We start from the raw sequence: 72089 nt of genomic DNA on the forward strand, positions 1-72089 counted from the left end.
TTATTAGTCCTTCCCATCCTTAGAGATATTAATGATCTCCAGCTACAGAACTCAAAGAACCAGTTTCCTATCCTTGCATTCATTTCCACAATCAGGTTTAAATTTCTATGGGAAATATAAAAAAGATTAAGATTTATCTATATATAAGGCCTCCATTCAGTAGAGGCAGTTTTCTGTTTTGCTCTTAGATATTCATGCAACATCGGAATGCCTTGCAAATGTTAATGAATTTATGCTATAACCTCCTGGAGAATTAGAGGAGAAAAAATTATCTCCATTTTACAGCTGGAGGATGGAGACAGAAAGACTTTGTGATGTGCCTGAGGTCTCTCACTGAATTTTTCAAACTCTGTTCCTACATTTAAGCACAAGACTTTCTTAGCCTCCGATTGTCTTTGCTTCTGTGACTCTAGTTTATTTAAACTCTGTTCTCTTGAACACTTTTTTTGTAGGGCTGATCCATGTACAAAATGATTCTTAACCTTACGAAATATCTGGAAAACCACTTGTCTAGAGGAAAGCTAGAGTTTTTATTGCATGTTCACTGGCTGCTGTTGTAGCTCACAAGGCAATAAAAAGAGTGCAGAAAATAGATCCTGAGAGATCTCATATCTTTTCTGAAATTATAATAAATGTGCAGAAATGCAAATTTAATAGTTTTCCTCATCCTAATCTTGCCAGGGACAGATATACTAGAAACTCTCAGTTGGAGTTAAGCTACATTGGTGTTTGCACTATTGCAGTTTTTAGTAGTCTGCCACTTTTTTTTTTTTCTGAAGCCCTTTCTTGCAGAATTAACCCTGAGTTCTATATGGGCTGATTTTATCTGTATTCCTTATACTTTAAACAGTGTTTATGAGGGCTGGATTGCATTCTCATGATGCTTTTCCATCTGCACTGGCTCCAGAGGGACCTTGAGGCAATTATGTACTTCATCTGTGCACCTTAATTTAGGTACTTAAGAGGAATAAACTACCTGATTAGTCTATAGCATAGTTTGTGGGAAGGACAGGAATACCCAGACCTGCCCCAGTACTGGAAGGAGTCAACCTCTGGTTAAATTACGTTATGCAGTACTCCATGCTGCTTCCAGCTCCCAACTGCTTTGCTAAGGGACAGATGACTTCTGAAGATCCCCTCCAAAATTTTGGTGATTCTGTTTCTATCCATTGCTCACTGTAGAGCTTTCCACATTTCCATTTTCCCAGAGTGTTGAATTCCAGGACTATATGCAGCACCAGTCTCAAGGTGACTCTGTGCACTTGTCGTGCTCTACACCTGAGTTAATACACCTTGAGCAACATAGTGCAGACACTGCTTATTACCTTCCTCTCACTCCGCTGCTGCCATCCCTCACTTTACTGCCAAATCCACCAAGGCTTGTGAAAAGCATAGGTTTATGTCTCAGTCTGGAGGCAATTGGTTGTCTGTCCGTTGTTTTCTTATGAACTGCTTGTTCTGGAAAAGTACTTCAGAGCTGCCTGTCCTTCATGAAGCCAGGTAAGGTCCTGCATACTTTATTCATTCACCCTGGCTGTGATATGAAAGATGTAGTACTAATGCCAGACCCAAGACAGTCCAGGAAGCAGTACAGCTGGGTTTTCATGGTGCTGAGTCAGCCGACATCCACTGTACAGATAATCTACCCAGGGAGGTGACCATACCTCACAAAAATCTGCAAGTTTCACATACATACTGATTCACTAATATGTGCAGGATTTGTAACTCAAGTGAAGCAATTTGGTTTAATAATGTAGCTATCTACATTGTAGAACATTGAGGACAATTAAATTGGGAAACTGTCATCATCAATTTCATTTATTTTTCTTATTGCTGCATTGTTTGAATAGTATATTTCCCACTGTTGAGAAAGATGATAAACAGAGTAACTGAACTGAAGCTAAACCACCCATAAATCCATCTTTCAGCAAGGTGATATGGAGTCAGTTGCCATTAATTCAAGCACTGAAACAAGTAACATCATTAAACAATATGGCACACTTCATCCAGCTCCTCCAGAAAGTAATTTTCTTAATATTGTGTTTACAAAGGAAATTGATATCAATCAGTCAAACACAGAACATTCTGATCATGTGCTGTGCTAATATCATAAACCCAGTATGTTTGGTGCCTTATCAGGTACATAGGTGAAAGACAGTAAAAATATTCTGCCTTCCTTTTCATAAGCATAGTAGGGCCTGTTTCTTTCATATGCAACTCAGAGGGCACATTTCCCTCAAAGAGATAAAGAAGGTTGGGTAGAATAGGCTGAGAGGTGGAGGAGAAACAAGATAAGCCAGGGGAAGTAGACTAAGCCATCCCACAAGAGAGCTGGACATGGGTGCAATCACTTCTTGAGTTTCTCACAGAGCAGGTTCCACATCACTGCAGCACAGCTTGGGAACTGACACTTATTGGGAATGATTTTGATCTGATGCTAGTGAAGATGTTCAAAACTACAATTCAAGCTAGCATTTCTTTAAGTACATATCCTAGCAGGTTCTTGAACTTAGTGGAGAGTAGAAATAGGGAGTAAATAATTGACAAAATAGGAGGAGAGAGAGAAAATTCTTCGAAATTCTTTATTTACATGCAGAATCTATTTCTGAAATAATTTCAGTGTCAGATTTGTTTTTAGATGTTGATAAGTACTAATGATACTATTACTAAAGTTGAAGAGAAGACCTACTTTTCAGTGAATCACACACAGCCCAGATGTTTCTAATGAGTATTGTGCTTTGTTATACTATTAATTATTTGAAAAGCATGTGAATATAGTTATGTATTTATCTATTAATCAGTCTATTCATCGTTCTGTCTGATTTCTCCCTTGATGCTTAAGAAACTGTGGTAGCAGTCCTAAACTAAATAAAACCTTTCACTTAATAATCTTTTGTGTATTCTTGTGGGGATTTATGGGTGAAAATTAAAAGTTTTCTGTAACTGCTGAGGGAATTAGGCTATGGTTTACTAATAAACTAGCTAGGGCACAGATTTCATCCGGCCCACAAATACCCTTTCATTTTAATCGTTAGTGTTAGAAGTAAACCAGCTCCATGGCACTGTTTTGGCTGGCTTGTGCTATCTCAGGTAATGCCCATTGTAGGAACCATGGTAGGAACTGTCTGTGAATGAAGGCAGGTTGGGGAGTGCTCTCTGCAGACACTATGGCTGAGGTCACTCTGTTTTGGAGGGTAAGGCATCCTAGCTGTGTGACACGAGCTGGGCTGCTCTATTTGCTCCCAGGCTCAAAGGACGGGTCAAAGCCTGTTTGATTTACAGGCAGAGACAGTCTCATTTACTCAGCTTCTGCAGGCAACCTGTGTTGTCGGCTGTCTGTCAGTCAACTGACCAGTTCCCCAAAGTTCTTTAACTTATGAGCCAGTGTAAAGATGAGATTGGATCTACTGATTTTGGGGAAGATATACACTGTCTAGAAGGACTATAAACTGTGGATAGCAGCAGTGTTTATATCTAAAATGTTCATGTTTGGTTCTGTAATACACTCCCCAAATTAAATCACAGAAAGATGAGGGCTCTAGGAACACATCCTGAGTAACAGAAGAATTAGTGTTACCCTAGAAAGGTCATAATCCAACTCAACCATCAGCTTCAGTAACGCGGCACTGGGCATGGCAGTGCAATTTGCCCCTGCAGATTGAGCTGGGCCTTCACCTTCCGTGCTGCTTGTCCTTGCTGGCCGCAGGAGAACTTCTGTTTTCACCTTTTCTTCTCGTTCACTGGAGGAGCATGGTCACTGGGCAATGTCTGATCTCTGCAGTATCATGACTCCCTATCTCAGGGTAAGTTTTGGCCTCTGGACTGACAAATCATGAATGTTTTTTGTACACTTTTATTACAGTAAAGTTACATCAGCTCACCTACACTGGCTTCTTGCACTGTGCTGGGAAAGGTTCAGCAAGAGCTGTCTCATTGGCCTAGGTTTGAACCTTATTTTAAACACAAATATCTCTCCTTTTCAGCATAGTCAGGAAAGATAGGGTCATCTTTATACCTGATATCTCAAGCAAACCAGTGGGTAAATATCAAAGATGTTAAGGCAAGGCAAACACATCCCTTTTATGTTTGTGGGTAGCATAGGGTGAAATTTATCCTCTTATCAAAGGTCAACACAAAACCTAGGCACTACTTCAAAGCTGCATTGATCTTGTAACTGGTTCCTGGCACTGAGCTGGATTTCACCAAAGTGCATAACTCATGAGAACTAACAGATTTTATATATCTATGTAAAAAACAATAGAGCACATTGAAATACATGCACACATAGCAATACACACCAGCTGTCTTGACTTTTGTTGGGACAATCTACTGTTTTTTTCTATCTTGTGTTAACATATTTTGGACAATTCTTCCTAGGCAGCTTTTCCTCCCTCCTACTTAATCAGTCAAAACATCCATGCTGTCTGCAACTGCACAATATTTACTCAAGCTTTGTGTTTACCAGGAAGAAGCTGACAGTCCAGTGCAGATACTGGTTGGTTTGATGGGGAAAGTAAGAGTGAAGGTATTATCAAAGTGAATATTATTAATATCACTATTAGTGAATAGTAATGACAACTGTCCATTGCTTCCTGATACATTCGGCCAAAGCTCCAAGCTACTGAAAAGGTCTTACAGACAAAGGAATTGTGAAAGACAAGGGAGAAGGCAACAAGAACAATGCTAGAGCAACTTAAAAACTGTTGTCTCTGTGTTAATGGTCACAAACGTAAATGAATCACTGCATAAGTGATGTGGGAATTTTATTTTGGAAGTCTGGTCATGCTAGGTGTGAACATATACATTGTAAACACTGTAGAAGCAGATATAGCATCTGTAGTTGATGTTTTTCTTCTGTATTTTCTTTCTGTGGTTGTATTTGAGCAGGGTGTTCCAATATTTGCAGTCTGAGGAACAGCATCAGAACGTCTAGTATTCCCACCTACTAATAAAAATAATGAAAACACTTCAGCTGCTTTCACTGTAAATTTATGTGAATTACTCACTGGTCCCTGCACTCTCTAATTATAGACCAGTCTGGTTTGACATTACAGCTACAGGGCAAGAAGGAAAGACTTTACAGAAGTTGTTTTGGTATCTCTACTTTCTTGCTGGGCTGGTAGAGAAACCTGCTTTAAATACAGATCCCTGCTTGAAGCTATCTTGTTCTCAGAAAGTGACTGGGGAATAATGCGATTAGAGCAATACAGCTGGATAGATGGATAAGGAGTTACATTATTCAGGGTAGATAAACCTACCTGATATTGTGTTCCTCCTTTAGTCCTGAGAAAATTAGGGTTTTAATTTTATCCACAGGAGTAAGAAATAAAGAATCTTTACATAACTGAGCTAAATTTTTTAACCTAAGTTGCTCTAAATATGTACAGGTAAATCACATGTGCTATGGCTCACTGTATAAGTTATAATTCATTTAACTGTTACATTCACAAGATTAAGTCAGAGTTCCCTTGTTTAGTCATGTACATGATAGCTTTGGGGGCTCCCATAGGCCAAACTCTGACAGTATCAAGCATAATTATCTCCTGAATATATTCCCACCTCTCACAAAAGCCAATATTTGTTTGGTTTTGCCTTATTTAAGAGTGTGCTTATTAGTTTATAACCTTTTGTGAGGCTCTCTAAGATTTAACCAAATGATTAAAACCTGAAAGAATTACAATTTCCCTGAAAATGTTGTTATGACATAAAGCGCACTGAGGGAAGATTTTGTATTTCTATAAAGATTTAAAGACATACTGTTTATTTTTGTGCACTGAAGCAGCTTTTTCTATGTGCTGGGGCCTATGATGCTAAACACACAGTAAAGCACAGTAATATATTTTTCTGACTTAGTGGGCTTATACATATATAATAAATTTATAATCATCCACTTTATAATCCATTTGTGGCTTATAAAACTTGATGGCTACTGATGTTCTCCACTATGAACTAATATAAAGCCGCAGTGATTGGATCAGATATAGCTAGCACTATGCAAGGGTCTGCACAGTACAAAGCCAAAATACCAATCGCATAACTGAGGAATTAATAGAACAATGAGTGAGACAGCTGGAAACACTGTATTAATAAGCTGAAGGCCAGGACACACAACTGAACACAGTGGAACTGTGGCAGCCTAACAAGTTATCACCTATCTACTGAATCAGCATAACTGACCTTGGGTCTGCCACAGCTGTGGGGAAAAACATATTAATGTAAAGCTCTTTCACTGAGGTTTTGTCTGACAAAAGGAAAGATGCTGGCTCTCTTCCTGATTTTGTTAATTTATTCTCTGCTATCATTGTAAACATATATTAATAAATAAACAAATAACATCTTTGTGCTGAAAGAGTTAAAGGTTGCTACCTGTGTAGTTGCTTGAATATGACAGCTTGTGACTTTATTTCACTGATGGGAAATCACAGCTATTTTGATGGAAGGCATCTTCTGAGCTCATGCTTCAGTTTTCACAAAATTTTATTTGTGGAAAACAATAACAGCTCCCACCCTTTTTTATTTTCAGTACTACTTGTTGTATCTGTTCTGCTCAGTGTTTGCCTCATTGCTAACTCTTGTACAGAAAGATGATTTTTTTAAAAAATAAAAGACATTTGTCAAAATAAAGTCTCCAGCCAGAAATCAGAGTAGTCTACCAGAGAAGAAACTGAGTTCATATACATTTTAATAAAAAACGTTAAAAACTAAGAAACAAAATAGAAACAATTTGCATAGAAAATTGCCGTAGAATAAAAATCTAACATTGTATGAAAGATTAAAATGGCACCTGTAGATGAAAAGTAATTTACAAAAGTCATATATAGACCCATTTATTTCCAAATGTCACCTAACTTAGCTATTGACATCTATTAAGAATATAAAAAGGAAAAAATGAATAGGAATCCTTTCCTGATCAGTACAGGACAGTGATATCTGTGACTCACAAGCAGACTCCCTCAGAAATGTCAGCAGGACTAGGATTATAAAGTCAGGATTGGGGCAGTGTGCTGGCAAGGATCAGGCCAGTTGGGCTAGCACCGAGAGGTGGTGGGCTGAGTGGACGAGGATGAAGAGCCCTGCGAGTCTGTGGGACTTGGTTTTGGGGAGAGTTGGCGGGAGCAGGGAAGAGCAAAACTGGTTTCACTGAGCCAGGTAGATCTTCCTCGAGTGAAATAGAGGATAAATATACAAGGTCTGTCAGGCACATGGTCAGACATCTGAGCGATCATAAGTAAATCTGTTTGGAAAGTAGAAATCCATTTGGTTAAACAACATTAAAAAGAAGTGTGTAAATTATTCTCTTTCTGCATTGGGGTGAAAAGTAAAATAAAACAACTGCCCCCTAAACATTACATGTAGTCATTTATTCACTTCAACAGAAAGAGATTTCTGAAGAAAAGCTGTTTACAGAGTTTTAGCTTGCCAGTTGTCAGCTTGCCCAGAAAGTACTGCTCAACTTCCTCTTCCTTTATCAAAAATGAATTTATTAGTTTTCAACTGAGGTTACTAGCAGCTAAATGTGAAATCTTTTTGTCTGTTTGCTTCTCTTTGTTGATGCTTTTTTGCTGCCCATGTCAGAGAGTTTTGTCAGTTCTGCAGTTTTCCCCAAAGGCTGAAATACAGGGGGCAAGAGCAGTCAACATGGGCAATTATAGCTCTTTTCTCAATAATACAATAGAAAACTGAAAATAACCAATGGAAAATTTCAGTTTTATGAAACATACATTTTCTGTTTTGATAGAAACAGAAATGATAATTGCTGAAAAAAATGCAGGCTAGTTCATACTTCAACATATTCATACTCTGAATATGTTAGATATTTAATTTAAGTATTTACTTCTGGTATTACATATCAGAGGATGATGGAAGCTGACTTCCTTGCAAAGTTTAACTTTTACATTACATTATGTATTATCATGCTAGAATGCACCTTGACTCGCTGGCATAGTGACGATTCAGGAACAGCAAATAATCATAAAGATAATGTAGTGATAACTGCGACATTCATCAGTTTATCTTTGGCTACATCAGGAAGGTACAAGATGCCTGTATTTTTCTTCTTGGCAATTATTTTTGAATTACACTTGATGTTTTACTCATTAAGTTCTGAGCTTCCTCAGATGACAGATTAAGAAATTTATAAGTCTTGTTTAGAATTTAAATATGCTAGAAGTTAAAATGACATATACACACTCACTGATGCGCGCGTGCGTGTGTGTGTATACATATAAAAGAAGTGCAAATCTTTCTATAGAGATTCTAGTGAATGAAATTCTTATGAATCTCTTACCTTCTCTTATCTCTCAAAACATCCTTAATTATTTCCAATATATCCTTGCCTTTTCTACAAACACTGGAGCTAACGTTTCAGGATAATTTCCTCTTAAACTCTGCTTTCATATGTTCATATTTATATTTTTATTCATGATAATATGCATTATTATCATGATATTCAGAGAGGCACCAGATATTTTCCTGAAGACATGGAAGAAAAGACAACAGAAGATCATCTAAAAAAAAAGTACAGGTTAGATCTCATGTTTGAAATAGCTATTGAAGACAACTCTCACTGTATGTGAAATAGCTCTGCTTTCTCTAATAGAAAGCTGGAGGAGAAGACTATCTCTCCCCTCTCCATATCCTACATAAACCCTCTACAAAACTGCTACTTAAATTAGCATAAAGCTTTTTCCCCTAAAAATATCAAGCAATACGTACATATTCCTTTCCTTATCTCTCTCTATATTTTACTAAGTTTGCCAACTTTTTATTTTGGTAAAATCTCAATTTTAATAGGGAAAATTTTCAGTTAAAAACTGTAGCCTGCTCTATTTGCTTTTAACTAGAGATAATGTTCACAAGGACAGAAGTCAATAGCAGGCATTACAGAAGCAAGGAGAGAAACTGAACTAAAATGGAGATGGGAAAAGAATCAAGAAAATAATTATCAACCCAGAAAGGGCACAATAGGATAGGATACTATGGGTTCATTCTACTGAGAATGGAGAGTCATAAGAGAAAAAATTGAACACTAATAGGCCCACAGAAATCAATAATGCAATTTGTGGTTAAAGAGGCTACTGATCATAGTTAAAGTATCCAAAGGCTAAAATTATTAATGGTGCAAAGGCATGATTGTAAGCATATGTCCTTCACAGAAACAGCGAAGAACAACAGTGAGAAGAATAACTGAGCCTCAGAAGTGCTGCAGAAAAGTCTTTTGTTTGAATTTTTGTGTTTTGCCCTGAAATGACAGAGCTTTTCTTGCTTTGAGCAAAAGAATCATTGCAATGAATCATCAGCATATACCAAATCAACCATAAGAGAGAGAAGGTGAACTGAGAGGCAGATGACCTGCTGCTGAAATGATAAATAGTCTTATTATATCCCACTAAATTTTCACTGTAGTGTTCTCTTTATTCATCGTACTGGACTATCTGCTTTAGTTCTGTACTTTTGAGGAGTCAGTAATGATGTTTTAGTACTTAATTTGAAGTCACGCCATGTATATAGTACAAATTTGGGGGTACAACAGATCAACATTGTCAGTGTTTTGTCTTCCTATTAGAAAATATTTTTGTCAGGGAAGGTGAAGATGCAATCAGAGGAACATATTCATCAAATCATAGACACATTAGCATTAGATAAAGGGAAAAGGAGTTTGTTTTTGTTTTTTGGGTTTTTTTTTGCTTAGGAAAAATAACACATCTGGTGACACTCTGTGACTGGACAAGTGCATGTGTCAGCCTATGTTTTTGAAGATAGTAGTTGAGATTTATGAACTAATTCTGTGCATCTATGGCAGACCGTGCTATAAATTTAGGAATAATTTGTTTTGATAACTAACTGGAAAATTAGTGTCATTCCTAACAAGAAAGAGCATGTTTATAGCAGAAACCTGCTGTGATAAAATGCCCCAAGAACTGGATATCCTGGAAAGAATTTTAATTCTTATTACAAAGATAAGTAATTGAAGGAATGCTAATTCTCTATTTACTAGCAACAAATGTGTGCCACAAACAGCTACCTATAAAACGTCTTGAGGAGTCTGAGGGTATTTTTAATGGAAAGTTTATCAATCTGTTTTTATTGTTTAGGTATATCAATTTGCTTTGGCAAATAGAGAAACAGAAGGTCTTACTTTCTGAGACAGAAAACAGACACTACATTGTGAAATGTGGCCTCACAGTTTTATAGAGCACTGCCATGAATGAAATGTTGGAACATGCCTAGCAGTGCTGGAGTCATTGCAGTCAGGTGCTAGGCAGGTGGAGAACTCATCAAGAAGAAAAAGATGGTAATAATTCTATGATTAATAATGATTTCTGGAATTATATATATAAATATTTCAGTCTATAGTAATGATTTAAAAAAGCAATATAAACAAAGCATTTGTGAAGGTTATAAACAAGTTGAAAACTAATGAAGTAGGAAAAAGCATTCTCTGTATTTCGGAAATTTCATAACTTCATAAAGGGGAACAGGATGAATGAAGGAAAAGAAGAAAACAGCTGTTGAGTAACTTCATTTAACTTTCTTTTCTTGTATTAAAGATGACAGTGAACACACGGGAGTTGTTAGGTTGATAACTGTTTATACAAAGATGTCAAAGAATGTCAGCTGAAAACAGGAAAAGATTGGCATTAGGTGACACTCTAGGTGATACCCAGGTGACACCTGGGTCTGGGCACCCTAGACAATAATTTTGAGGGTTTTTTTTATACACAAGAATGGTCGCTTTCATGGCATTAAAAATAACATTTTGTCATTTTCAAATAATTTAAAAATGGGTAGTTTGAGCATGATTGTAATCTTTAATACTCTTTATGTTATTGTAGAAGATGGAAATATGATTTCAGTAAACTTAGAATTTCTTTTCAGAAGATTATCTTTTTTTTTTGAATGATATGTTTGCAAGTTTCAAAAGTCAATCAGTTTTATTTTCCCAATCATGATTTCAGTAATGTACACTGTTAAACATAATTTTATGTATTTCATTTTATCAGAAGTTTTTGATTTTTTGGCAAATTTCTATGAATGTGACAGTCATTTGTACAGAAAAACAGAAGAAAATCCAGAATTCTGTCATATACACTACTACTACATTCTATGACTCCAGTGTAAATCCCTGGGCATCTAAATATAGCACAATTCTTCCAAATAAATCCGTGAGTGCTTTCATAAATTATGGCTTGTGTCTAATTTAAATCATTCTCGGGGCCATGAAGAGACCATATAATATTCATGAAAGTTCTGTCTTCTGTGTCATGAAGGTTGTTTCCTGTGTTCATTTTCCAATGGTCCGTCCTGAGGAGCTCTCAGAGGCATTTTGGACTCACATAGTACATAGGCTATGACATCCTTAAAGGTTGCAACATATTCCACTTCCCAAACTGGCCACTGGGATGGAGCTGGGATAGGGAAGATCCCATGTGTGCCTTGCCATTCTTGCTCTTGGGGATATTTTTCACAAAATATGAAAAAGAAAGGTATGCTGAAAGTAGCCCCAATGTTTGCTTAAATGTTTGCTATACTGTTCTTATATGCTGTTTATACGAGTGGTTGTAAGGGTGAGGCTATCTAACATTGTGAGACTACAGAAAGGCAAGTGGATATGTGATCAATAATTTAAAATATTACTATCCAACCAATCCATGACTTTCCATCCTCAGGGACCAAACAAAAGCAAGTGGGAGGGACCTGGAGTCAACTCTTGATATATCACCAGATCGGAGAGAAGAGTAGCTAGCTCAAAGCTCACTTTGTCAAAATAATCAAAATAACTGGAGACCTGAATGTAGTAGGTAGAGTCAAAAGTCCACTCCTCTTGGCTCAGGGCAATCAGACACCTTATGTGCTGAGGTCTCCAGCATGTTCAAGAGCACATGGCGCCTTTCTGTATGGAACATTTAATGAGGTGCACTAATGATGCCAGAGTTTATGTTATGTTGGGACATGAGGGCTTTTTGCATGCTTCAGGTATATTCTGTGTTCTTTTATCTTGTGGATTTCAATGAATGAAAAGAAATAAAAGAGCTGTTATTTTGTTTTATGGGAAATTCACTGCAGCCAGGGTGCCAAATGTCTATATATATGTTAATCAACTCCAAATGTATTTGCGGGAGGAAAATTGACTAAATGAACTGTATGATTTGACATACCCATCCAATCCTCCTTCAGGTTCCCCTCTCCTTGCAGTCCTGTATTATAGTAATGCATTATTCTATCCCAAAGTGCTTAATATCCACAGCTCCTGCTGATCTCTCTTGGAGCTGGTTTCCCTGCCAAGCCCATGTCAGGTCAGCCTCCCAGGTCTTTCAGACTTTCAGCCAGTGAGTGGAACACAGGTAACACATTTGCCAATGCTCTACATTAAAACAGCTTGTACAGAACCGCATAAGAAGACTGTCACCGTGACAAGAAGAGACCAGAGCTCCTCTGTATAGCAATATGCGCTGGAGCCACAAAAGTGACCTTGTTCTTCCTGAGGAATCCTTTATACCTTCAGGCATAAACATGCTAGGGAACCCTACAGTCATCAGCTATCATCACACTGCTCTGCTCCTTACTTCTTTGCATTCTCTCACCTGTGTAAGGACAGAGATGTTGTAAAGTACCATATCATATCATGAAACAATATTTCAGTTATACATGTAGGAGGACTGAATTAAGATGAAGTGGATGATCTTAATTTTGCCCTTTTTAACTGACAAATTATTGACTTTGCAACCACAACAACAGTTTAATGTTGTTAAATACACTTCCTATGTTTCTTATGTACATTAAAACTCATTCTATTGCAAGCATATGTAACAACATTATTACCAGAAGTTACCAATGTTATCAAGCTCTGAACAGCCACTCTCTGCCTGAACTCAAATTAGTTACTACAACTGGCAGGAGAAAGAGTTTAGGGAGGAAATGCATACTAGAGCCTTGCCAGTGGGCTTTGTGAAATGGTTGGAGACGCCTGGCTTCATTCCCACTTAGCTGGAGAAGGTAGAAACACGAGTTGTTCATGTGGTTCCTTCAGAGCTGTGGATGAGCCACTAAAGCCATGCAACATGTCTGAGGGAGAAAGTCTGGAGGGGTGGGAAAGGTAGCTTAGCTCTCTGTTCCTGCTTTCTTGCAAGGGAGGTTATCTGCTCAGAGTTCCTGCTGTAGCAGGTGCTGCTGGTTATTTCATTGTGGTGTCTGAGTGTTCATGTTCAGTCACCATTTTGGCATGCTGCCATGCTTTTGCTGACAGATGGGAATGACAGTACACCTGTACCTGGGACGTAGATGAATGGAATTTAATGGGAGACACTAAAGATATTTATCTGCTCCAGAGCTTTCTTCATGCTGAATTTCAAAGGTCTGCTGCAAGTGATGGAAGCATAAGAATGTTAAACCAAAGGTCAAAATAAGTTTTTTCGGTCTGTTGAGAAGTACTTGGCAAAGTTTAGTTTCCCCACTGTAAATATATAGACACAAATATATGCAGTGTTAGTTACAAAAGCCTTTGCTGCTGTTCAGTAGATAAAGATTTTTTACTATGCTGCATTGCTTTCTTTTTTCCAGGGCATCATACTGGAAAATCAGACTTAGTCCATGACCTGGAGTATGAAAGCACTGGAAGGCTCTTCTCCTCATGAATAAGGACAGTTGCTACTCGGTAGATGGGAAATATGAAACAGATGGAAGAATTTCTGTTCTAGATTTAAAATAGTTACCTCTTTGTCAAAAATCTTTTTGGCTGCATGTGGATCTGAGCATTGTTCCACATCCTAGACACAACATGGGGAATTTTACATTTGTATGAACTCCCAGTGGGATTTTTCATATGCACAAATAATCAAATTATTCACATTTGTTGGACTAAGCTCCATAGAGTGAATGGAAGGAGTTTAGAAGATATCTCAAGCCTTTCTGTGCATACTATTTCAGAGTTGCAATGCTCTAAGGAAGCCATGAGATTTGCCTAAGCAAACATCTTCAGAACCTTGAAGTTGGGGAAAGTATTTAAAACAGAAAAATCTTAAGACTGATTGTTTATTTTTATTGACATTTCATTCTAAAGCAAGAATTGCACAGAACAGCCATTCGAAGTAAATACATTTGTAAAAGACATATTAAATTGGCATAAGTAGTTGATTTCTGTTTAATCACATGAAATACGGAAGTGACTGCAAGGCTAATAGAAAAAAGAAAGAACATGCTGAAAAATGATCAAAACAGTTCTAAAAAACCCTCCTATGCCTGTTAAATAAAGGATCAGGCTATAAAGTTCGTAATCTCCACCAGATAACTAATACCTGCTCAAAAAGCAACTGAATGTGTAAGTTGTTTCTCCTGGAGTCATCGGGTCTGTTGCCACTGACTCACTGCTGCATAGAAATGTACCTATTCCATTCCCTCAGTTGGCTTAAAAAATATTTTGAACAGCCTGTCAGATTAAAATGGTGCAAGTAGGCAACTGACAGTAAAGCAAACCCTTTCTGTTAGACAATTTATGAGGAAATTATGAGAAGTTTTTCCTGGTTCTGTTTCAGATATTAAAAAAGAAGAAAGAGGAAAGAAAAAAACCAGCTGAAAGTGGACTGATGCCAAATCTAGATTTCAAGAAAATGTTTTAAAAATTATGCCCCAAACTTTTCAATAAAGAACACAGAATCAGGATATTTCTTTTATTTCTGGATCAGTGCCTTTTTCAATAAAAATTTATGATTTGCTGTTAAAGTATTAATTTTCCCCTCAAGACTTTTTCTTAAGCAGAACTTTGCATGGTAATTTTTTAGTAGTTTTATATTGTATGAAGGCAGGTACAATGATTTTTTAAGCTTGATATGGTGAAAGATAGTAATAAGAGGGAAAAAACCAAAAAAATCCCTATTTACTAATTAAAATCAATTGAATCCCATGAGGAATAATAGTTAGTTATTGAAAACAAAATGTGATTTACTAGCCACGTAAGTGTAGTGGGTAGGGCTTACATCATTTTTCCTGTGTGTTTGTAACCGGATAATCTGTAGACTTTAAAGTTTTCAGGGAACCAGCAAAGGCCCTTTTTTGCAGGAGAGCAGAGGCCATCATGTCTCATTTGATGGAGGACAGCAGAACTATAGAAACTTGTGCTGGTTTTGAAACCTTCCAGGACTGCCAGTTAGAGCAAGCCCAAGTAGATGCTGCGATGAATGCAGCGTCTGGCCCGCTAGCTGAATGCCAGCCCCGCTAGAGGTGCACAGGCTCCACGGTTCATTTGGGGAATGGTGTGCTGCACTCCCCAGTGCCCCCAAAGGGCTTATCAGAGCATCTCCTTTCGTCTCACTGCTACTGACACTGGCTCTGGGTGCCAGGATCAGGCCCTTCTCTCCTCCCAACCATCATCTGTGGCGCTAGTCACAGCTTTTTCAGAAACTACTAGTAATTTATATATTCAGGGCCGGGGGCCATTCTGTGGACAGGTGAGGGGAACTCAAAGGGGGAAAATTTTCCTCTGTCACTTTTCATCAGCAGTCAACCTTTATCAGCAAAGATCAAATAAATTACTAAACAAACCATGAGGCGACAAGTCCAGCCCCAGGGTTTACCTAAGCGCTCGGGAGCCCCGACTCCCGCAGTTAACCTTCCTCTCTTGCTTCTCCACAGCCGTGATAAAGCTCTCTTGAGTGCTGATCCAGATGGATGGTAACACGTCTAGTGCGGACTCCTGCACACAAAAGGGGATAATGATCTAGTTAGCACTATTCCAACACTGTGTATGGCAGATCAAATATATTTACCAGATCACATTAGTAATGTGCATACTGTGAAATTATACTGCTTGTGCATAATGCTTGGCTCAGTTTCCATGTCTGCTATCATGTCTGTACAGCATTTAATACAGCAGGACACAAGACCAGCTGGGGTTGCTGTGTGATACCACAGTGTGCAGTTTAATCACAAGCCTATAGCAAATCTGATGTTGAAAAGACATCTTTTGTATCACTGATGATAGAAAAGCAATGTAGCAACCTGAAACCCACTGAAATATATAGACAGGAGAAAGCAGCAGATGTTTAGCACTCTGCAGATTTCTACAGGGCTTCCCCAATAATGGGCAGGAATTATTTAGGTTAGTAGAATGAAGGAGAGCAGAAGCATGAGTAGCTGCATGGAGTTAAGTAAGGGCAAATATTAAATGTCTGAAATACCTCTGTGACACCAAACTCTACAAGTCTGTGGAGTATTTTCCCAAAAGAAGTGGAGAAAAGCTCTCTGAATTATATGTGTAGACTTGATTGGACAAAATACTTAATAGAGAAAAAAACCCATGCATTTCCAGGCAGAGGAATAGAATACCCCAATGGGTATTTTCCAGTTGTGGAGCCTGTGATCTACAGTACAGAAACAATGTCTGAAAATTGAACGATACTACTTTTTTTCCCCATCTCCCATCATAGTGGTTTGCTATTTTCTGATTTTGTTTTCCATTGGACATATGAGTATAAAATCAGGGTATTAAAATAAAATGTATAAACCAAAAATTTCCTTGAAGCTATACTGACAAGAACATAAAATCAGTTTGTCACATCTTCCTATGAACATTCAAAAGAACCATATGCTATCTCCTGCCCCTCTTATGCTGCGTTTTGAATACTAATGTAGACAGTACCTTAACTATGCCTTGTTTTTTAACATGGTGATGTAGCAAATTTAAGATCTTGATCAGTTTAAAAATTAGATTCGTATTCTACTGAGTAATCTGATAGTCATATTTAGGGTCTTTAGATGAGAATATTTTGGTAACCTCAAAATTCAAACTATTCTACTTGAAAATAGTATATACAAGTAGGTACTCTTTGTCAGCAAAACGCTTCACATTTTTGTTCAGTGACTCAGTATCTTTTTGTAGAAGGTGACCTCAATCATTTTTAACCCCATTTGTATAGCAGTGAAACTGTAGGTTTGGTAGTTGCTTTTTCTTAGACTGATCAATGAGGCCTTAAATGAGATATTTTCAGGAGCCAGTGCAGGAGAGAGGTTAATTAAAATGCAGAATATTTTGTTAGTTGTAAATGTCTGTAATTATGAAGAACCTTCTATTTTTAAGCTGCTCTCAGACATGCTGAGTTTTGTTTATAGTCTTAAGAACAAGATGACCCGACACTTCTCATACTTGCAGAAGTTCTGGGGCTCACAAGCTGGTGTAGTTCTTTGGTAAAAGCTGGAGAGTCTGATTTAAACATACTTTCTACAGTGACATTCTAAAATGGGAAAACTACAGCTCCAGACTCCAGAAACTTCAGTTCTCTGATGGGGTTGTTCATGGCAGTCTAAGTCACATCAGCATCTGGTATTACCTCTAGTAAAGGTGAAAAATAGTATTGTCTCCTTGCTGACTTTACAGCACTATGTGAGAAGGCAGAAAAGAACTATTTTATCACTACACTGTGCACCATTTTTTAAAATGCGTCTATCCCTTCTTTGTGCCCTCTGATTCACTTTCAGTTATTCAGGCATACGCTTGGGGGAAGTAATGAGTCCATTTTCAATAATGGCAAGAGCTCTATAAAAATCACCAAGGCAACTGTATTAAGCTCAAGCTGCCACTTTCTCGTAGTAATGGTTTGGAAGTAAAAAAAAAATCAAGCAAACCTAGAAACAGCCATTTCTTATGGTACAGTCTATTGTAGTTGTCTACTTCTGTCCAGAAGGTCAGCCATTTATTTTAGGAAGCCAATTCTTGCATTCATGCTTTTATTTAAAAGTTGTTCTGTAGGAGAAGGTAAAAGCTAAACACCACATTGTTCATAATATAATTTATTAACAAGCCGAGTTCTACCTGCAACAGAAAGACCTGTAGGATATTAAGGATTATTAAAAGTCTGCCTTTGAAAGCTGTCTTCATGCTGGTATCTCCAGTGAAATCAGTAGCACTAAACAGTCGGGCAATATTCATCCCCCATGCAAAAAATCTTTCAGAATGTTTTAAACTCTTTTCAAAGATCACTAAGTCTCCTACTTCATGTTGTACCTAATAACTGACATGCCTCAGAGGCCTAGAAGCTGATCTTCTAACACACACACATCTTTTAGTCCAAAAGTTATGCTGGCGAATGAGTTTAAGTTCAGTTAAATCATGAATTCAGCTTTCCTTGTAGTATGTATCCAATAAAAACTGGTATGCAGATACTCCATGGAAAAGATATAATGTCCTTGTCTACTTTTGTATTTGATGAGTATACATGACCCTATTTATATATTTTTGCTTTTTTTAAGAAACAGTTGTTTTGATTATCTGCTATTGCTGGACATCATTACAGCATCAGTTGTTTTATTACAGTGGTAGGCATTCTATAAATAAAAGGATAAAATAAATATCTTTACAGGACATTTAAGCAGCTTGACATACTAGTGAGATTGAACTATAAATATAAGGTGATGTTGAGTTTGTATTTTTAAAATATTACTTGCTGAGAATCAAATATGATCTCTTATACTAGAAAGTTCAGCAGCCACTGAAGAAAGTGGCATAAGAAATCCAGACTCCCATGTGAGGGCAGGGATAAGACATACTGTCTAAGCCAAACCCAAACTGTGCATGCAGGGGAAAAAAACGTGTTTACTTTGTTAATGTTATAAAGACATTTCACCTCTTTGAGACTGAATTATGGGTCTGCAGGAGGAAAAGGCCTCCTCACTGTAGTCTTCAGGAGCTGACAGGAGTTTTAGTGAGATATTTTTGAGGTGTGGCCACTGGGTCAGTCTCACCACCTTTTTCCACACACCTGATATTTGGTGTGGGGGACACAGAATATGCACTGTTATGGCTGTGGGCAAGCAGTCTCAAACTCAGCAGTGTAGTATGGTTAACAACGGCTTTAGTGAAAGGCATGAAATGGTCCCTGCACCCAGCAAGCCGCTTTTGCTTACCCAGGACTTTCATTTTGTTCATAGTCCTGACCACCTCTGCTCCCACATCCCCTAAGGAATCTACTTTTGATATACCTCTTAATTCTGAAAGAGGAAAACCTTCATTCCTTCCCTTTGTGCAAGAACTGTGTTCCACACCGTTGTGTACGGTCCACAGAACTGGAATTGCAGAATCCCCCTTGGGCTCCTTCACTGGCATTTGGGCTCCTACTTAGAAAGCTCTATGGAAAGAGCGCTGCTTGCTCTTCTTCCTTAGACTACAAAATGCAAACCAAATTAAGGGGTAAAGGAGGAAAAGCTGTTGTTTGGGTTGTGAAGACTGCCATATTTTAGTTAAATTTTTAACGCTTTACTTTTTTGGGAGTATTCAGCATGGTTCACAAAAGGGAAATCATGCCTGACGAACCTGATAGCCTTCTATGATGAAATGATGCATTCAATGGATGAGGGCAGAACAGTGGATATTGTTTATCTTGACTTCAGCTAGGCTTTCCACATTGTCTCGCATAACATCTATACTGACAAACTCATGAATTACAGGCTAGATAAGTGGATAGAGATGTGGACTGAAAACTGGTTGAACTGCTGGGGACAAAGGCTTATGAACAGTTGCACCGAGTGCAGCTAGAGACCCATCATCGGTCGTGTCCCCCAGCAGTTGATACTGGGCCCAATACTATGTAACATCTTTATTAATGACCGATAACGGGGGAGTGCACCCTCAGCAAGCCTGCAGATGATACAAAATGGGGAGGAGAGGTTCATACACCAGATAGTTGTGCTGCCGTTCAGAGGGACCTCAACAGACTGGAGAAATGGGCTGACAGAAACCTCATGAAGTTCAACAAAAGGAAGTGCCACTGAGGGCAAGACCACTGAGATAATTAAGCGCTTGGAGCATCTGATGTGAAAACAGAGGCTGAGAGATCTGGGACTTTTAGTCTGGAGAAGAGAAGGCTCAGGGGGTTCTTATCAATGTGTATAAATCAGGGTGAGTAAAGAAGAGCCAGACTCCTCTCAGGGGTAGTCAGTGAAAGGACAAGGGGCAACGGACACAAATCGAAATACAGTATAGGAAATTACACTTCACATAAGACAAAGCTATTTTACTGTGAGGGTGGTCAGACACTGGAACAGGTTGCCCAGAGAGGTTGTGGAGTCTCCAACCTTGGAGATATTTAAAACCAAAGGTTGCTTCCAATCTCAACCATTCTGTGGTTCTAAATTCTTGCAATTTTTATTGAAAATATTGATAGTTTTTTAACTATGAAATCCTAAAAAAAAAATACGGAATATCTCCCATTTCATTTTTTATGTTATACAATGATCAGATTCACTTGAACTCTACTACTTAACTGGTTCACATTCATATATAATGGCTCCTTACACATTCCCTAGCAAGGAAGAGATTACTGTTAGTCTCATAGAGAAACTCATAGTTGCATAGGGTTTCACAGAGTTCAGTCAGGACTATCAGTGTAGTTCATACTAGAGGTACACAATAACTGCACCCTAGTGTTTGAAGGGAAAATTGGTTTTCTAGTGGGGAAGGCTAGAAGAGCCATCACATAAGTAGGTAGGGATATAATTGCATATATTGTCAGCACTTCTAAACCTTTTCTCTGTAGGTTTTATATTTTTCAAATTAACTTCCTGATCCTTCACTCCTTTCTATCATACTGATGCGGTATACTAGTTTAAAACTCTTCACCACTTAGAGTTGCAAGATTTTCAGAATGACCCATGTTCAGGAATGCTTTTAAACATCATGCTTAAATTTAAATGTGTGGGTAAATACTTCACTGAAACTGCACCTTTAGCATCTCTATCTGCTACTTGGCATGGATATTTTCTTTCACATGTCTTTAAGAAAGATACGACATTTCATAAGTATTTGAGATCAGAAATATTACAAAAGATATTACTGATTGACAGCAAATATTCTCTCTTATATCTACTTGTTTTCAGAATGGCTGAAAATCAAGCTAGCTGCCTGATTAATAAAGCCATTTCTGGGTCACATGAATGAAACTTAATATGTTGTAAAATAACTCAGAACAACACAGAGATACTGTAGAAATATTCTATTTCTGAGGAACTATATAAACACACACACACACACATACATACATAGTATATGTGTATATATATATATATATATATAAACATCATGTTCAAACACAAGGATTCCAAAGTTTGCCTAACACATAAAATGCAAGTACTATAACTCACAACTGTTCCAGCCACTCCCTGCTGCCCCAGTGCTGTACAAAGACATATAAATCTGTCACACTTAAAGGCCAGCCTACATTAAATGTCTGGCACAGTATTTTTACAAAGGTTTTCAGATTAGGAAAAAGGAATTCCACAGCAAGACAGGCCCTACAAAATCTGGAAAGGAACTACTCCTTTCCATGCATTACAGTATACATGAAGGCAAGGTATCCCTGAGCTAGGTGTTCTGCAAAAACGTAAGACACAGTGATGGTCCCTACTCCAAAAATTAATTTGGGCACCTGCTTAACATAAGCACAGAAATGTCTGGATTCATTTCAGTGAGAAAACTCACAGGTTTAAAGTTAGGTATATGTTTTAAAAGAAAAGAGACAGGACTGAGTTAGGGTCTAAAGGCTCAGGAAACTTGTGATTTATATAACAAGTCATAGAAAATTACCCTTACTGTTCTAAGCTAAGTGTCCCAGCTACAATGACAATAACCTAAAATTGCTGCATGTAGGGCAAGGAAAGAATAAAATATTCAAGGTGGACCAAAGGGAGAGGCATAAATAGTAATTCCCAAAGTAAGTCTTTCTCAGAGTGACTCAGAGCAGTTATAAGTTTGTACATTGTTTATGCCAATGTTTAGGGCAACAATTCTGATGGAAGTGAAGCTTGAAGATAGAAATGGAGTTGAAACTAGAAAAAGTATTTTGAATTAAGTCAAGCATTTTCACAAATAGTCTGGAAGAGACAATAAGGATCACAATAAGGAAACTATGACCTAATAAACAATGAGTGAGACAAGATTCAAATTTTTAGAAGAATAGAGGAGTGATACAGAAAAGCAAAGCAAAAAAGAGCTCATAGTGGAAAAATCAGACAAATATAGGTGGTGGCAAGCCGAGACAAAGTTTGGAGAACTAATGAAGTCACTGTGTTCAGAAAGAGGGAGGGACCACAGAAGAAGGAAGGAATTCTTCATTGCATTTATTGTATGTTTATATTTAAGTAAAAGATAACAAAATGAAACCTGATATGTCCTTAAACAATGTTCTGCTGCCATGGCTGCTAAACCAAGCATGTGCTTTCATTGCTGAGGTGATATCGGCTATGGTAGCAACCATGGTTTGCACTGCCAGGGAATTCATGTGGGAACATAGGAAGGTTTGGGAACAAAATGTTACAAATTTAAATAAAACAAAACCTATATTGTTAGGTCTGTAAATGTATGGATGTGAAACTTGTGAGAATATGCTTTTAAACTATATGTCAGGAGAAGTAGATTGCGATGCCCTATGAAAGGAATGGTTTAGTTGCCATTTAGGATGTTGATACGTCATTAGGTTAAGGTCAAGCCATTTGATTGACAGAAGTGATGTGCTGCCTGGAAGAACTGAAGTGTTTTAAAGCTAAGGTTGCTAACAATTACATGACAACAAATACGGAAGCAGGATATGATTGTATCAAAAAAAGGTTGCATTCAGATTGCTTAACTGGCTTAGTCAGCTGAAGTATGTATGTATATGCACTTTCTATCAATGGTAGCTTTTACTAGACTATTTCAGATGCTAAGTTATGATATAAAATGGGATTTTTCAGTAAAAATATATTATGGTTAATTTCATAAGATGTTGGAATGAACATATTAGTTTTATTCAATAAAAACTTTGGCTTCTGATTCTATCAATCAGATACAAAAACTGTATTTAGCCATAGTACATGAAAACTTGCATTGTGGAACACGGTGAACAAAAGATCTCAGAGAAAGCTGACCTCAATGCACCCCCTTAGATGTGGTCACAAAAGGTAGTTAAATGAGAATTTTTTAGCAAAAATCACAAGCAGCAGATTTGGGACAAAAATTGCCATGTGATAACACCTAATTCTCTACACACAAATTAGGCAATAACATGTTTGTTTTGTGGTCCTTTTCTTTCTAGAAATCAGAGGTACTTCTAGCTTTGTACTGTGTCTTGTTCTGAAATCAAATATGGATTCAACACAGCAATGTACACAAAATCCTCAGAAAAGAAGCTAACAAAAACCAGATGCTGAGCAAGATGCCACACATGGAGAAACCCACTTTAAACAACCACCTTACTGTAGTTACTTGAGTCAGCTCGAGTTTATAGCAAACAGAAAGGAGCTTTTCTTAGTTGCTATAAACTGGTGCACACACTTTAGCATGTGAAACCAACACCCCCTTAGAAGATGCAGTGATTGGTTGTAGGATTTAGAGTTTTAGAATTTTGTATCCCTGGCAACCAACTCTGGATGATACAAAAGCAAAACCCTGGACAATCTACCAGCTTCTCATGGCAAGAATTGTGTTTTTGTTTTTCTTTAATCTGAATCCGAAAGATTATACCTTTGCCATGTACATTCCAAATCAAAGTCCCTGATACTGCTAGGGAAAACAAATTAAATGGGAGAGATGCTGCCAGCTTCAAAGCCACACTTCAGCCTGCATTTTATCTAGTATTACTACATAAAACTAATTTAGCTGAAAGAGATTTCAGGAGGAAAATATTTTTTTCAGTTCCTTTTATTTAATTTTCTCTCTCTTTCATGAAGTAGACAGATTTCCAAAAAAGAGTTGAATTCAATCCTATTTCTGTCTAATTTTTGGATGGGTATGCTTCCTCCACACAATGGATCAGCTACTGTTTTGGAGGGGAAAGCAATAAAGACCTAAAGAAAGTCTGAAATCTGGGATGGATAGGGCAGAAAATAAAATAGTTTAATAGAATTTCAAGTCAGGGTCTAAAGATTTTCTGCAGAAATTCAAAGAAATACAGAAAAACACATAACAAAGTGACCACTTCAAGACATGGTGACAACCACTTACCATAACACACTGTTTAAAGGCTTAATTAAAACACATTTTGATTTGTAACTGTTTAGGCATATGATTCAGATGATTCTTTTACAGTGATTTGTCTCTCTAATTATTTACTACCTCATAAAATGTTATGTCCTCTAGTTAGGCCAGCAAAAGATTTTTTATAACTGTTTAGGTCACTGATAAAAATGTCAAATAGCACAGGATTATAAAAACAATTTCTGAGGGACTCTACTAGGAACAGTCGTACTCATCAACAGCTTCACAATAACTGCATTTTGGGATTTGTCAGTTAGCCAATTTTTTAGTCCCTCTAATACATGTCCTGATAGTGCCATTTACTGCAAATATTTTTTGAATCAAACATCCAGGTAATAATTCAGTTGGCTCAGAAAACATCCAAGGATACAATGTCAACATAGTTACATACTCTAGCTAGATTTAGGATGTTGCCAGAAAAGATAACAGGATTGTTGGACCAGACATACCTTCTATGGAAAAACATGCCAATACATGCTAAAACATACTAATGGTCCTCACTTATATTTATAACCTTAAATTTGTTGCTGAATATCAAGTTACCATTTCATAATTCCACATAGAATCAGTCTGCAGCTAATAAATTCCTCTTATTCCTTTTAAATATTGGAAGAATACTAGTGATTTCTAAGTCTGCTGAAGTTTTCCTGAATTTGTTTAAAGGTGATAAGTAGTTTATAGTTATAGTGCTTCTCGAACACTCTGTTTAAGATTTTGGTTGAAGTATGGACATATTCAAGCAGTTTCATTTAAGTATGACAATTACTTAACCTTAGCACATGCTTCTTCATAATCTTTTGTTTTTTTTCAGAAGACAAGCTTCCTATTCCACTGAGGTGGCCCTCTTCTCTGTGTTTTTCTTAGTTCATCATAGAAATGCCCTTCCTAGCTTTTCATTTAATTTTGTTTCACTATACATATTCAAATGTACTTAAACTATTGTCTAGGACCTTTGCTTTGTTATAATTAATTTAATAAAAGTCCTTCTTATTTCATTGACTGTATAAAACTTCCAAAAATAATAAATAGTCCTTCTTGTTTACTTTCTCCTTTTTTTCCATTCTTTATATATTAAATTTTGTTGATTTTTTTAATATTGTTTCCATGCATCCATATAATTTGGCTTTTGTCCTATGGTTGATTTGCTCCTGTGTGCAGAGTCAAAGATTTTGGACAGCCAATTGTTTGTCCTTCAGCAACAGCTCATAGTCTTTTTAAAACAATTCATTCTAAATTTGTAGTTCCCTTAGTTGTTCTAACAATACTTTGAGCTTTGAAAATTGATTCTATTAAAGTACCTATTTTACATATAACTGATCACTGCTATATTCAGTTTGGCACAGAACTGAGATCACCAGATCATAACCACCTGTGTTTGAATAGGTTATTTACTAACTCTCCTTTGTCCATTAGAATGAGAACCAGCATTGTGTTACCCTCTGATGAATTTATTTGAACTTTTGAGAATTTATTGTCTCTTCCTTTCAGGAGTACTAAGATTGTTTTGTCACTGGCCATGTGAACTTGTAAGAATCATCCATCATATTAAAGTCATTCATAATAACTTATTTTCTTTCTATGTATTATGTATAGGTATTTGATGGGACATTCATATGGCTTTTTCTCGAGCTTGAGGTGTTCTGTCCAACACCACAGTTATCATGTTGTTATCATGCACAATCACCCTGTGAGAACTGAGACATGAAGACTCTGAGGTTCACATCCTGGCTCTCTGCTTCTGCAACACCTTCCTTGGGAGGTGGACCGCTTTAAAGGGGATATTTAGAGCAATAGCCACTATGGCTCAAATTAGCTTAGAGGAAACTTGAACCACAAAGAAACGTGTACAAAAAATCACCAAAATTTTTGTGTGGAAATTAGGAATGGAGATCAGATAACAGGGCTCCAGCTCTTTTTGTTAACCCTGCAACTATCTTTCTTCTATGTATGTGCAGAAGAAAGAGGAAATGAATGGAAATGGACCTGTTGGACTATAAAGCGCAATTCTTTCTAATCTCATTCAGAGCAGAACATACACATGTAAGATTCACACATATACATGGTGATCTATACCAAATTTTGAGATTTTTTATAATTTATGAAATGTCTCAAGAAAATTTACAAATCTACAACCCTCAACTTTAAAATCATCTGAAGTTTCAGACAAGCAGAAACTGTTTACGGAACATATTTCTCACTTTGAATTATTGTATTCTGTATTTTGTTTGAATAATACTTGCCATTCCTGATCTGGAGGATTACTGGAAGCATTGTCTGAAGAATGACATAAAAAAGATACCTCTTTCCTTGTAGATTCCAGTGTGACATATTTGTCCACATACACAATTCTCATAGTCATTTTTAACTTATAATCTATATACATCTGAGTGGCTAACTTAGAAACTGTGTGTAACCCACCACTTTTAATAGACATATCAAGCAGTGAAAATTACTTACATATCAAATGGTGGCAGTCAGAACAAAAGTAGTTTGCTTAGTAGGGCAAAACTCTCTCTTATATTACTTTCTGTGTTTTCCAAAATCAGCACTCATCACCTACCATCTGTGCTAGCTTTCTGTGTGGACCTACTTGATTTGATTGACATTCTTCCCAATGGCAGAACTTTCAATGCATGTTAACTTACACAAGAGAACCAATTTAAGCATCTCTCATGTATAAATTAGCTAGAGAGTCTTGGAGATATACTGCTTATCTGATGGCATAATTGAGCCCAAAGCTCTAAAGTTGATCTTTCACAACTTGGCTGTCAAAAAAAGGGAGGGGGAAGAGGGAAATCTCTTCATCAGATTTATAACTTTCTCAGCTTCTCATAGAATTGCACATCTTTTGCATAGAAATTAGAAGCTAAAATGAAACAGTGAAGCTTGTGGTGTATTTCTGACAGTAAAGATGTTCCGGTGCTGTAAATTACAGGAAACTCTGTATTTGAAAAGGATAGTGTAAGTAACCTATACTTACTAAATTTTGTTATTAATTTTTTTTGAGTATTTTGGTTGTGTAAACTCACATTTGTGATAAAATTGACTTCTGCTCCAACCTTTTAACTGACTAGTGAGCAGGACACTTTTGACTGTATTCTGAAGTGAAAGAAGTGTGAAATTTCTCAGTTTTGAAACTAGATTTGAAATACAATCATAGTAACTCTTGACTGTGTTAAGGCATTCAAAAGAAGATGAGAATCATGATACGCCCAAAACAAAATAAGTTGCTGATCAAATTCCTTCCCCCACATCCTGTCACATAATTCAATATTTCAGAATGCTTTACTGTGGCCATTGTAAATATTTTGCCCTCCATATATTTCCCAAATTTAAAACCAATACCTTTGTCAGGTGTCCTGACAATATTGTGGGTTTCATGTTCTTCCAAATGCTTTTATATTCCTCCAGATCAGAGGATAATCCAATAACAGATGTGCCATAGAACCAGTATGACCTCAGCCCCTCTCAAATGTGTAGTGCACACACATATATATATGTGCACATGTATATACCTACATATATTTATATATATACATACTGAAGCACAGTAGCTATTGTTGTAATTCATGTTGTCCATAGGAGAGAGTCTTTGCCCAGTATACAGGTTGAATAAGAAGACTATGACCCTTTTCTAGTAAGTTAAAAAATAAGTGATGAGACACATGCTGTCATGCTGTGTATGTGGCCCATCCTCCATGGTAATAATAAAGCCTCTGCATTTTCTGCAGGGTTGGAGTCATTCTGGTACCCACAGATATGTGACCACTCTACTCTGCCTACAGACTCATCTCACATTAACATTAAAGGTAAACATACACACACAAATGAGGCCATTGAAACTTTACAAATAGCAACATTTTGTGACTGCAAAATACAGCAGAAAATGAGAGGATAAAAATTTCAGATGAAGGTATAAGACACACTGTTACTGTTTGATAAACATATGTATATCAGAATTACATTTAAAGGCAGATTTCCAGCATTTGATTCCCCTTCTCTCCACTCGTCTATCCTCTAGTTCTGAATTTTCCCAGTATTTTATGAGAAAATGTTGAGATTCCAGAAATGGCTGATTAAGGAGTTGCACATAATATATAGCACATAACTTGAGGGAATAACCTTTACAGCTCACTCTAGAATTTATATTTAATGAGTTATGGTGTCATTGCCCTCATGCATGCCATTTTTAAAGTAAATCCAGCACCTTGTTTTATCTTCTTTCAGTGCATCTTGTCCTTTCTGTCACAGTGGAAAAAAACGTAAGAGCTATATATTTTAACTGTGCCCATGGTAGATGGGACAAAGATAGCTCTGAACTCTACTGGCTGGTGTATCTCCTATCTTCAGCCACTGGAATGTAGGATAAAATGCAGGAGATGTGATCAAGCAGCGCATGAACTCTAATGCATGGGCTATCAGATAAAAAGGAAGTGACCACCTGCTCTTGGCCGCTTAGTGAATGCAGCACCACTCCTCCAGAAAAAATTCTACATAGGTTGCCTGTTTTGGTGAATTTAAGATTTACTGAATTTTGGTCAATTTCTCTATCTAAAAAGAAGAGTATATTTTAATCTTTTTGCTAGGTTGGTTCCTCATTTTTGCAATTGCCAATAAAAATTAATTACACTGACTCCTAAATACTGTATTGTTTATTTTGAACTAAATCTCCTAATTACTTTTAAGTAGTAACAAATTTTGCTAACCAGCATTTAGATAACACCAAAGAGAAACTTTTTTTTAATTTACGAATTGACCACCTTGGCTGCCAACCCCTTTAAATGTATAATACTGTATAATATGTATAATATGCTATACATATAATGTATTTTGGTTCTCCCAGCATAAGATGAGCCTCAACTAAGATTTCTGATGAGCAGGTTCCTTCAAGAGAGTCAACTTCAATATAACATTATTATTTCAATAACAATATAACAAATGCATAATAATAATAAACCCCTTCAAATATATAATAATATAACTTTGATTTTACACAGGATCCCATATTCACAACATACTGTATTGCAGTGCAGAGTAACTTCCATCCACGGTACTGAACAACTCAGATTGGATTTTCATTTAGGTCACTTCTTACTTATGCATCCTGTAGCAAGACAGATCTGAAAAAAGACACATACTGTGTTTCTGGGCAGCTTGACTGGGATGGTTTGCACAGCATCAAGGCTGAGACTCGGGCAGAGCAGGTAGTTTCTGAGGGTAGTGCACTGCCAGAAGGTGGCAAAACAGCCGTGGCCCCATTACTTGCTGTGCTTTCACCAAGGCCTAGAAGGTCTTGTTAACTCAGTCTGATCTCAGGGGAAGCAGGGTTTGATAGCAAAGGGCTGGTGGTGGACATACGGGTGGCATCCCTCCTCCGGCTCCTCTGAGGGCAGCACGGCACCCAGTGCTTGGTGCTGTGCTGGCAGCTCCTTCCCAGTTCTGCCTTGGTTTTCCCTCTCCCTTCCTGCCCAGCTGCCAGCCAGAGCCACTTGTTCTCGATGTGGCAGAGTGCTAATTTGTCCAGATGCTGATAAGCCTTGAGCTGGCCCTGCACCTAACCTGGGAAGAATTTATTTGTGATTCTATAAAACTGTTGTTATTATTAGTCATAGGCAGGTAATGTCCTATCTCACGGATGAATCATTTCACAGAAGTGGCTGTTGTTGCAGGCTTCCTTTTGATTTCTTTGTCAAGCTTTCCTTTTATGCATAAATGAGTTTTTGTCTCTGCATCTCTCTATCTTTACCTCCCCCTCTCCGGCTGATGTCCACTTTTATTCCCCTCCAGGCAGTAGTAAAAATGTGCTCTCCTTTGAAAATCATGACATTAAATAGGCAAAATTACAACTTCTGTTTGTACACTTTCAAAAGAAACACGATTGCTCAGAAACCTCCCTTTTCCTGCATTCTTTAAACAGTATTGATTGCTGTGCTCACTCCAAGTTCACTCTTGGGCATACATGGAAGTGTGAAAGAATGAATAGAGGCTACAGCAGAGCCAGCCTGGTATGGAGTGAGATGGGAAAATGTGCTGCACCCATATGAAGTACCTTATGTGAGTTTCCAAAAGGCCTGGGTGGAGTTAACTGCTGTCCCTCCCGGAAAAAACTAGCTTTGTATAGCCCTCTGTACCAGAGAACCTGGAGCAGAATAACCTTCACAAACAGGCAGTCTTGAATTTACAGCATCTGATGTGGATAATGTTACTAGCCAAGAAATCTTTTTATGATAACTAAATCTTCAGATAAATTGTAAGAAAAGAAATTGACTCTCTTGAAGGAACCTGCTCATCAGAAATCTCAGTTCAGGCTCATCTTATTCTGGGAGAACCAAAATACATTTAATACCTTCCCTTAAAATCACAGTGTGTTCTTGTTTGTAAGGAAGTAGCTTTGTTAAGGTTATCTGTGTGACAACCCGATGAAGTTAGAATCAGGCTCATTCTAATGTGGACGGCTGGACGCACGTATATCTCACCTACAGTTAGGTACAGGGCTGGACGTCAAAGGTAGAAGCAGAGTCACCTTACACTCCTTCAGCAATCAGTGGGAAGAGAGACAGATGACTCCAAAGGAAAATGTTTGCTCACTTATATCACCTGACTTTCCATTGACTGGTCCATTAAACCAGGTGAGACGAATCCAGTTGTATTTGGGCTGATTTTCAAAGCAGGTAGCTGCCACAAGCTATCTGTCCAGGTAGCTAGTCATAAAGGATGCCAGGTCTGAGCACAGAATCACCACAGACTGAAAGCTGTTTGGGACAGGGACTTTTGTGTCCCATATTTATACAGGATCTTTTTATAAAGGACACCAAAGTTGTCTGGCTTTTAAATTTTATTGCAAGATAAATATTGTGAAATGAGGCTGAGACATGGAAATTAATCCTTTTGTTTTGAAAATAAGATCATTCTGTTATGGAACATATTTAGGAAACTAGGAAAAACTAGTAACGCGAACTGTATGGAGAGGCGAAACAGAACTGTATATGTCCTGCTGGGCTCACAGAACACAGATCTAAAGCTGGTTGCTGACCTAGTTACTGTCTGTACTCGAGGAAGTTTTTCTGTCTTCATATTTGTCTTCAGGAAAGGAAATTTCTTTTTCTTTGTATACCATTAGCTAAGAGAAATACCTGGGAACCTGCATTCTTGCTTCTTCCCCAAATCTTTCACTGTAAGCCACCGAAGGATTTGCACACTTTAGCAAGGTAAATAGATGGAACAGCACATCAGGACTCTGGGTATGTGGGCATCTGTTCCCCCCTCTGATAACACCAGCCACACTTCCTTTTGTGGTCACGTCACTTTGCTGTGCTTCACTGCTTTCAGGCATAGCAAAGTTCAATTTCCTTAGTAGAGCGTTTTGAGATGAATGGAGGTAGAAGTCCTATGTCACCCAGATTTGCATTTATCACTCATTTGCAATAGAATTATGTATACTATGAAAAATCACCATAAAAAAAAAAAGTGGTATTTCCCTTACAGGTTTCAAAAATAATCCACATAGCTCTTTCACTAAGTGGTTCTGTGTCCTCTTTCCTTGTAAACAGAGGAAGACTAGCATTATGTGTTTACCTGATAAAAAACAACATGCTCTTCCCAGCAACTAGTAAGGACCTGTTCCTACAAAAGCAGCATAATTGTGAATGACCTCATTCATTTACAATCCTGATCCTATTCTGACAACAAATCCCATCTGTTTGTGTTTGTTTTCAAAAGAAAAGCAGTATCCCAGTGTGTGGTGTTTGAATTGAAGCAGCTCACTAATATTCACTGGTGTTATATTTACAGGACTGAAATTGTAGTACTTGATGGCTCTATTGTTTGCTATCTGGAGAGAGAGTTCATTACCTTCAGGATCCCACATGTTTACAACTAGTTGCTACTAGAAACTGTTTTGATTCTGTATTGGAAACCGCAGTCACATAGACAATACTCCAGTTAGCTGCCTAGAGAGACCTGGATTTTCTGGTTTTCCCTTGTAATCCCCCTATTCATTCTGCTATAACAGTGCTTCTGTATAGAGGGCGAGTGACTGTCTTGCTTCAGGTTGAGGGGACTGTTTACTGATTTGGTACTTCGAATGCTCCTTTTTTTTTTTTTTTTTTTTTGCCCTCACTGCTCAAAGGAGTTTAAGAACTATTAATTGTTGCTGCAACTGAGGGTTTTTTTCCTCCTATTAGAGCTACTTTACAAGGGACATGGTGGATTACTTCAGCTTGGTTAGCTGCTGTATGGGAGTGAGGCTCTCATGCACATATATTTCTGCCTCTGGATGGCCTTTATTGTAGAGCACACAGGAATGCATGGAATCACTTGTGTATGTTACTACCTATAATCTATTTATCTTCGAGGTACTAGAGCTGTTATAAATTACTGTAAACCTGGTGGTCTGAAGCTAAGAAAGAGGATGATCTTACTCTTAACACTTGACATTAAAGCAGCAAAAAAGCAGCCCAGAATGCCTGGAGATGTACAGAGGCCCCTACCAAGGCAGTGAATGCTTTGCCTGCATCTGCTTTTGAAGAAAAGTAATTAACCGGATGGGCCAGGCCTCTTTTGCATGTCAGTTATGTAACAGTTTATAAATTTTCTGTTTAAAAAAAGCTGTGAAGTTTTACTGTTGAAGTTAATATAATGTCGGCATTCATGTTTGAAAGCGAACAGATGAATGAAGTCTAACGTGCCCAGTGTGTGGGGTCATCCTGCCCACTGCAGATGGCTTCTGGCAAAAGCCAGAAGTATATGAGAAGAGATAAAAGTGAGGAAGAAAATGAAATTTGACGGGAAGTATTTCTCTTTTGGGAAGAGAATTTACTAAGGGCCTTGTTTGCCTTTAATTGCACTCTGAACAAAATCTGAACCCTTCTAGGCATGGGTAGGAGAAGTGTCCAGCATTTCAGTGTCTGAGCAATGACCAGTGGCCAAGAACAAGCATCAGTCCGGAGTGGCATAGCTGCAGAGCAGGCCTCTGTGCCAGCATATATCACGGAACTTGGATCATTTCAGCTGAAATCAGCTATGGAGCCCAGTAGAACTGCACAAATCATAGGGGATCCTGCCAACCTGAGGAATGAACTAGGCGTGAGTACCAAGGTGAGGGGAAGATAGCAGTTAGTTCCTCTGTTGTAGGAAGAGGACTGGTGGCTAAGGGAAGAAAATGATAATCTTACATGTTATTATTTAATTCATGTTTACTCAGTTGCTGTGTTATTGTGTTTTCCTTTTGTTCCTAATAAACTATGTCAATTTAAACCACATTAGTCTCATTGTTGAAACACAGGGAAATGTCAATTGCTGAATTACTGGACTATATATGGCAGTTATTCAAGCTTCTATCCAGGAGTTCACAAGCGCACTGTTTAAATGTTTGTAGAAATCCTTATGAATTGAACCTTCCACTATGGCAGAGTGTTTGCATTAGCTTTTGCATTGAGAATGACTCAGTGTCTTCCTTTTTTCATCATGAGAGTTTAGCACTGAGGACCTGAAGCTCACTGACTTTGAGCTAGGGTTTTTCACCCTGCCTTTCTAGATAAGTTTAGAGATAACAAACATCATTAAAAAAGAAAGAAAAATGTAAGAAAAGGAGGTAACCTGAAAGCTGGAAGTAACACAAGCCACAAGCCAGATTTTGGACAGTGAATACTGATTTCCTGATGAAAAGTTCCTTTTGATGTTTCTAAGCAACATCATTACCCTGATTATCAAAATAATTGCTATGCAACCACTTTAGGGACAACACAAGCACCATATGCACCTTCCCCATGGTCATGCCAGTAAAGCCTGCTGTGTCTCCTCTGACCTCTCATTTAACAGCAATGGAACCCATTCTGCAAAATAATAGTTCTGCTGCATGTTAGGGGTGGCCTGGTTTTCAGCTCTTTCTTCCACTAACTCCTATTAGTGACAATACTGGGAGAGTGCATCCTTAGAACAGATTTCACTTTGGTAGTGAAAACTGCCATAAAGAGGATATGGATGCAGCCAAAAAAGGTTTTCAGACTGTATTCCAGATCAAAAACTTTTCCTACAGCATTATGCAGAATAAATGAAGTAGCAGGAAAGTTATCCTTGTTTCTGATTTTTTGCTTTACAATTTTTCAGTTGTAGGCAACTCTAATGTAAATGGGTACATATTCATGGCTCTTTATCCATCTCGTGACCTTATCAGTCATTTCATTTCCAGAATGAACTGTATTTTATATATGAACTTGCTATTGTTCCAGCTAGTGTTGAAGCACAAGTCTTCTAGCTAAGGATTTCCAAGGTTAAAAATGCCCATTTGGGGCCCAAAACAGATGTAAAATGTAGCTCATACAAATCCCCACTTGAAACTTGAAGAGGCCATAAGAATTACATTTTTCCATTGCAAATGAAATAAACATATTTTCTCTCATGTTCTATCTGGGATACTCAAAATACGCATGTCTATAGAGGAACCCACAGGGTATACTGTTAAAAAATGGAGAGCTGGGTTTCCCTCTCCACTGAAAGATATGTTTTGGGGGTGTGGGGGTGAGGGTAGGGACTTGTGTATCCAGATAGATTCCCAAAATTTTCACAGAGTGGAATTTTGATGTTTTCATGGGAAACAAGTTTGCACATTCCTCTCCTCCCTGGAACAAACGTTATGATCCAGCCTACTCTCAGGAGGTCTCCAGCTGGAGGGAACTTTGACCTGACATTTCTCATTGGGTTCCTCAGTATACCTTTTTGGCAGTAATAATATTAACAAGGACACCTGAGTTAGAGTAAGAAATAGCAGGAAGTGAACTCAGTCTGCCTGTGTGCCTGGAGCTTGTGTTGTTTCTGTTTCTTAACTATCCCTTTTTTGAAACTGTTAATTGCTGGTCCTCCATTTCTATCTGACATTTTGTTTCTTTCCTCACTGTCCTATTTGCTTGTATTGGACATCATTTCCTATCTCTTTTTCAACTTTGATCTGTTAAATCTCCCTCAACTCTAACTTCTCAGCTGAGTTCTCCTTTTGCATTGAGGCACAGTATAAGCAGAGCATCCTGAACTTTAAAAGATCTCCCTTGCCTAAATACTTGTCTACTTCTGAATCCTCCCTTTCCTTCCTTGTTTGCCATTGGTTAAAACTGAGGATCACTGATGCCAATGCCACACTGTGTCACTCAAGCACAGGATGAGAAAAGTGAAGGTCTGGTCAGGTTATGTGAGGTCATTACTGCCATTTTTGTTCATTAAGTCTCTGACCAATGCTGCTGTACATCCCCTTTTGGTTGTGCCGTTCAAAAGCTGCACCTGGCAGAGTGTAGATATCGTCCCATGTAGACACATGGGCTCAAGTGGCATGCTATGCAGCAGAGGTAATGGTGAAAAAACCTCCATGGACCAGTGCTGGAATGGAACCCAAAAGATGTTTGTTTTTAAAAAGCGTGTTGGCCTGGCAGCAGTAGGGGACCGTTAACCTCTTCCACTCATTAGTGGGGAAAGTTGCATGTACCTCCCCAAGGTTTCTTACACACAGAACGGGAGTTCACATGTCTGTCCCTCCTCGTCTTTAAACTTTCTGCTTCAGCTAAGCCTTTGGAGATAAATTGTCTCACTCTTGTTGTTCTTGGATTGTAGCTCTTATAGAGCAAGACTTTCTTCTTGTTTTTGTGTAGGGCATAATCGGAAGGGATCCTCTAGTCCTGGCTAGAATCCTATAGTCACTATTACAATGCTCCTACTATTAATATCCTCAAAGGATTACTAGTTTTGGGAAGCTAAGTAAGAAGCTGCTGAAGCTTAGTGCTTCAAGGCATCTGGGAGATGTTGATGTGGGAGAAGAAGAATGTGCATTGACTTGATAAGGTTTCTAAGCATGTTTTCCTGCCTCTTGATTCAGAGGCTGGAAGAATGCCCACTCCGGAAAGTAAGGATAAAACTGAAGCTTTTCCAAATGTTTTTTGGTAGTTGGCACATACTTTAGATAGAGCTTTTAACTTAATTAAATCAACCATTTAACCCTCTTCCTTAATTATGTGTTTTGGAGAATTTAGAAGAAAAATTACCATAAGTAGAGTGTTAAAATGAACATCAGACAAATACCACCCCAAACAGGAAATCATGTGAACACCCTAGTGTACACCTACTCTTTCCCATTTCAGAAAAACATACTGAAATTATGCACTGTCTGAAGTGAAAACACCGAGGACATTTTGTTCAGCTGCCTGGGATTCTAGCATGATGGTAATTTCTAAAGTAGAAGTATTCATCTGGGACATCTTTTCACATGAGAGCATGCGGTCATTTTGGCCACTGTAGTTACAGTTGCAAAACAGTTTCCGCTATAGCCTTATGCTTTCTCATGCTCATAGCTTTCCAAAGGAAGAAAAAATTGGATTGATTTTGCTATGATGAATCTTTTCTGGAGCACAACTTTTCTTAGGAAAGGCAACAAAATTAGACAACTTGGAGTTGTAAAAAGCCAATGAATATATATTTTTTATATGATGAAATAGTCTAAATATAGTTCCTTCTTGTGTTGTCAATACTTTATTAAATCTATGCAATTAAAATCTTAGGACATCAGAAAACACAGTAATTTCAGCAATCGTTTTGTACATGCACATCTATTCTGATTGTGAGTACCACTTTATTGTTTATCTGGAGACTGTTTTTCCTTTCTCTGTATCTCTCCAGTATGCTATATTATTATATTTAGAGGTAATATCTTTATCTCTGAAGACCAATCTCTGAGGAAGTTCTTTGAGTGCATGGTCAGTGGCTCCCCAGTCCTGATTAGGCCAGCATACTTTATTGCTTAATATTCTTGTATCACTTCAACTTCATCTGTGATGAACCATATGGAAAAGCCACTTGATGACCCATGTGGACTGGACCTAGAAGCAGAAGGAAAAGGCAGGGCAAATCCAAACGCTGTTCCTCTTTAAAGACCAAGAGACACCACGGAGGAGGAAAAGACAGATCTCTTTTTGTTTCACCTCTTTTTGTGTCTTGTCAATTGTAGACAACCATAGAGAAAAAGTTCTCTATTTGTGATTATCTACCTATCTAGCATAATGCTCTTCAGTCTCACTTGGGTTTCCATTGGCCATGTGCACTACCTCAGAGATTTTGCTTAGATTTTTCTCACCATAAATATGTTCCTTCTCATAAATCTAGACTTTTTGTAAATTTACATATGGATGGCATGTCAGTTTTTAGCTACAGAGGACAGAAAATCAAGGGCTGAGTTTTATCTATGAAAAAGGAAAAAAATGAAAATAAGTATCTTCTTGAATGTGATATTTGAATACCTATTTTACATTCAAATGTTTGAGAGTCTTTAAGAGCATACTTAGTAACATTTTCTGTTCTTAAATTATTTTCAAACAAAAGCATTTTTTGTTTTGTTTTCAAATTGTTTATAAAAAAGCTATATAAATTCCTCCTTAATTATTTTATAACAATTCTTTTGATCATTTACTTGAAATTTCTTGTTCATCAATCAATTTTAATTAGAAGGGTTATGTCTGAAACTCCACAAATTATTTCTCATTTCTGTCAAAATCAGTTTTATTAACCAGAGAATTGATTTTGAGTATCTTCAGCATCTGTTTTTTTCCTTTTTTTTTTTTTTTTTTTTTTTTTTGAAAACGTGCTTGAAAACCTTTCCGGTATATGAAACTTTTTAAATGCAAGTATACTCTGCTAGATGTGTGGATGAAAATGTGCTTGAGAATTCTTTCAGGTCTACTTAAACGCTATAACAGTGAGTGTAGTGTGAAAAAGCTAGTCATTATTCCCTTGAATAAATAGAAACACCTATTCTTACAATCAAAGGAAATTAAACTCTTATTAGCAGTAACATTTCTTTATTTTTTATTACTGGACTGTGCCACTTTCTAGAATTTGCATCTGACAATTATATTCTATGACTGACTTTTTCTAAGGGTCTCCATTCATTCATATTCCATTTTCTTACAAACTCAGGCCAGGGATGCTTTTTTGAAGATCTAAGTATTCTTTTTATATATATATGTGTGTGTGTGTGTGTTTTTATATTTATATATAAAAATGTGTATATTACATATATAGATTTAAAACACACACACATATATGCATGTACATATGAGAGAGAGAGTAAAGCTGCAGAAGAGGACTCAAACAAAGCAATGATTTGGGGGAATATTCTTTTCTGAACTTCAGTGCTTTCATAAGGGAATCTACTTTGGACACTATGCCAAACTTGACCATTCTAGTTACTCGAAATAAAAGTGACATCCATAATTGAAGTGTAAGTTGTAAAGTGTAGTAAGTTCTGTGTACTCAGTAAGACAGTATTAGAAATGCCACTTCTGAAGAGGATTTTTTCTCCAAGCTTTTTCTTTGATCACAAATAGAGTTGCATAATGCCTCAATTCTAGCCTAAAAGGTGTTCTGCTCTTAAAACTGTATTTTGTTAAAATAAACCAAAATTACATAACAACTGAATTTGCTGTGTGAAGGGGAAAGGTGGAGTGACATAGCCAATCTTTCTTCATGCAACCAGGAGCACAGGCTAGATCAGTGGCCTAATGCCACTCCGTTCCCTACAACTCCTTAATGCCATCCACCCCCCAGAGTTGTAAACCTATCCCATACTATAGCAGAGGGCCAAGTCATTTGCATCTTTCCCTCATGAAAAAAGTATCTCAGTATTACCAGAGTCACAATACAGTTAATCCTTTTGGGTAAATGGCCAAATCTAACCTTTCTGAAGGTTAGATTTGCTCAGAAATTTTCCCTGTGGTGATGATAGCACAGAGTGACTCCACAGGGATTTTAAGTCTCCCCTACTCCTCCACCCTGCAGCAGCCTGGGGCAACCTATTCCAGTTCAACTTTGTCATTTAGTTCTTCCCTCCCCATAACAGCTTTGGTCTGCTCTTCCATTATGGAAGAGGAAAGGCTCCTCCTGCTCTAAGCTCCTTAGAGGAGGTCACAGAATCACAGAAAAAAGTAGGTTGGTAAGGGCCTCTGGAGATCATTTAGTCCAAACCAAAAAGTAGAAGCAGGGCTAACATCAAAACTAGATCAGGTTGCTCAAGGCCTCATCCATCCAAGTCTGAAAATCTTCAGGAATGGAAATTTCACAATTTTTGAGGCCAGAGTGCTCAAGCACTTAACCACCCTCATGTGGAAGATGTTTTCTTTATAACCAATCAGAATTTCCTTTGCTGTGACTTGTGACTGTTGCCTCTTGTCCTGTCATTGTGCACTTCTCTGAAAAATTTTAGTATGTCTAGTCTATAACCCTCCAATTAGAAACTGCAGTTAGGCACCGTCTTTCTCTTCTCCAGGCTAAATAAATCCAGTTCCCTCAGATTCTCCTTTTAAGTCATGCTCTGTCCCCACAACCATCTTGGTAAGCCTCCACTGGAGTTTTTTCAGTTTGTCAACATCTCTCTTCTACTGATAAGATGCTGTTAAAAGAATATCAAGCAAAATGCCATACACAGCTGGAATGACAAGGCCGTTGGAAGGGAATTTAAATCCTTCATGAAAGGGATATATAATCCCTCATATTCCAGAAATACATGTATAACTTTTTACTTGTTAGTCATCACTAACACACTACTCTCCCAGATGCAGGTGAATCTGGATGAAAGGATTTATTTAATAACCTTTTACATTTTATATGAGAAGAAGTAAGTAAGTGTAATAAGTCCTGCCTTGCATTTGCTGCCCTTTAGGTGTTGTATATTTACCTTCACACATTTACACACACCATCAGACTTTCACAGGCAAGCTCTTGGTAGGCAAGTAGTACAGGATGACAGAATATATCTCTCAACATGTGGAAAAGCAGCAGGTTTCCACCTGGTGCAGCAGTGTCTGCTATTTTTCTGCATGGATTAGTATTCACAACATTTATATACAAAGTAGCTGGGTATTTTGGTCTGATGTTATCTGTATTCCTGCCTCCATGAGCTCCCGATAAATGCTCTCTTCTCTTATTTGGTATAGCCAATGACGTGATTTCTGTAGTATATACAAGATACACCATTTCTCATATCTAATTTTCCTGAGGGCTGAGAGAACATCATAGAGACTGATTTAGGTCTTTGCCCTGAGCTGAATCCTCTCTCTGCTGCATATCTGCAGATAAGCCTTTAAAACAGATCTTTGTGGTAGCAAGAGCAATAGCTGAGATGAGCAATAGCAATAGATGAGAAAAATACAGTAAGAGTCATTAAAAATATCAAAAGATATTGAATTCAAACTAAATCATGGCAGTAACTAAATCATGGCAGTAACAGTGCATTTCTACTATGTTATATCCAGGCTATTACTTTATAAAGCCTTTTCTCAAATTTCGTCTGTCCGTTGAATGGTAGTGTTTTAATCCACTGGATTGTCAGAGGGTGGCAATGTAAGAACACAAAATAACCAAATGGCCAACTAGTTAGAGCTTAATAGAGCTCTGAGCAGCCAGCTTTCCTCAAAGAACCACAGCATTCTCTTTGTTTACTACTGTAACATGCAGGTTTCTGTGAATACTATTCAAAACAACACAGGGTGGTCCTGAAAGAGCACCAGGCTTCATGTGGGACTGTCTCATACACTGGAAACCTTTCAGACAGAGACAAACACACTCCGCTTATTTACAGTTCAGCCATGCTCATCCCAGGCTGAACTGCTTCCAGGTCTGCCAGAGGAAACACAGAAGGCTGTCTCATGCCTTGTTCCCCGTGCCGTGCCTCCTGGAAGCTCCTGCACCCCTGAGCGCCTGGCTTTTCTGCATTTCGTAGCCTCTCAATGCATCTAAACAGAGTTGCAGGACTTGCCAGGTAGTTGTCTATTACAACAAAACAAGACAGAGTATGTCCAAGAGTGATGGTGATACCTCTTCATTTTGCCTTCTCTTCCTCTGCTCTTATCTCTAATCCTCTCTCTTCTGTAGTTAGTTGTGCAGTCATATGTGATGATGATACTCTCAGCCCCCAGGTATTCCCAGGCGATGGCTTTATCCAGACCATCACTGTGAAAGTGCTGAGGTACCTCATTACTCTTTTTCAATAAAATATCCCCTTGGTCAGCTGTGTACCAGCTCTGATGACAAGCATTGAAATACTTATTTTGTACTAATTTTGTTTGCAGGATTAAATTAAACATGAATTTACCATGTAAAAGGAATACCTAGGAAGACAAGTCTGTAATGTAGTCCACACATACAGGTACTAACAATGTACAGGTAGGACAGACACAGCTGCCATTTTTTCCACCAAATAATTGTCAGGTTTGCCATCCAAAGCAAAAATTCTATTGTCTTGCCTTGATTCCTGTCGGTAGAGGTTTACACCGCTAGATGGCGCAGAGGTACTCAGATGGCGCAGAGGTACTCAGATGGCGGACAGCAGCCTATTTCAGGGAGAATCTCCTGCACTGGAAGAGGTTTCTGTCAGATTCATGTGCTCTGGCGCAGCTGTGCTACTGTTGAGGTAGGCTGCTCTTTCACGGGCGGAAGCAGTACAAACACTCGCTTGCATATTTGGAGTACCTATAATTTTGTAAAAGTGTTTTCCTCGTACATGGGAGCGTTATGACTGTTATCTTTCTCCTACTAGGATTGGGATTAAGGCTGCAGTTGCATGCCTGCTGAGATGAGTCATTATTCATTTCAGTGCTTCCGTTAGTGACTAAGAATAAGTTTTTGCCAAAGTGCTATGGTACCTTCTTTGGAGCAAGTGCTGTCCTCTCTGCACTTGTTGCATAGCTAAGCTTGCAACATTAATGAGTCTGGCCCCCACTTTGAACACAGCCCTTCAGCTTTTGGGTTTGAGCTGTGTATCTTGGACAAACAAGATAGGAACATAACATGAATTTGTCACAAAATCTTTCAATAAATTCAGATATTAAAATGTATTCCTTCCCCAATCATTTTACTGTCGTCATTCCATGTGCCACATCTAATTTACAGTGTGAGCTCTCTTGGAACAGTGACTCATCTCTTCCTTATAAAGCATCATGCACACAAAGCTGTATTAATAAAGTAATAATAATGGGATTGGCTTGTCTCTTGGAGGCTGGGGAAGAGATAACTGACTTTGTTGCAGATGCTAGTAAGGATATAGTATAATTTGTGTCTGTCTTGGATGGGGATGGGGACTGATAATACAAGGTCTTTAAAGAGTGGCGGCCCATGGATGAAAGCTCAAAGCTATCTGATCTTAAAATAGAGATCAAGGGCCAGGACCTCAAATAAAATACGCCATTAATGTAAACAGTTTGAATTATCGCCAGCTGAGAATCTCAACAGCAAGGGCCCATGATCCAAATTACAATAGATCTCATGAGACAATTCAGTAGTGGTATTCCACTTAAAATGGAGAAAAATTGGGGGACAGAGAAACAAAGCTATTTGCCAAAGAAATCCACTGCATCTCTGAATATGGAAATATATGTGATTCTTACCCAGAGAATGAGCATTCTGCAAAATAGTTAGCCCTGGATAAAATGTGGGAAGTTGGCAATTCGTATTTGCTGAGCCTTCTGCTGATTACCCAGTGCTAGAAGCTATAAATTTATTGACAGCCATGTGGGAAAGACACAGAGTTTGGTGCTCTTCAACAAAAAAAAAACGGAATCTAAACACTGAATTTTAAGCTGCTCAAACCACAGTCTCTGCCTGCTATGGCATATACACTATGGTATTGGCATAGTATGTCAGTACTTAATGTATGAAATAATAAATACAGAATGCTTTTAAATAATCGGTATGAGCAGATTACAGACAAATTAGTTCACACTTTCTAAATCTCAGCCAATATAATCCTTAGCAGACAGCTATAATTAGGGTTATAGATGTAAAGATACAGTAAAGGAATACGCATGGATTTTGCTTATATTCCCTCTCAGACCTCCATACTAATGTAATTGTATGAACTTCATCATTTCTTTGGTTACTATCAGAAATAGAAAATGACAGGAGAGCGGACAAGCTGTTTATATGAGCTAAAGAAATAATTATCAGATTATTCATGGCACTGTAAAGAATAGGAATGATAAGCAGCCCAGCCATTGTAATGTGATTAGCTAATGTTAGTTAAGCATTGTGAAGATAGAAAGAACTCTACAAAGGTTAAGCATTATTATCACTGTTAATTCAAAGTGATGGAAGGCACAGTGAAACCTCTTAACATGTGCTCTGTAAAGCTTGCAGAAACTGAAATTTAGAACTGAGAGTTTTACAGATGGGATAAAGAGCATTACCAGCTGGGGAGCTCTTTCTGCTTGTTCCTTGCTGAGGTCTGAGTAGCTGGTCATTTGAAAAGATACTTCATAGATAGCGACAGAGGTACAAAACATATTGCATTAGGAGTGATGGACACAGGTCCAGCTGTGAGGCAGGCTGGCTCCCTCAGTCCTATACTGCTGTGAATGCTCTAGTCCCTGTATAAAGAGCTGCAGCCCCAAGAACTGCAGGTTCCCACGCGCAATGCTCTGTCATGGTCTGGAGGATCCTTGAACCTGATCCGTGCAGGCATAAGCATTCTGGAAATGTTAACTTTCTTTGGCTGTAGTTTTGTATTTATGGACCCCTCTGTATTTACACCGTGGATTGTGTCTGGCCTTAGGCAACATTTCTTGTATATATTGCATTAAAAAAAACCCTCCTTCTCTAGGATGTGTTGGTTCACCAATGTATTGTTATGTGAAACTAGTTGAAAGCCAGTATTTTTGTTCTAAAGGAAATTCTGGTGTTTTAAAAGCACTACTGTTCCAGAATTGAAATTGAGAGAGCTATAACTTTTTGATAAATTAAATAATAATACTAAATCTTTTCAGGATATTGATTTTTTTTGTTCAGTTTCAGAATTTTATTGAAATCATCACATTCCTCTGAAATATACAGATTTTAGAAAAAATATTTTGATAAAAATGTACTCTGTCAAATATTTCATCAAGCTTTTCTGTGTTAAGTATCTCTCCTATAAACAATATTGAACAAACATCCCTTTATCTTCCAGAAAAACATACTGTAAGAAATCAAAACTGGAGAATGAAGAAATAGCTAAGATTCAGAGCTTGGCTGAACATAGGTTGAAATATGAATGAAAATGTTGCACAGCCAGGACCTCAATTTCTTTTCAACTGGCAAACTTTTACATTTTAAAATGTCATTAAGAGGAAGGAAACAGTCTTCATTTTGCAAACTTGTTTAGGCATGGTTTGTAGTGAAGAGGGAAGGATTTCCATAGAACACAAAGACATCTGCTTCTGCTGGAATAAGATGCCATCTTTACATTTCAGACTTATTGCCAATACCTGTGGTAGTATTTTGCAGATTCAATAACCAGAGAAATTCCCCATTCTGAGGTGTTTTTAATCAGCCATAATGTGCAGGAGAAGCAAAGAGATGAAGACACGGAGGAAGGAGAAAACAGTAAAAGGAGGAGTACTGGAAAGCTGACTTATCCCAGAAGGTATGCACTTATATCTGGAGCCTGTTCCACCAGTGGACGATTCTCATGACTGACCAGACCTTTCAGTTCATTGGGAGCTGACATTCAGACTAACAGTATTATAATGGTTCTTAAAACATCTCTGAGAGAAAATCTGAAATGATTCAGAGGATGATTCACTTATATTGATAGCAAAACATCAGTAGTAGCTAAACATGACAGATACAGTGGATACAGAGACAGCACAGCCAAGATGAAATTGGAGTTTCAAACATGCACTTGTGATTTAGCCATCTGAGTAACAGGCTATGGGGTGTGGGGAACCAATATTAACTTAGAAGCATTGCATTAGCTCCAAGGTGAGTTGGAGGTAATATCTTGTACTGCCAAGGGCAGAAAAATGTTTGTCCACATTAAATTGACTGTCGACAGTTTTGGGGTGTGATTCAGACTAATGATTTCTCTATTGTTCCTTTCCTGATAATTTGCATTATAAGAACTAAATTTAATTCAACTCAGCTTCCTGTGTGCTAGAGAATTTTGCACTCATGCCTCTGCTGATTCATAATCTGTGACAAAATTGAGTTGCAAGAGTACCAAGGTCCAAGCACCCATAGCAGTGGCACATGTACTCACCTTTGTAGTTCTGTTGGTAAAAGACCATCTAGGTCTCTGGCACCTTTTGATGCAGTACCCTATGGGATGTAGAACTGGCATATGACAAGAAGAGGAAGTCCACACCATGGGCATGTCCAGGTAGCACAAATGAAAAGTCTGGAACACAAAGCGAGGGGAAAATTGTGGGTAGTGAATAATACACTTCCCATGATGTCGTTCTGATCACTCCTTTCTCTCTTCCACTTATTCTCCCTCCTTGGGTCTGAGTCCCTTCAGTCTCCAGTGGTACCTGTACTAACATGGATGCTACTACTTTGAATTAAAGGGCTGCCCAATAAGATAATGTCCTTCCTTCCAGAGAGCTGCGTCATCAATTTTTAGACATGCCCCTGGGCCTTTAGGAATGAGAAGATATGAAAACTACAGATGAGGCTGACAAACAAAGTGAAAGGGTGTTGTAACAAGGATCTAGAACTTGAAAGTTTGTATGAAGCTATTCATTTACCACCTGAACATTATTAAATGATTTTGCTGATCTTAGGAACCTTACATGCGTTTATGGTTTGAGGGCAAACTGTAGGGGTTACACAACCTTCATGTATGAAAGTCAGCTTTTCTAAGTGCAGACGAAAGGATCAGAACAACGAGCTGCCATGTATGTTTCCCTTGTAGAAGCTGTGACTTTGGACCATGCCTGAAATGGTGGTGGTGAGAGGTAGGAAGCTGCAGACCACCAATTTCTCAAGCTGCAGTGGGACAGGAGGTGACATAATAGTCCACCAGCTTTGGGAAGCTCAACATAGGGCCAGAAATGGAGCTTACTGTGGTGTTGGTGGGTGGTGGAGTGCACTCTAGTACTTTTTTAAGAACACATTATGTGTGAAGCTGGATACAGGGATATAGGCACTGGGATGTAAAGAGGAGGTGAGGCTAACATGCTTGTATGTCTGGATGACACCACAGTTTTGATAATTCTACTGGAAGCCATTTATTTCTTTATTGCACATTACATGGAAGTGTTGAAGAGTATATGAATATTGGGAATTCAAACAAAATATAAAGCTATGTAGAACCAACCAGATCAAAGTGAGTTTTAAAAAATAGCCTCCAAACTCTTGTCTTTCTGAAGCATTCCTTACCTTGACCATTCACAGACTGTGCGTTCCCTTTTCTTCTCAGCAGATTCCATCTGTGCCAGTATACAAACACATCTTTAGATCATCTTTTTCACTGAAAGCTCTTCAAGGCCACATTTGCAGAGGGCAAAAGAGCCAGTAGTGAAAATACCTCTTTCTGAATTAATGTGCATTTATTATTATTATCATTTGATTAGTATCAATTGATACAAGGCAGAGGCTAGTCTGTGAGGGTAACTTGCTCCTGGACATCTCCCTTGCCATTAGCATGTCAAGTTATGCAAGCACATTTCCTTACCAGAAGAAAGGCTATGGAGGGACCAAAGATCCAGGAAAGATCTATGGAAGCAAAAGCTACATCTCTGCCAGTAAATTAATAATTTCTGGTATTGTTCTCAGGCTCTGCAGCCAGAATGGTTCACAACCATAACAATAAAGTCTTTTACTTCCCAGAATACTGTGGGCTCATACAAATTGCCTGTTTGGAAAGGCCCCTCTTGTGCCTGGGGAACCTTCTGTTTGGCACAGGTCCCACCCCAGGGACCAGTTTAGCAGTGCAGAGGATGAGTTTCCAGTGCCTGGGAACATTCTCTGACACTGTTTAATGCACTGGAGAGCTGCAGCCAAAGAGTAGGAAAACTTTGCAGGTTGCTTCTGCTGACATTTCTGTATATAGCTGTGGCAGGTGGGATCAGCAGTGTAGCTATGACTTTGGGACAGAACGCTTTTTCCTGTCTGTTTTGACTGTTCTTTATGGTTAAGCCAAGTTCCCCTTTGCACATACAGCTTTTTTTCCCTGAATCCTTTTTTCTCCTATTTCTCTTTCTCTGTTGTACTGTATCCTCAATAAAAAGAACACCTCTGCTACAAAAGAATGTTTCTTTGTTCTTTGGTTTGGGGATTTTCCATTTTTCTCTGTGTACTTCCCCAGGGAGACTCTTAAACAGGTTTCCAACTGCTATTCTCTTTAGTTTATCCACTGTTCATCATCTTGTTAATGATGCTTTTGTTTGCTTTGTAACTTTTTCCAGTAGGGTGGGGAAAAGTGTTAGAAAACTAGTCTGCTCATGGCTAGCTATGCATTGAAGCATTAAATGATACAGCAATGTTGTAACAAGAAACAAGATTAATAAATTATTTCATAAAAAATTCCACAAATCATCAGAATATTACATTCACTTGGCCCAATCCTGGCCTAGAGACCAGCTCTCTATTCTTTGTTTCCCAAATGATCTTTCACTGTTTAATCTGATGATCAAGTTTTTGAGTTTTTTTCAGCCTTTTGAAATCTCTTATGTTTTTTACTATCTTGTTATAAGGAAATGGGTTCAGCTGACATTTCAACTGGATAATATTGAAGCCAGTAGTGGAAAGACCTCCAGCAGAACTGCTTTAATCACTTAAAAGAGAGTTTCTAGGAGCTCCACATTTTCGTCTTCTTTTTGACGAAACAGGAAATTTCTCATGAAAATTAGTTTCCCACAAACTAGAATCTTGAAGCTGATATATGACTCTGATGCATAACCATGTAAATAAACATTTTTTATTTGGCACAGACATGGTGTTATATCATTTGAAAAATAGTCTTAATGAACCAGGAGAGTGTAGTTTTGCCAAAACAAAGTGATGAAAAATCTCAAGTGTTTCTAGTTTAGTGTATCTACCATAGATGTAAATTATATCATTAAAACATGGGTTTTCATCCTCTGTGAAAAGCTGCTTGCCTGAAAAAGAAATGAATGAGTGGTTAAGGTAGGAAATGTATACAGAAATATGGAACTTGGATTCTTGGATGGAATTAAAGTGAATGTGAAGACAGACTCCGTGTCCCTTTCCATGTTGCTAGCATTCAAACATATATCACAAGTCTCATGAGAGGTGATGTCCAGTCTATATACTTAGATTTTCTTTATGGCCTTATGACTATAATAAAGCCTGAAAATATGAGAGACACCTATTCATATAGATCCAAATTCAGGAAAAAAATAGAAAAAGACACATGAAAATCATTATTTTTTACACCAGTATTAAATGAATTTCATACTGCTCTTTAGCCCTTGTTGTATTTCCTTTAGCTCAGGCATGCTTTTGCAGCAGCAGGGTAGACCTCTGATCCTCCCTGAGGTTCTGTGAATTGCTAAGAAACACTCCTGCATGGTACTGTAAGTGCAAGGAGCTATCAGTGCGGGATCTATAGAGACCGAAGCACAAGCCTGTACAGAACGTCTTGTATTGTTATATATGTGAGATGAGCGACTGTACGATGAGTAGAAATACAAGGGGGGGTTGCAGGGTGCTGGGAGAAGTTTGTACATGGAACAGGGCCAAGCCTGTGCAGCTCAGAGCAATGCTCTGTGCTGGACCTAACCCTGAGCAGTCGCTGTGCTTGCCCTGGGTAGCAAAATGTCCATCATGCAGAGCTGAGAAGCAGTAGTACTATGTCAGCACCGTCCTGAGCTGGGTTTAGTTTTGTACTGCTTGTCCTTCTTCTGGTTTTAGAACTAACTTATTTGGCCAGCATTACCTTACATTAACCCAAAATGTTTAATTAATTTTCTTTAAGCATAGTTGCTTGTTTAATACTCGGTTTTTCCCCCTCCTTGCTTGTTAATTTTTGAAATCACTGGTTTATATTCATTTTTAAAACAATAAAATGAAAAGCAAAGGTCACAATCTCTTTTGCACGTAACATCTTAACAGACCTTTTCACTCCGTGGAAAGACAACAGTCTGGTTGATCTTTGCATTTCCAGGAAGAGGGTGGATAAGCTTTTGCCTCTGTACTTCCAGCCTGGTCTGCATTTCATCTGGTGCAGAACAAAGTGTGGTATATAGTAGATAACAGGTTGAGGCCTGTTTTTCCGCCTTTCGAGGCAGAAGGGTCAATAATTAATGCAAAATACTTTTTGAATAGTGCTGCATACTCGGTAATTGCAGATGTAGCGCCTTGCGATTTTTCACTCATTTAGTCAAACAAAAAGCTTAGAAAAAAACAGAAGGCCAGATCCTTAGCATGCAGTTGGTGGATCTCTGCTCATGTAAGCTATCAAAGCATCTAGTTCAATTGTAAATCTATCTGAACTCACAAGGTGCAGTGTAATGTATGTTTTCAGCCTAGACAGCTGAGGCACAGGTAAAATAATTATGTTGTACACAAGGATTTTGTATGGTTAAAGATTAAATCAATAGAAAGCAAGATAACTGAAGAGCCATTACTAGTAAGGCAATGGACAATAATGCCTAATAGCTACTAATAATTTTTATTATTAAGAAATTGTACATGGTCTTGTGCATTTCTGCATTCCTTAATTCAAAAACATCACCCAAAGGATCCACATTTAAGACTTCTTATGAACAATAATAGCAACACTGAAATTAAGGTTGAGAAAACACAGGAAAAAATACTGCAAATGTGACAGTTATTAAAATGTTTCACAGATTCATGTTATCTTCAGAGCATTTTCTCCAGCACTACAGAGAAATAAAACAGAAACCAAAATGCAGTAACAAATAACAAATAACACTGAGATAGCCTTTTTGTGCTTGCAGATCTGTTCTGCAATAGATTATCTCCAAGTTTAACTTTACCTCATAAAATGGGAAATAATAAAAATAAATAGCATGCAACTTTAAGGGCAAAATTATGGCATCTAGCCACTGGCCCACATCAGTTTACAGCTTCCCTTGAGAGCCTGGGCAATCTGCCTCCTGCAACCTCCTCCCGTGCTCAGGCCTTGGGTTATTTATTTATTTATGTGCAGTGTGGTATGGGGAAGGGAAGGATTTGTTGCCCACCTCCTCCTTGCCCCCTGGAGCAATGTGCAGCATTGCAAAGGCAGTTCGTGCACCCCCACAAAGGGAACAGACTGCTGCTGTGAAATGTCTCCAATCCAAGGAAAGAGGAAATATTCTTTCCCTGTTCCTTCTACACTACGCCCCACAGATAAGAGTTACTGCAGTTTTATCCAGCAGAGACCTAAGAGTAACAAGTTGTGCAAGGTGCTCATTCTCTAGTCAGCATAAATGTTTTTTTTTTAAAAAAAAAAAGATAAGGCTTTTTAAAAAGATGTTTCCTTGTCGTAGGACTGCAATATCCTCTGATGTTCCTGGGGACCAGTCCATAAACAACTTTTTATAAGGCTTTTAAGGAAAGCAAAGGAAGTCTTGAATGGCTTAGCAAGGCTCTAGTGGTACAAATTCGAATGATTTTACTGGAAGTATCAAAACCTCTACACTTTGCTTGGAACTTGTAGTGGGACTACAGATAAATTCCCATCTACAGTATATATGGATCTATGCTGCATATGACTCCTTTTAATGCTATTTTCATATATTATTTTCCCGATGAATATCATGGTATCCTAAGCAAGGGGTTATCTTAGTCTGTTAGCTCTGTAGATACCAGATAATTTGCATTGAGGTGCTCAGATGTACTCACTCCCTGTGAAGAGAAGTATAACTTGGGTAATTTACTCTTTTGTGTCTATTCAGCACGTGCAAACCTTCTTTCTTGTATTGTAGTGTATTGTGGGACACAAATGCTGTGTTGAGAAACAAGAGCAAGAATTTTAAGAACTCTAAAGGGTGCTCAAAAATCTGTTTTTGTTATTGGTTGTCTCTTAAACTGTGGATGGCAGCAGTGTCCAGGCAAAGGGAGTTTTTGGAAGCCTTCCCCTCTGCCCTGACCTCCCTTGTTTCTGGAAGAGGCAGCATTATTTCCTGCCCCAAGACTGGAGGGCTGAACTCACAATGGGCAAACACATTAGTTTGTAAATGAAGGATTAAGTTAGGAAACCTTGCTATTAACCTAGCTCAGTAACTCCATAATCACCATGGTATGATGATGAGTAAATTGCAATGTTTGTCAGGGTTTGCTTGGTGACTCTCTAATTGAGTAAGTTTCCTATTCTGGATAGCTATGCTGATAGTTGGAATTGCTCTGTAAGCTGATCTTTAAATAATGCCCCATGTGCCATGGCACATGTGGCATTCCTGACTCCCACTTCTAGCTCTCCTCGTTTGGATGATTTATGGCTCATGTAAATCATTCTCTAACATAAGTGGATGCTTGTTCTTTTGCTGATTCATGCTCCCTGCATTGTAAGTGAAGTTATGGTCTAGGACAGTCTCCATTATTCACAAGCTTTGCTTGCCGTGAATCTGAATTCTCAGGAGTGTAACTTGGAGATTTCTAGCTCTAGCCAATTCTTGTACACTTTGTCTGCCTGAAAAGTGAGCTGAATATTTTCTGAAAAAGCAGGTGTACAAAGTATGACTTCTGTGGCAGAATCAGCATTCCCACTGTCCTTTTGGTAAATAATTGCATGACAACTGGGGGAAAGTTGAAATGAGCTGGAAGTGAAGATGACCCTAGTTCGCCCACTCCAATACAATATGTGAGGAAAGACTTATGGCTTTTCTCTAAAAATTCAAGTTCTGTTTAACCATGCTTTCCCATGCTGGTTTCTAATAATGATTAAAACATATTGTCAACAACATTTTTGCAAGGAAACTAAATAAAGACAAGGCTGTATAAGAAACAAGTATTTCATACACAACACCAAACTGGTATTCTTGCACTGTACTTGCAGTGAACAAAATACGCAATGAATGATCCATAAATTACAATAAGTTTTCCAGATGTGAAATTTAAATACACTTTTTAAAAAGTATTTGAGGCTTTCAAACCCAGTTAGGGGATTTCCCTCATCAGCTTTGGAAATCTCAACCAACATGTTTGTATCAGGGTAGTCTAATCCAAACGGTCATTCTTCATAATGTTTCCCATTTCCCCTGACTTATACTGGAGCTGGCTGTGACACGAGAGGATGATGTGATTTACTCATGGTTTTTCAGTGAGTCAACAGCTCTTCTTTATTGGAATTTTGACCTTTTAAGACTTTTGCTGAAACCAGACATCATCACCTTCTCAGAAGCGCACGAGAATAACTGTAAAAACAGCTAAATGAACTTGAGTAACACTGTTAGTTTGCAAAAGCACTATTACCTAGAAACGAGCAAGCTAAAGTTAACTGCAAACTAGGTTGTGAAAGTTTCTTTCTTACTGTGCAGAAAGTGGCTGAAGTGATCAGAACAGAGAAAAACAAACAAACTAAACTGGACTTATTACTTGCAGTAGTAAGTGTTTTTCAAGTGTTTGCTTTTAGTTTCATTTTCCTTGTTTGCCCTAATCAACAGATGGATGTAGTGTGCATGATTACTTTGAGGCAAAATATACTTTTTACACTGTGAAACTATTTCAGTGAACATTTTGATCACTAGCAAATTCGAGGCTGGATTGGCACTAGGTCTCAAGTCCCCCGTGTGACTTTGAAATTTAGTTTGTATCTACAATTTATCCAGGATCCCAGACTGAAGACTGGTAAATCAAGTGTGTCAATGTAATGTCTCTTATCAGAAAGAAATAATGTAAAGGAAAGGTACTAAAAGGTTTAGAGCTACCAAAGAACTCCATAGCATGTTAGATCCCTTCCTATTTATGTTGAACATTGGAGTTCAAAGGAAGCACTGGGAAGTGTCTGTAAGGAACATTGTAAGAAGAGATATCATAAATGTCCAGCCGCTTGGGAGTCAGTCAGTGAACACAAGATACCTCTCAAAAGAAGATGCTGAAATTCAGGATGTTCTGCCCTATCCTGTCCAGTCTTGTTCTGTCCTCCCCTAATTTATTTGTTTGCTAGATGTCTGAAGTACTAACAGTATCTCCAGGACCTCTAGCATCTCTATCAGGTCTATGCCAGGCCATATGCCACTTTAAAGTAGGCTGTGGACTGCTGTTAGAGCACACAGGACTGTGAACATCTGCTTTGGCTCATTTACAAGTGATTTAGTTCAACTCAGGATATATAAGTGAAATCTTCAGCTGTGCTGTTTAGGGGGTCAAATGTTTAATTGAGCATAGAGACTTAACGACATTCATTTTCATGAATGTAAGGTGACTTGCATTAGCTGAGAATGGGGTCTGACCATAATGCTCCAAACTACCAGTTAATTCCTTGGGATAGTAGGTGATAGTAAAAATCATACAAGAAAATTCTCAGCAACAATGCTTTTGTCCAATGCAGTAAGGATAGCAGGTTTAGGTTTGCCATCAAGAGACAGCTTAGGTCTCCACAACGGAGACCCTACGGTAAACAGACTAGTGGTTTGTGATAATGCTTTGTCCCTAGCACCCTTTGAGCACAGCTGTCTTCACCCACATCCTCACAAATCTAAAATACAACATGTTAAAATGGCCCTTTGCATTACTTGGATTACTTTAGCAAACCCAGCTCAAAACTTGCAAATGCATGATATAAACCTATACAAAAATTTCACTTGCTTTAAGAGTCTCATAATACCAATGATGATAGAAGTTCAGAGAAGAAAAGGCTGTCTATTTTACAATTTGTCTGTGGGATGTTTAGTGTAGTAGAATTGAGTGAGGTGTGAGATAACTGGAAGAAGGACAATTTTGAAAAATATTTCTCTGCCTTCAGTAGTACTTTTGATTTATTTCTGAAACAGCAAATGAGGAAAATCATTGCTCACTATATTTCTCTCTCTTTTTACCCCATCACATCTACTCTTGTTACAGGTACCTTGTGGCAACTTAAGCAAACCTGCAGTTTGGGGGGTGGAGTGGGGGTTGTGCATGTGTTGTGAATGTCTAAATGAAAACTGTGACTTGGAAAATGAAAATGCTTATTTATTGTGTAATGGTTTGTGAAGGGTTACATGTCTGGGAGTGGAGTGCTTAAAGGGCTTGCCAACATCTCATCATTCCCAATTAGTCAGAAAAATTGGCATAACTGTGGCTTAATTAAATTTATGAACCAAAGAAACTTCCTCATGCTTTTGCCTATGTTCTTTGTGGGAGGAAAGTGCCCTTTGAAGAATAGCAATTAGAATATATTTGTAAAAAGTGCTTGTCATTTTATTTGTTGCATCATTTTAAGTTAGTCTATGACCATAAATGTTTAGAGATGTAGAAGAAGCCGTGTCCAGCAGTCCACACTTTTACCTAGAATCACCAGATATTGGTCACAGGGGCCTGCCCTCTTGATGGATCAGATGATTCCTGACTCAGTGTGCCCAGGGAAGACAGCAACAATATTTAGATCTCTTCCAATATGTCAGGGAGGGGAGGTGGGGAAGAATACCTTCCTGATCACAGATCTGGCAATCAGTTAACTTTGTGTATGTGAGTAAAGAACTGCTATATTTACAAGCAGCTCATTTATGCCTTGAGAGACTGCTTGTGTCCTAGTAATTTTCCATTTCTGTTTGCCTCTTTTTAATTAATTTCAGTGCTTTAGCCCCTTTACTTCTATGGGCAAAGAATCTGATGCCTTCAGCTAATCTCCAAGGACTTGACCCTATCATCCTCAAGCACTCAGGTAGTGACTGGAGGTAGCACTTTAGTGTCCTAACCATACCCATTTAAAAGGTAGGTTTCCATGTCACAAGCTCAGACTCTCCACTGACTAATGGAGAAAGCCTCAGAAAGACAGATACAGGCAGATCCTAAGGACATTCACCCCCTTCTAGGACAGGTGGAATGACACTCTCTCCCTGCTCCCCCGGGTGCCTGTCTCTCCCCTTTGCCTATAAGGTGATTACTTGTTCATACCAGATGCCTGATTTTGATGGTTAATGTTAGTGAGATGAGTTCCATCCTCGCTCTTATCTCCCTACTGCTCGCATAGTCAATGTGCCTAATCAGTGACTGATGGTCCATCATGACCTAGTAGTAGGTTAGCATGTTTACTCACTTTTCTCTCACATTGCACAGATATTATTAAACACTTAAATGCCAGTCCATTGAAAATGAGGCCCAATATTCAGAAGAGACAGCAGCTGATTCAGAGATAAAACTGTTCTCTGAATAGACCAAATCATGCTCCTTGGTCATGCTAGTGTAAACCCAGAATAGTTCCATTAACAGTAGTGTGAACCAGAAAGGACTTTGGATCAAAGCTGATATTGTTTATATTTCCAGGAGTATCATATTTTGCTGTTCCCTCCCCTTTGTTTTTTTGGTAGTTAAAAATACTTTTGCCCCCTAACTGTGTTTTCCAAGTTTTAGCTAAGAGAATGAGAAACCTATGTTTATTTGGATGGAATTTAAGACAAAAAATATAAAAAAGATTTGGCATTAGGAATGTGAGCTTAGAAATATGATGTACTTATTAATGATTTAAAATACACTTTCACTAAGTGGGAGGATTTACTTCTATCTGGTAATTTGTAGTTAATTGCACATGCTAAAATACTACTTACAATAATGAAACATGATGTTCTGTTGGTTTTTTTTTTTAATCACTATGTAACCTTCATTTCTTGTGTATGGTGTTTTTTAATGGGACTCACTGTGTTCTCAGGAAATGATATGCTGAGCCCTGTACCTTCCTGAAACAGGATAATTAAAAGTACCATCAACAAAAGAAAAATCTTCTACCCTCATCTGAGCAGACTTAAATTATGTTGCTGATGGTATTTACAAAATATCTGTGGCAAGTACAGTGTGTCTGTGCTAAAGTCAATGAAGCATACAATGAACAGGACATAGTCACATGAGACTTGAATTCATTCCAGTTTGTACTCTGGAAATTTTTTTTTTTTACTCAGATGATTGCAGTGACCACCATGTGATTCAGAACGAGGATCACTCAGGTCAGGCCTGCAGAAGCTGGTGGCAGGATGCCTAAAAGCAGCTCAAACCAGGAATGTTTGTGTGCAGTGGTTCAGATGGTGTCACATGCAGATAGATATAATTTTTGAGAGAATGCCAGCGCAGCTGGGGCTGTTTCATGCTGACATAGTAACAAGGTGTTCTGTTGAATGGTAAACGCTCTGAAGATAATGGCTGAAAACGGAATAACCCTTGTCACTGAAAGGAGGGTAGCTGATTCCCTGTTCCCTTTCAGTTGTTTCCAAAGGTATCTTCTCAGGTATTGGGTCTCTCTTTTTGTACCGCTCAGGGCAGAAGTTAGTTTCTTAGACTTTGAGAAACTAGTCAATGATGTGGAGAGTATGTCCTAGCACATTTTACAAGTAACTATTTAAATAAACAACATATTTGAAAATAAAGTCACAGTGATGTAGCAATTACAGAATGGCAATTCCTTAGGAGCACTGCTGTTATTTTGTGTGTGTACAATAGACCATAGCTAAGTCCAGGCCGAGCTCTCCATGCGTATGAATTGCATATTACCCTTGTTCTACCTAAGTTTTGTGCATCACTGTTAATCCACCGCTATCTTCCTCCCTGTGTCAGACAGACCATAACACAGCTTTCTAGGAAAGAATGCTAAAGTATTTATCAGAGAGAAACCACTGGTCATGTCCCCAGACGCACACAAGCAAGTGCAGAAACAAGAATACAGTAATCTGGGAACAGCTTTGGTGTTTGGATCACCCCAGCGGAATCAGCAATAGGGATGCTTTAAACTGCTTCTGTCTCTCTGACTCATCCAAACTATTTTGAGTGCTCCCTGAAAACAGCAGTTCAAAGCCATTAAAACCACCTCTCTGGCACCAAGTGTCTTCTTTTCTTTTCAGGAGCAAACTCTGCTGTCCCATCAACTGTCAAGTGTGAGATATCTTCACCCCTAAATAAGACAGAAAGAACATTCAAGTCATTATAAATATACTTAAGAGATCCTCCATGTTAGTCAGACCTTGGGCTTAGGAGGATCGTTAGTATTTAAAATTAGGTTACAGCCTCCTTGTCATTAAGTCATCCTTTTGAAGGAAGCCACACTGTAGGTATGGAACACATAAATAAACACAACCTGGGCTGGAATATTTAGGGAAGTGGAGCTAAAGCGCAGATGTCCCAATAACATCACCTTTCTGACAAGTACTTGTGAAAAAGAAATAATTGTTGGCAAAAACCTTATGATATGAAGGTAAAGGACAGATCCTGGAGTCCGTGCAACAGTGTTAAGTACAGTAAAGCTTCATGCCAGATGGCAAGTAGGCAGATCCCTTACGAGATGGTGCTGCTTGCTCTTGCTGAAGCATCTGACAGGACAGAGCCAAGGCACTAATAAGTAGCAGTATGAGCAGAAAAAAAAAAAGACTCCTGCTACTCATATGAGACTAAATTTATAGAAAACTAAGATCAGTAGGAAGGTAATTACAGAGAGTCGAACCTTGCCTTTGTGTGACGCTGTGACAGAGACATCTCACACAAACACACCATAAAATCAGTATGCCATACATAAGTAAGTTATTGCTTATAATGAACCTTACTTATAATCCTACTCCTTCTTTTTCACTTAATTCATTTACCTACCTCACGTGCCAGAATAATCTTGTAACTAAGACGAAAGTACTGCTATTTAGAGGACACTCCATCTTTGGAAGTCTGGCAGCAGTTTTTTCTCCAGTATTGTGCTGCATCTTTTCTCTCCCAACCTTCTCTTTCAACACATACAAAGGGAGGGGGATGAACTGCCTTCAAAGTCCATGGAAATATCGATGCCTCACTTTAAGACACACGGAAAGGAATACTACACTCCAGAAGAAATTCATTGTCGTCATTTCATATTGTTATACACCAGCTGACCAGAGCTTTCCTGCTGAAGAAACAAGAGCAACTCTAAGGCTTGAAACAAGTTAAAGATAAGAAAAAAAAAGAAAAAACTATGAAACACTGAATCTGTTCAGCAGTCTGGTATAGCACTTCTGTGACACTATTGCTTGACTCTCTACATTTGGCAGGAGTGAAGAAGTTAATTGATACTGTACCACTGTCAACATGTTTGTATTACTTTCACAGGGTTTTGTTCACTCTAGTGGCTAATTTACAAGACCAGGTGGGTTTTTTGAAGAATCTGATGTAAATTGTCAGCTACTGTTATTGGGTAGAATTTTCTATCCATAAACATTTCATACTGCTTTCGTCAATGAAACTACAGTATTACCATTATGGATAACAATGTCTAGCCCTTCTTAGAAAAATATTTTCATTTTGACTTAGTTGCTTAGTTTTCTTTACAGTAAGCCATGAATTTGCAAAATCATTTTACAGAACTTGTAAAGTTGCTGTCTGTTCATGGCAAACAAGAAAACATAGCTGATTTAGCCAGCCACCTGACAACTTTTGCCAGCCCTTTGGCAGACAGCACTGGAGACAGAAGTCCACAGATATTACCCCCTGTACCAGACTGCTCCAAGGTAGATGGAAACAACATCATTCCAAGTCCTAGGTTTTCTCTGGTGATGATCTTATTGTAAGAGATGTCTAGAAAGGTGTGAATCAGCATCAAGATATTATACTGCAACAAAAGGGACTGGGAATAGAATTTCAAGCTGAATGCTGGCAGGATGACTATTTATTTTATCATTTATTTATTTATTTATTTATTTTATTTTTATTTATTATTTTATTATTTATGACTATTTCATCAAGCATCTTGAGTAAGACTAATTGCAAGGCTTTAGACACCTGCAATGTAGAAGGCTGTATCTAAACTGGATACCTGGACTCCCTTTAATAGAAATAAATCTGCAGTTTTAGAGTGTGATTCAATTCACCCCAAAGTAGACATTCAAAATGCATCAAATCAGTCATGCTGTAGAAATGCCACCTACCCTCCATTGATCTAGACAACTAGCTCAGATGTAGATACCAATATGGAAGACATCAAAAATTAGATAAGATGAACCTAATTCCTCTTGATGTGTGATTCACCCCAGAAGGACCAGTAGGGTATCAAGAAGTATTATCAATACTTTCAAGAAAGCCATTTGAAGATTTATTAATTCAGATTCTATACATATGGATGAACTTCTAAAACTCATAACATGCAATCCTGTGACATGGAAATAATTTGAGACTTGAGAAGGAATGTTTCAAAGAGCATAAAAAAAAGAGAATTAGACTGGTAGGAGCTTAAAGTACAATGACCCTCCAAAGTAACAACATCTACCAAGTGAAGTCTCAGAGGAGGACCAGGAATCACAGTTCAACCCTGGAAAGAAGAAAATCTTTTTTAATTATAAGGACTACTGAGAAAAGATTTGTGTGCACAAACTTTTGCATACTTTTCTTCCAGTTGTATCCACTGGTCTAATAGAAGATGTTACCTCTCCCCAGGGACCTGGTGTCACAGGAACTGCGTAGTCAGAATAAATCGTTTCTCTATTTCCCAAGAATACTCAGCCTACTCTGTCTGACTGAAACATTTTGCCAACTATCTACCAGTGGAAATGAAACTGCAAGTAGAATATGCATCTGACATGATTTGGCGCTGAAATAGTATGAAGAGCCAACAACTGGGCCATGAAGGAGCCAATGCAACTCTTTCCAACAAGGACAGTGTGTTAATGGCTTTCCTTTCATGAAGAATTTTCAAAGCACTTTCTAAAAATTCATTAACTGAATCACTCACCACTTAACTTGATTAGGTGAGGCTGGGATCATTTCTTCAATACTGAAATTTAGCTGCCATTGTGATAGAATAAGGGAACTGCGTAAGGCCTTAATTCTGTCTCAGTGATGACAATGGGTATTTTGCAATTGTGTTCTCCTGAAAATGCCTCAGATATAGGGACTGCTTATATCATTCCAGGTGCCTTGGCTCCCAGAGTCTGCTGCAGAGCTGTAGACAAAGAGGGCAAGACTTGCTGAGTTGGCATTTTTCCAGAAATGAAGATTGCTTTCCTTTCTCTTGGAAAAAAAATGTACCTAGACATGTGATGACCACAGCTGGTCACAGACCCCACTTCATATTCCCTTTGAGAATTAGCACTTCTGTGCATCCTACAAATACAAAGTCTATAAAGGCAGTACTGGAAACCCACTGCCAGTTATTCCTTGGGAAGCACCATGAAGCGTAGATCTAATCCCAGCCCTTACTGATAGGGTTTGGATTAGATCAAGACAGAAGTTGCCATATTTGCAAGTTTATGAATTTACAATAAGCTAAGTCTTGCTATCATAAGACAAGTCACACTTCTTTTCCCTCAAAAAAAGTAATGAAGACGTACGGAAAGCTGTTGTAGTTTTCCAAAAGTCAGGGGAGATTTGCTAAAATGAATGAATCATTGCTTTTGCTGTGCAAGCTGATAAAGAGCAGAAGTCTGATGAAAATGCCTAAATGCCACTTCTGATACATATTGTTCGAAATGCAAAGTAGGACTGGACAAAGTATTCCTTCAGGAAGAGAGTTGTCTCATTTGGTTGATTTCAATTAACAACTTCCTTGAAACACTGTTGACCTTTTTGGTATGGTACACTTTCAAGCGAAATGTAGGATGCCAGTCTAATCCACTCAGCTCCAGAATAGTTTAACCAATATCCGTAGGGCACACATCCTGTGACTTGATTTAATCTTATGATCGGGGGAGTGTCTCTTGATGTTTTAGGTGCGGAAGACTTAGGAGCCCCCTGACCTTTTGCACAATGATAAGACTTCCTTGATCTTGGAACACAAAGAATAAGGATGGAAAAGTGATTTTTTTTTCGGCATTTTGTTCATTTAATGAATGCAAAGCAAATAAGAACTAGAACTGACTACAGACTTAGAAAAACATGTTAAAAATCTTTGGATCTTAAAAATTTTCCCTTTTCAAAATGAGCTTGATGTTCCAGAAATACATTGTTAATGATTATTTAAATGTTGTGCATTATTTAGCCTATCACTGCTGCATTTCATTCAACTAACCATAGTTACATAGTGATCTGAGCATTTCCGCAGTTGGCGTGGAGCACAGTTGTTACCTGTCACAATTTCTGCTAATTCAAGTTGGCTAATTGCTTTCCAGCAGTTTTCTCTGATGATACATTAAATTGTAATGTTTATAGGGAAATAATATTTGCTTTTTATTTCGTTCAGTCAATATAGCTAGTGAATTTCTTGCATGTTTCTAAAGCTTTCATTTGAGATACATGTTTACATAAAAAGCAATGTGGACTTTGTAGTGATTAAATAGACAGCTTTCACCACCTGTGTGATTCTGAAGAGCATTATAATGAGCATATAATGTCCATAAATTATCTCCAAATGAATTAAAACTTTCAGTCATTCTTCAGAAATCAAGTCTAAATCAGAGAATTCTCCATGGAATTGGGTTGCCCCAAACTTAATACTCACTCAGCTGGAAATTTCTTCTCAGAATGCATTTTTGGCTAAAGAGCTATTGGGAAAAACAGAACAAAACTTAAAAAAAAACCTTTTCTTCTTGTGTATTCGGTTTCTTAACCGTAAATTCAAAACAGATGCCCAGTAAACACTGTAGTATGGACTGTACCTGAATTCAGTCAGTATTTTCCTGGGGAAACGTGGACGTACTTCTGGGTTCTGGATCGGCCTGGATGCAAAAACTCTCCAACAACCACTTCTTCCTTCTGGGTTTCAGAAGGAGAGATTAAAGCCCTTCTCAAACCATTGTAAAAGTCAGGCATGAATGTATATGTATGCATCTTTAACCTGTTTCAGCCTCAGTGGTTGCACTGAGTATTGTATTTTTAGCTTAATAAATTAGTTTTACAGGATTGCACCATTAGCAAACATACTAACCATTCTCAACCAAATCTAGGAGTGGAGTTATGTCTCAGAGACCAGAGAAGTTGAGTGACTTGCCCAAAGTTGCATAACACTGGTATGGCAAAGCAAGAGGTAAAACCTAAATCACTGATTTTACCTAAATGCAGAGGATTTAATCACAAAGCTGACATCTTCAGATGTCCTCTCTGCCAAATCTGTACTTTTGATAAAATGCTTTCAAATACTTCCTAAGGGCCAAGGCATTTTTTTTCTTACACTTGTTTATTGATCCTCTTTCATCGCTGAAAAAATGCATAGCAGAATCTGACTTTGCTAATTAATTTCTAATATAAAACTGTGCATTTCGAGGAAAAGCTGTACAGCTTGTACAACTGTTTTTTAAATTTTATTTGTAATCACATACCTAAGAAATCTCAGGCTGTTCTCAGGCTTAGTTATAACACTGAGTTTGCTCTTAATAGACATTATAATGATTTACTCGTTCATTCACTCATTCATTCATCCATTCATCCACTGAGCCAACAGTACACATGAGGCTTGGACTGCACTTGTTCTATCTGCAACACATAATCCACTTGACAAAAGTTATTCAGCTCACTTTGGCACCTTTTGGGGAGTCTTTCAATTTCCACATTATTCTGAGATCTTGATCTGTGATCCAAACTCCTGCTGATTGATGTCAGTGAGAGTTCAGCATTCTGAAAGAGGTCACATTATAGAGGTTGTTTTATTTTGTATGTTCTCAAAAAGTCCAGCCTGATTTCTCTGAAAAACAAGTTTCAACTTTTGCATGGTTTGGCCCAGAAATTAATGATCTTTTCTGCATACACATGATGGTCTGTCTGCTTATACCTGCGAGGCCCAGGCATAGCTGTATCCTGTTTTGATATGTTTACCTTTCTGTGCTAATACAAGTCTCATACTTCAGTTTTTATGTTATTTTTGGCTATGTCTATATATGTCTTCTCAGTGCCATGCAGAGACTTGATACAAGAGTGAATACCAGAAGAGCTGTATTGGCATAATTTAATGAACAGGCCCCAGAAGAGCATTTGTGCTGACATAGCTATGTGGCTTCCAAAGTGAGAACTAACTTGTGTAGAACTAGCTGAGGTATTTTCTCATGTCCCTGCATAGTGCAATGTAAATATAACCCTCTTAGATATCTGTACCTAGGCTCAGCACCAACACATTACATAAATAATCATAGTAATCACAAAACTATTAAAAATGTCCCATTCACAAAAACAGATATTAAGAAATGAATGCATGTGATCCATGCAATCGTTTGGCGAGTGTGAATGATTCTCTATATTTCATTAAGCAATCATCATTATTTCATAAGATCTTTGCCCCACTCGTCTGACAAATAAACATCTGGGGAATTTGAAGGGACTGAGAATGCTTATTGCAATTAAAATCTTCAGAGTATTCTGCTGTTAGATTTCAAGATCTCATTTTACTCAGATTGTATAAGTATACAATACAATATAGATAAACTTGGAAGTTTCTGGGGACACGAAAAAGTATGTTTTTACAAATACAATGATGCCATGCTTAGGACTCTGCTCAGATGTAAGCTTTTCATTAAAGAGTTTTAAAATATTTTTAAAGATAAGCAGACTTTTTTTTGTATTTTCTCTCTTTTTTTGGTATTGAAATGGCTGAATTATATTAGCTGAAATTAAAAAAGATAGTCTGAGGAGAAAACTTTTTCTAGCAACTTTAGGAAAACTATAAAAAGATAAAAACAAGGTTTTGGGCAATCTTAAAGCTAGGTTTTATTACCTAAAACTACAATATGATGAAACTGTGACTACTTTATCACATCCAAATGGAATTGTTTTCTAGAAAAGTTATGATGAATGGTTTAAGTATGCTGTTCAAAAACATACGAGTTCTGTGTACGGGTGTGAAGAAATCTTCTGAATTTGTTATACTGGCATGCTTTTTGTAGTAACTTCTGCTCCATTGACAGTTTTGTAGGAACACATTTTTTTATACAGTGGTTTGTCAGTGGTTTCCTCAAATATTAGACACACAACTCTCCCAGCAGAGTCTGCTTCTTGCTGTTGCAGGATTGCAACAAAACCAGCTTGCAACAACTGGGATTTGACCTTTAGCACACAGCTGCCCACTTGCTTTGAGAGACCCACGCTTATTTTTTTTTTCTGTTTTTGCTGTGGGGAAGGCAGTTTTTGCTGGCGAAAACTGTGTTTGACCTTTAGAGCAGAACCTCGCAGGGCTGCGCTGGCCGGGTGCCAGAGCGCTTGGTCTGGTGCAGAGGGCAGCTGCCAGGCTGCTCGTGGAAAGGAAATGACAAGATCACGCTGCCACCTGTTTCGAAAGAGCTACGCTGGCCGCCGGCTTGCTTGTTTGTGAGGTCACCTTGTTATGGCAGGGCCAAATCATGCTGGGTGCTGAGCTCACTCACTTCCCAACCCCCTGGGCGCCAGGAGCAGAGCCTGCCTCCGGCTGGCCCAGCAATCGCCACTGGCTGTAGGAAGTGTGATGCAGTCTGGTAAGAATAGAAACTTGAAAATGTCAGGAACCATTTTTACTCCTTTTGTGTGTAGATGTCACAGATGACAAAGGGAAAGAGCGTGGTGATGCCGAGGAGAGTTGTTCTAAACCACAAACCAAGTTCAACAGGCTGGGTACAGTTCCTGCTTATAGGGAACAGTTTTTTGAGACTGAGATTTATTGCATGTGTTCAAAACAAACACACTGATATGAAACTCCCAGCACAGGTGATGTACAGTTTCTGCACGTGTCTCTCATGCATCTGAGTGGCTGATCAGGAACACAGTAGGTACATCAGGCTTACTTTGCCAGCCCAACAGCATTTCCTGTGAGCTCCTTTTTCATGAGAGTGGGAACAAGTTCTGGTTTTTGTGCCCTTAAGACAGCTTTATCACAAAACCAGCTGACTAAAGAATGGGCTCTGATTAGTAGTTTTGATATTAAAATTGTCCTGTTAACATAAGGCAGAAAAAAATCCTCTTAGAAGAACCAAAGACAGTTGGTGTTCGGAGTTATGCTCACAAGCGATTGAATCTAGAGCTGCACAGAGCTGCAATGTAAAACGAGGAAAAGAGGGGCCATGCAGTTGTGGCTATGTTGAAGAAGAAAGAGATGAGCTGTGCAGTGGCTCTCCTGCTTCATGATTTGGACTGCTCACGACACTACACAGTTCTAGTATGGAAGAGCCTGAAGGTCTTGAGGTAAATCTGTCCTTGGTCGCACCTAAACTGGGAATATGAAGATTTCCCCCAAGCATGGCACTGTAGCTGCAACAGCAGGCAGGGTTAGCGCCACACAACTGATAGGGCAGGAAGGCTGCCATTACCCTGCCAGCTGTATTTCGCACCTTTTCTAACCCTGCATGAAGCTCAGCTATCCAAAGCCATGCTTGCAAAGCCAGTTTGCGATAAACATGTACTGACACTTCTGCTACTGCTGTTTGACCAGAACTTGTAGCCCTTCGAAAGCAGGAGAACTCCCCCAAACTGTCAGAAAAAAAGGCCACTGGACTTGGAGAGTTCCCCTCAAATGAAACATTTCTAACTAAAGCAAAATGAAATACCATTGCTAGCACATTGCTGGCTTCCCCTCCCCTCCCTCCCCCCCCACACACTTGACTCAGCAACCATGCTGAAAAATAGCCATTATCCATGCAGTCTAGAATTTAGAGCTGGGCCCACAAAGGACTCAGGGTACATCCATGTGTACACTGTAGGCAGACACAAGCAACCTCTGTCCACACTCTAAGCTCACAAAAAGCCCACGTGACTACGCTTTAGTGAGTCACTGAACCTGAGCTAACATGCTCTGCTGAGACGAGCAAACATCTCTTCTAACTGTAGGGCAAAACAGTTTAAAATGTGTTCACTACTGTCACATTTCTTGGTATCCAAAAAACTATTTATCAGTTCCATTTTGTGGTAGCATCTAGAGGTCCCTGTCTCCTGCTGTGTTAAGTAAAAAGTGTAGGTATGAGGAACAGTTCTTACCCCTTACTGTTTATGATCTAGCAAAAGGTAGAGACAATCAGTAGGCAGAAGAGCAACTGGAACAAAATAAGCTGCTGTATTACACCAAGGTGACCTTTGGTTTGAGCAAAAAGGTGCCTGCGCATCCCATGGTCTTCCTGTATCTTCTCTGAGATAATGCAAAGGAAGTATTTTCCGGGCTTTGAAGTCATGTCTAAAACATTCATATGCCTAGACAAAGAATTAAGAACAACACTACTTCTTTGGCCTTGGTAAGTAAAAGTTATTCATACTCACTTTAATATACCTTAGTGGAATCGGTGAGTAAAATTTAATGTGTATGTGCACTTCCAAAGCAGTAGAGCAGATTGTAGAAACTGCATTGTCAAAGCTTTTCTGAAGTAGAGCTACCCTTTCCCCTTTATACCTTAGTCTCTTGTTACACATATGTCATGTTACATATTAACTGGAGTTGCAGGTTATTTTAGAAACCTGCTATCCTCCGGGTCAAAAGAGTGGCTGTTTGTGAGAGATGATGCCTGAAGCTGCTCATAGAAGGCATTATTACCCAGAAGGTCTTCTTTTTTTTTTAATCCAATGGATATTTTTATGCTTAAAAGTGAAATTCTCTTTGTAAATTAAGTGACTAGTGTTTTTAGATGTATAACTCCTTCAACAACTACACAGGGCCTGGTAATTCAAAAAGGCCATTGCTCAATACTTTCTCAAAATAAGCCTGTCAGGTAGATCTCTGAAAAAAAAACCCAGAAAATAAAATTGCAAGTTAATTTTAAAAATCTTCACCTAATTAAACATGCATTTTATTACATCCTTTAAAATAAAGAAAGCAGTAAATGATCAAATGCTCCAAATTGCTCGGATATTACAGGGATAAGCTCCTGCATATTTATCACCAACACTTACTTCTCCAGTGCCCTCTAATCCTGAACAGACATCTGCTTTATTGCTCCTTTTAGAACCTCATGGCAGCATGGCACAACTGCTCAACTTGCTTTTCAGGCACTTTGATACTAACTGTTTTGAGACATTGTCACTGGGGGAAGCATTCCTGAGTAATGGCTTCAGGACCGAGTCCGAGGAAAATCCTTGCTCAGAAGTAAATCTGAGATAGTCTTCAATTCTATATCTAATTCTATCTACAAATCTTGTTATTTATCCCTTGATACTGGGTATTACATTGGTTTTAGCTGCTTTGGGATTAAGCTGCACAGATTTACTGGAGCAGGCAGTTTTGCTGATTTGAAATGAAAGTTTTGTTTTGTGTGCTCATTATTGCTGTTATTTTGTGGAGATGACCAGTGAATGTGCTTTTTTTCTTTTTGTAATACTTTTAATTACTTCGAAATGGAAATTTCACAATGACAGAGATTGAGCACTGGGATATGTTGGCTAGAGAGGCTATGAAATCTCCATCCTTGAGACTTGTAAAAATCAGCTGGATATGGCTTGGAACAGCCTGATATAACTTTGAAATTAGGCTTCCTTTGAGCAGAGGCTTGGACTAGATGACTTTCAGAGGTCCCTTTCAAACAAAATTATTCTGTGATTTGATTGTATTAACATCTGGCCTATGGACTTTCTGCAGATCTTCAGACATAGGTGTGCACATCGTGGTGGGTGTGGAGCACACACTTTCAAACCAAAGCTGATCTATGCCAGTATGTGTATATGGTATAGAGCATCAGCTCATAGACATACCAGCCCCTGCCCCAAAGCTATAGAGGCATTGCGTATCAACTAGTAAGTCTGGCCTCTCCAGGCTCCTTGACAGCTCGTTTTTTAAGGCATGGTACTGTAAGACAACCCTAGGCCTCAGCTGGCCTCTACAGTGCCCTCTGCATTAGGTGTTACAAGAATGAGGTAGAAGCTGTTGTGGTATATACAGTCCAATTTATCTTTTGTTCAGTCCCTATTGTCAGGTGATGCAAGCATCACTCTTTTTTGTTGGTCCTCTGTATTGCTGAGGAGGCAGTGCTCATCTGTGAGATTAGACTTCAGAAATACTTTTATGCTCTTAGGCTAAAGAAAGTCTCAAATTTGAAAGCTGAAATTCCCGGAGTAGCCAATGAGCTCACGGATAGAAACTTAGTATCAGCATTAACAGAGGATAGCTGCTAACAGATTTACCAATGGTAATGGGATGTGCAATTGTTGGTTTTAATTTAGTGTGAGTGGCACTGCATTTTATCAAGACATTTTGTACTAATAACATTTTGCATTGTAGCAGGAGTAACATATGGTGTTACAAACTAGTGGCCAAAATATTGTGTGGTATTTAGAGAAATAAAAGCTTTGTCCTGACAGTTCTCCCAACCTCTAGAGAAGCAAACACCCTCCTGGAATTTCAAATCAGTCCTCCTGGAGGAGATGGATAAGCATCCGGAGAGCTGGTCTTGGAATACGACTCCAAGTGTCTTTAACATTCAGTAGTACTCTGCTTAAAACCAACAGGAATTGAAGGTACTCAGCACTTCACTTTTGATACCTCATAGCATCAGACCCTGTGTTACATCCTGTATTACATTACCTAGTTGCCTTGAGACACTTCAATTACTGCTTTCAAGGAGTGTATACTCATAAACAGTAAAAGCAGATACACAATGGATTCGAAAAAGTTATTTAAATTTCCCACAACTGAGAAAAGATCTCATAATAAAGATTTGTAAGCAATCCTATCTGCTCACCAAATGTATTTACTACTGGTATTTGAAGACCACGTTATCATTTACAAAGAGCTTTGTATACTGGATTTTTATAGGAAAGAAGCAATGTCAGCTGGATGCCTCATGTTTGTTTCAGCTAGGATCATGGTTTCTGTTGCTCTAAATTGATTAGCACAAGAAAGAGAATTCATCTCATCTAAATTTTGTCATCCAGAAGTTAGGCATCTTATCTGTGTTACTCACTGAGACCTCTCTGTGTTACTCACTGAGACCTCCTTGATAGTCTATGCAAAGAAAGCATCTCAACTAGGTAGAATAAATATTTGTCTGGGAGTACCTGATTCATTCCATTGACTACAGAGAAAGAGATGATTATCTGAGTCATGAAAATCTGATGTTTAAAAGGGTAAAGTTAGGTGTGACTAATTCCTACAAGTAGAAAATCATTTAAGTTTCTATATGAATTATGTGAATGTGCTCTGATCAAAAAATATACAAAATAAAGAAGATTTGGGTATGGCTGTATATATATATATATATGTAAATCCAAAGGGATTTACTGTTCTGATTATTAAAAAATCAAACTCTACATTAGTCTGAGTTGAATGGCTGTACTTTTGTCAACACACAGTGGAAAATAGCACTGCAGTTTCTAGAGATATTGCTATTTTAGGAAACAGTGAGAGCTGGGTGTCCTCAATAACTCTCAAGATAAGCCCTTTAAAGTATTTATTTAAGACATAAGGTTCAGGAGGTTTCTATGGAGATGGCTTTTTTTTGTGTAGGTGTATCAAAATAACTACTTGCATCAAAGGAGAGTTCTGGAGAACTGTTTATTACAAATTCTGTGTTTTCCAGTCCATAGCTTATCACATAGTATAACATAGTATCCCTGGTCTATTTATTGAAGTCAAAAGGAGTAGCGGGATTCTACCGCCTATGCAAATCAGATCATGCAGATTAGATCCAATCCTATAAAATCCTGCCTTACAATGGGAGTGCCTCCATTCTGCTTACGTCCCAGGTGACAATCCACACCATGAGAATCCACAAGAAGGTGGAAGCTCTTCAGCTTTCCGTTCAGCGTTTCACCTGCAACACCTGTTTCCCTGATATAAGCCCTAATTAAAAAACTACAGGTTTCCTACGTAAATGTACCCTCCTGCTCACGAGCTGTTGGCAGCAGAGGACAGCAGGCAAGAGCAACTGTCTGACCTGGTGCGTGCCTGTGAGCTGGGTGTGCAAATCCCTGGTGACCGAGAGGGCCACAGAAACCAGTGATCCCAGCTCCTCAGCAAGCACTCTAGCACTGGGCACAAGTGGGAGTGAAATTCTGAGAAACAGTCACTTTTCCAGATAGTGCTGAGTTCAAATGTTTCTTTTTCTTTGTTGGTCGCAGATCCTCTGCGCTTTTTCTGACAGCATCTTTGGCTTTTTTGCCTTGCTTCTCATGAATCTTCTGCTCCCTTTCCTACTTTGGAGCTCAAATCTTTACCAAATTTCCTCTCCTTCTGAGTGTCTGCAAATGACTTTGTTTTGGATGGTGCAACATGGATGGAGGCTACACTTAGGATGGAGGCAGTTATTTGTTAAGTTCTTTGAGTCCGTTCAGAAACTTAAATATTTGAACAACTATCTTAACCAAGGGTAAGGGGTTACACCCCTGTTTAGTTCAAAAAAGAAAATATTTTCAGGCGTGATGTTTTTCTAAACCCTATTAACCATACTTCATAGTGAAGTTAGATAGTCTGCAGATTAAAGTTCAAGAAAGTGTATTTGCTGAAGCCATGAATATATGAATGTACTCTAAGGTATTGATTTGCTGTCATCAGCTACTGAACAGCAGAAAAGCATTTTACCTAAAAAAACAGGGGTTTTAATAACTCGCTATACCTTTTGCCTTCCTCCTCAAGTTAAAAATTAACCACTGTAGTTAACAAATATTTATCAACTAGCAGCAAGTTCACTTTGCTGATTCTCCAAATATTCAAATAGGATTGACATCTGATCCACAGAAATTTCAGCTCACATGATTACAGACACCTACCAGATAAGATAGGTTCAGCTTTCACTGTTCACTGGCACTAGGCTATGATTTACCCTTGACCCACATTTTTCAGCTGCTCACATAGAAAAGAAATGGGTAAATTTATAGTAGGAATTCAAAATAAGGTCTATGTACCTGTAGTACAATGCATACATAAGTCTCTACAGTGGAGAAAAAAGATGAAAAATGTATATATCACAGGCAGCATATGAAGAATTTAAAGCAAACCTCTAAATATTTTATATATACACAGATGCCATAGTAAACATACTCCAAAGAGCACTAAGGGAACTAGTTAATAAAATGTTCAATAAGAACATCTTGTACATTTTACTGGAAGAAGATTACATTGTCTGGAAGAATAATTTAAAGGAATGATTAACACTATCACTGGCTTCTGTGAAGAATAATTGCAAGAATCTAATTTTATTAATCTAAAATGGCATGCACTGTGTCTAGACCATATTAAAGATAATATAAAGAAAAGAATACTGTATATATGCAGAAAAAAGAGAAGACTATTAATTACCAGCCAAAATACATATTTTAATGGATAAGAAGCACTTGAAATGCATCAAAAATTTCCATAACAAGGGTTTTACAGACTTTAGAGTAATCTTTAAAAACAGTTACATATCAACATATGGAATACCTATATCTTCATATACCAAATCAGAGCTGTAGCGATTATTGCAGTAACTATAACACACTTTCCAATGTGAAATAAATAAGCCTTAAGAGTACCATTATTTCATCTCTCTATGCAGGGATTTATGCACATCCTTCCCAGCCCCATTAACAGAGATAAGACTTATGTATGCAAATCCTTAGATATCATGTGGAGAATAGACCGGTAAATTTTGCAGAATAGCTATTAGCCTGAAATTATTGGGAAAAAAAAAACACAAAAAGGAACACTTGTATAAGAAATTAAGTACTCTGGGCTTGATCTTTATGCCCAGAGCACAGCAGATGGAAAAAAGTATAAATTGTAAGATTAAGATGTAAAATAATACAATAGAGAATGTTTCTCCTTGTACTCTTGTCATGGGCAGGCCGTGCCAGAGTGCATCACAGATATTAACTGAAAGCATGTTAACCTGGAGGTGTGCTAAGAGTGGGAACAAAGGGCTATATTCAGACAATTTACCTTAAGTACCTCTTCTAGGAGCTGGATCTATGGCATTTGAGGTTGGGAGGCTGATCAGAGAACCAAACTCCTATTGCCACACCTGGGTTTCCCACACAGTCTGTGGGAAGGAACAGTCATGCTAACATCATCCAGCTTAGTTCCTTCTTCGTTCTTGCAGGATATAGCTTCAGCCTATAGAAACCAATGTTATGGCATATTTTAGAGGAATGAAGATAAATGTGCTGTGCACCCTGGTCTCTGTAGAGCTCATTCCCCAGAGCAGTCCCTGACCTGCAGAAGTCCCCGCAGCACTCCCACGCCAGGGCACACATCTCCTACTTGCTCACCCTCAGTCACTGCTGGCCCCTGCCCTCCCTGAGTCATGGGGCAACCAGGTAGTAGGGCCCTTCTACGCCTCTAAGTACAGTTCCTCCCTTTTTTTTCTTTCCCTCTGGGGTAGAGCAATGGCTGAAATCCCTCACTGTTTACCTTATTTATACTTTAAGACTAGCTTCATGCTGAAGGTCTCCCCTTGCCTGTGACTTAATCTGTGCACACTGT

The sequence above is a fragment of the Dromaius novaehollandiae genome, chromosome 1 (genome assembly GCF_036370855.1).
Source record: "Dromaius novaehollandiae isolate bDroNov1 chromosome 1, bDroNov1.hap1, whole genome shotgun sequence".
Lineage (NCBI taxonomy): Eukaryota > Metazoa > Chordata > Aves > Casuariiformes > Dromaiidae > Dromaius > Dromaius novaehollandiae.